General features: G+C 47.3%; 1 protein-coding gene across 9 annotated transcripts; it reads right to left on the bottom strand.

Moving 5' to 3' along the window:
• Nucleotides 1-298: 298 nt before the first annotated feature.
• Nucleotides 299-37,581, bottom strand: KLHDC4 (kelch domain containing 4). Of its 9 annotated transcripts, XM_074582742.1 has the most exons (15): nucleotides 37,347-37,581; nucleotides 35,867-35,958; nucleotides 34,772-34,850; nucleotides 33,712-33,810; nucleotides 30,510-30,646; nucleotides 21,660-21,752; nucleotides 20,565-20,724; nucleotides 13,528-13,609; nucleotides 11,303-11,511; nucleotides 9,545-9,944; nucleotides 8,721-8,837; nucleotides 8,291-8,412; nucleotides 6,244-6,431; nucleotides 4,351-4,423; nucleotides 583-652 (listed from the first exon to the last, which is right to left on the bottom strand). In XM_074582742.1, exons 1-13 carry the CDS (start codon nucleotides 37,443-37,445, stop codon nucleotides 6,417-6,419), a joined length of 1,704 nt encoding a protein of 567 aa, XP_074438843.1. In that variant the 5' UTR covers nucleotides 37,446-37,581; the 3' UTR covers nucleotides 583-652; nucleotides 4,351-4,423; nucleotides 6,244-6,416. The 9 variants fall into 9 exon arrangements, with proteins under 9 accessions (XP_074438841.1, XP_074438844.1, XP_074438845.1 ...); XM_074582740.1 differs by lacking the exons at nucleotides 4,351-4,423; nucleotides 6,244-6,431 and adding an exon at nucleotides 299-430 and having other exon boundaries at nucleotides 553-652; XM_074582743.1 differs by lacking the exons at nucleotides 4,351-4,423; nucleotides 6,244-6,431; nucleotides 30,510-30,646 and having other exon boundaries at nucleotides 578-652; nucleotides 37,347-37,520.
• Between the last annotated feature and the right edge of the window lie 14,285 nt (nucleotides 37,582-51,866).

The raw sequence follows: 51,866 nt of genomic DNA, 5'->3' as shown, positions 1-51,866 counted from the left end.
CAATTAGTGATTTGCTAAATTTCTTGGGGCGGGGAGGGGGGAATAGGGAACACAAGGTGCGAGCAGCAGCCCCCCCACCCTCCTGCCTTCACTCCTCCTCCCCGCGCTGCTCCCCCCGGGCCATGGCAGGGCTGGAAAACCACCCGCTGCTACTTCTAATTCACAGCCGATTTCTCCTGGGTAAAAATGCGTACCCAGATTTCCACCCACCCCCCCTCAAAAAAAAAAAAAAAACCAACAAAAAAACAAACCAAAACTTGCAGGCACCTTCAGCAACACAAATTGAGGAGCTGCTGGTCATCCTGCCGCGCTCACCAACACGCGAGGAGCAGCCTTCCTTGAGCATCCCATCCCGAACACGCACGCACAGAGATGCCGGGGAGCAGACTGGTGGGGAGGGAGCGGGGAGAGAGGGCTCAATTCTGATCCGCTTGGGATACAATAAAATGAAATGCAGCAAAATAAGATAAAACTCTTTTTCAAAGGCATCTGGGGAGGAGCACTGGAGCATGTCCCAGAGAGGAGGGAGAGGGTGGTGGGTTTGTCTCTTACATCTTGCTGTGGACTGTTTCAGACATCATGCTTGGGCTCTGAGCATGTAGTATTTTGCACTTTGTAATGCAGGATGTATATTCCAGCTTCCAACATGTCCCTGTAAAAAAAAAAAAAAAAAAAAAAAAAAAAAAAAAAAAAGAAAAAAAAAGGAAAAACAAAAAACCAAACATCATTGGCAATGGCAGCCTCTAAGGATGTATTCTTTTCTTTTTTTTTTTTTTTCTATGTCACTTAATTTGTTCGTTTATATCATCTTTGTAATATGCCTGCCTTGATTTTCTCCCCTCCCCTGTCCCCACTGATAATATGCATACTCATTAAAGATGCCGTATCCCTGTTCTGAGCTGTCATGGTCCCGATCGCAAGAGCGTGGTCTTAGCTCAATTGCTTGGAAATGGCCGATGGCCCCTCGCTTTTCCAAAACTGTACTGTTTCCTCCCCCCTCATGCCGTCTTTCCCCGCCGTGGGAGGTGGGCTTTGCTGGTGATCCTCCTCCACCACCACCAGGTAGGGTTCAAATGGCTTGTTTGGGATTTGGTACATCCTGGGACCAAATTCCGCCTTCCGTTCTACCCGCTGCAGCTGCGTTCCACGGGAGAAGAGGTGCGAGTGTGGCAGCAACCCGAGGGGGGGATGAAACCCATCTACAGAAATATTGGGGGGGGGGGGGGGGGGAAGGAGGGGAAAAAACCCCCTCCTCCTCGACATTTGACATACAGAGTTGTTGGGTACAGCCCTGACTTGTGGACTCAGCTTTGCTTTGCTTCTGTTTTAGCTGTTTCTCTGCTACCTTTTCAGCAGATTTCTTATTACACTGCACTGGATTGCTATATTTTTAACCAGAAATAAACTAAGGATTAGAGCATGTGCCAGTTAAATTCAGTTCTTTTCCTTACATGGTCTTATTCCCTCCTGTCGCAGTTTTTCTCCCTCTTTTTCTTCCTTTCCCTTTTCAGGCAGAGGGCTATGGGTGGACAGGGTAAATGACAACTGAAGGCAGCGAGATCCCAGTAACTTTTTCATTTCACTTTTCACAGTAACTGTCCATCATCTTCGTACCTCTTCCTCTTTATTTTTTTTTCCCCTTTTGGGTCATCTTTTTTTGTACCCTGGAATGGTTGCTGCGTCCTTGCAATGAACCAAATAACGACCTCTTGCGATCGCCGCCCTAGGAGCCCATCCCTGTGTTTTGTAATGCTGGTCGCAACTCTTTGTAAAGACTCTCCAGGACTTTTTTTTGTACATTCAAGTGCACGACACAAAGCTCCCGGCCAGGAGCGGGTTAAGCAGTTACAGGCAAACACAGTACGATATTTAGATGCATATAAAACAGCACAAAAACGCCTCTCATTATCGATCAAATAAAAGTGCCAGTGATTCCATGACTAGCTTTTCACACTGGTGACCGACTGGTTATCCCTGCCTTTGCCCACGAACCAGCAGGTACATACAGACACAAATGCAACTCGGATTTTTCCTCGCTTTTTTTTTTTCCCCGCGGGATAAAACCTCAGTCGAGCTGAGCTTTGTTCAGCGTGGAAGACAGCCGAAGACTAATATTAATTGGCTCCCAAACCACGTGTTTAAAAATAATGATTCCTTTATTAATCACGGGGAGCTGAGCAATTTGTCTTAGTTCTGGGCTTTTCACATTTGCCCAAGGCCAGAAATATTCTTGAGAAGTAGCCCAGAGAGAGAGGTAATTCAGTATATTTCCCTGTCTTACGAGCCCTGGATTCACGCGTATCTACCTAAGGCATATTAAAACGTCTATCAGCGTGGCACATAAATCTATGTAAATTGTCCATACCTGCTGTTTTATGTCCACACTGACAGATGCAAGTGAACAGCTGAAGGTTTAGATCATATTTTTTTTTTTAGGCTGCGATGGGATTTTTATGTTCCTGCAGCGGAACAAGCAGCACCTGAAACACAAGGAGGGGCTGGGGCTCAAGGAACCAGCCCACCTCAGTAAAGCCATTGGGAAAAGGGCCACCTCTCCCTCCCCGGGGACACCCCGGTCCTCCGGCCAGCCCCCACCTGTGTGAGCGACGGGCTGGTTTGACACCGCATTCTTTGGGGAAGGCAAGAGGGAAGGAATACAAAAATCCTCCGCCTGCTCGTGCCACGTCAGCTTCTCACCAGCCCATCTGGCGTCTGGTTTGCTTGTACCCGAGACCCAGATTCTCCGAGCGCGTTGGGACTCTCCAGGGCCTGATCTTTCAGAGATACTGAGCTGTTGCAGCATCTATTTACCTTGTGCGGAGTTATGAAGCCTCAGTACTGCTGGAAAAAAAAAAATAAAAAAAATCCAGACTGCAACAGAAGGGGAGGGGCGAGAGGAGAAATAATGTCATTTCGATGATGAAGGGCTTAATTGAAACCCAAGGACTAATTAGATGTCCTGACAGGCTTTGGCAAGTTAGGGAGGATGCAAAAGTAGGAATTTTTTAAAACTATCATAGGGTGAGGTTGGCTCCAGAGATTTGTGCTAAAGCAGAACAGAGCAGAGGCCGGACTGGATCTCCTGCCGGTGCTGCACAGCTTTGCTGCTCGTGGGGAAATTGCTCACACAGAAGATGGGTCTTGCAGACTCTTGACATGGGGACAAGTTTTCCTGGTGTAGGGGAACGGGTCAACTCCTGGCGCAGTCCCCAAATGAATTGCATGGGTCACGTTGCTGCCGATCACTGACCTTCGCGGCAAGGCTCCCTGACCAGCTCTGCGCTGTGCCCAAGGATCGAACCATTGCTGAAGACGACTCCGAGTGCAGCAAGCACTAGATACATGCCTTTGAATAACAGATCCACCAGAACCGTGCTTCTCTCGGAGGCATTTCAAGCTCAAGAGTTCCTTTTATTGGTCTGTTTAGACTAACATGACCCTCCAGGCACTTAGCTTCAGTGCTACCGCCAGCCTGTTTTTCCAGGGTATGCGTAATCACCTCATTACCATGCCAAGCCAGGGGCTTTCAACAGGAAACGAACCCCCATGGCTACTAATCAGTGCCCAAAGGTCTGAATGTGTAACTCAGACACACCGTGAGCTGTGCTCCCTTCAGCCGAGGCATCTCAGAGGTCATGCTCCGAAACATTAAAGGAAATGGCACTTTGTAGATGTTGAGAGCTGCCGAGCGTTGCCCAAAAGTTTTTGTTGGATGGCTGGCTTAGAAATGCTGTGGTGGGTTATACATTCCCCATCTGGAGGTGTCACTGGAAGACGAGACTCGTGTTCATGCTCAGGTGTCATTTGCTCCACTACACTGCTACCCAGCAGACTCACAATCCTTATCATCTGCCTAGTTCCTTTTATCCCCGATTTGGGTACACTGTTAACAGCACCGATGGTCTAGCATGGCTCAGGCTCACTTGTTTTAACATGGTAAGAACACCAACACCCAAGCCCTTACCTCCTCCGCAAGAGCAGCCGCCCCCACCCCAGCAGCAGCTGCATTTTGGTATCAGGTGTTTGGCCTTGTTGGAAGGGAGAGCTGGGAGAATGACTCCCACGAGCAGCAGGAGCACTGCTCCCCAAGCCCTTCAGCATGGAGCATGTTTCAAAGCCCTTGTCTTGTTCGTCTGTAATGTTCAGAAGCTGTGGGTTAGTGATGAAGGATGCTGCGGCTGTTGGGCCAACAGCTGTTTCCCACCAGAAGCTAAAGCATTTGATATGCTCCCATTCCCACTCCCCCATCCCTCAGAGACCTGTTTTTCTACGAACACGTGTGTCTTTAGCCTTTCTGTCTTGCTGACAGACACAACGTGCTTGGGGCTGTTTAGTACTGGTTGGACTCACCCATGGTGCTGCTGCAGCAAGAAAGCAGAAGCGTTGCTGACACAAAACAAGACGGTGAATGAACCCAGATTCTCTGTAAGATGAATGAAGAAGGATGAGATCAACCCGGACTGCGCAGAGCGCGACAAGCCTGACAAACAAGCAATTTGCCAGCAGAAGTTTTAAGACTGGTTTATCTCCACAAGGCACCACAGCAGGTAGGCAGCGCGGCAAGGAGACCAACAACTCAGCGTGATGGAGCCGTTAGCAAAATCCCACAAGCCGCGATGTCAGGAACCGTCTTCCCATCTACAAACAGCATTTATCTCTGGGTCAGCCCAATTACCCTGATTGCTCTCTGATAAAACTCCACAGCAAGGTTCATTCATTTCCACGCTCATCACGCTACACCGCACACACGGACGTGGGGAAGAAGCAATCCCGTGTGTTACAAGCTAAGCTTGAGTTACACGTGAAACCAGTAATCTTCTACTGGGGCCTCTTTTGTGCACCCCCTAAAGTCAAATGCACTTCAGCTGGCACTCTCCTTTATTCTCTTTTTCCCTTCCTACCTGTGCATGTAAATGTGATAGAAAAATTCAGTTTCACTGTGTTACAGTGCAATTACAGTATGTGTGTGGCCAAAACAAAAAAAAGGATTACTGAATACATTTTCCTCAAGGATTAAAAAAAGTTACTTTGAGCCTTGACTTTTAGCTGAAAAAAAAAAAACCCCACCAACCCAACAGCTTGATTGTTTCCAGATATAATAACACACCAAGGTCTCTTTCTCCAATGTAAATATTTACATGTTCATCCCTTTACAATGAGATGGGCAAAAGCAATGGTCTGATGGATGCCAAAGGAATAACTGAGTTTTATTTGTGCGTTCATGCATTTTAGAAAAAAATGTACAGACTGTTCTTTGTACATGTCAGACAAGAATAACTACTCTTATGACAGACACTGCTAGAGTTTCTCTGTTCCTAGTTTTCCACCAAGTTCTAGCCCTGGCCCTTCTCTTGGGTATCATTTTAGGCAGGACACTTCACTGGTGTGTGTCTGCCCACAAAACACTTACATTCCTCTTTAGGGTACTTTTGGACCCAATACAAGAAAAATAACCAGATATCTGATCCAGCAACCCTCAATAGGCTTCGGTGGACTTTCAGCCAATGCTCAGAGATGCAAGGTACCATTACAGTTTCCTATCAAAGTATCACAGTCTGCATTTCTTAAGACCACGGCAGAGCCCATCACGTTCAGACTTCCTCTGTAGGCACTTAATGTAGTAGTCATAATCAGTCATCCCTGCCTGGGTTTCCACCACAGAGAACTTTTACCTTTTCTCAGAGGTTTCATTTGCTCAACCAACATGTGACAGCTCCCAAGCCTTCCACGCTTACACCAGCAAGAGATGGGCCGGGGTGTCCAGCCAGATCTTCAGCTGCTGCTGGCTGCAGCTGGCTCAAGGGAGTGCTGCATTTGCCTTGTTTGTTCTGCTGAGCAGTTGCTGCAGACGCACCAGAACTAATTTGCAGCCATTGGACCTGAGGCAGAAACGCTCCGGTGAGAGCGGACACCTGTGTGGGTTTCAGTCCCCACACAGGCTGTTCCAGTGACAGTGTGACAGCCTTGTTTTGTCAGAGCTGACAACTAAGCCTCAATTTTCAGGCCAGGACAGTTTGCCACGGCAGCATCCTCTCATCATACAACCTAAGGATGGCCACCAGAGCCTCCTGAACCAAGCTGTATGACTGCCCACAGCCTGGTGGCTCATCCAAAACCCTAGCTCTGGGAGGAACAGAACCAAGCTGCGTGCCCAAGTCAGCCCAACCTCACGGCAGAGCAATGACAGCCCTGGGAAGCCAACATCCCCCCTGCAACCCACCCCCAAAGCCTCCTCTCCCTCACCTTTGCGAGGCAGGCGGTGTGCTCCCCACAGGAGGCTGCACGAACACGCTGTTGTGCCACTCGCAGGAGCGGGACGCTTGGCCCATCCTGACTCACAGGCTCCTTGGAAGCGTGTGTCTTCCAGTCTATGCCTTCTCCCGTCATACTTAGCTTGGCACAGAGCACAACTAGGACTACGTTCCAGAGCCCTTGAGGACAAGATGAAAGGAAAAACCTCAGATTATCGTTGCACACATTCCAGCTCATCTGATGCATCTGGTTCCCTCATCCAACAGTCCCTCCACTGGAGAAGGGGGAGGGAGAATCCTTTCCTGCGGCTGCCGCAGCCCTGTACAAAACTATCTTTCATCCTTGGCACTGCTGTAACTTGGCTTCAGCTCAAAAAAAAAAACCAAAAAAACCCTCTTTCAGGTTGCATATCTGTATTTGAAAAGATTAAAAGGCAAAAAATTATAAAGCAAGTCTACCAAAAAGTGTGTGTTCCTGCCTCCGGTTGGGCTTTTGGAATGGAGCCCTCTGCACAGATGCTATGATTTTAAAACCACTATTTTTCAAACATAAATAAAATAAATAAAATAGTAATTTTAAAAAAACCTGCAAATGTAACCGAGTGGCAGATTCCCCAAAACTTTGCACAGAAAGCCACAAATGTCATACACACACGACGGATCAAATGTCAATGAGATCAAGGTATTGCAAACTAACCCAAGTGACAGGAGAACAGGGCAACTGATGCCGTTAGCCAAGCCAGCACCACGGATTCTTTCCTAGGTTACCAATAAATGGTTTGTTTTCACCTCTTCCCCGTCATTTGGCACGGAAGGCACCTCCCTATCAACCACTGTTTTATCTTGACAATTAAATCACACTGGCAGCCTGCTCTATTTAATTTTTATTACATTCTAATTAGTGCTGCAGAACCTAACACTGCTCTCCTGAGAACTGGTTCCCTGGTGATGCCGCCGTCAAAACAATACCCATGGCACCCTGGATTTCTCTGCGCAAGGACAGCCAGTACCTTCTGGTATCAACCCAAGTCATCACTTGTTTGCTGCAACAGACACACTTGTATCCCATCTGTTGTCCCTACGGCCCACAGCACTGCTCTGCTGGAAAGAAAGCAAGGCCTTGAGGAAAGGGGATGAGTCAGGAACCAGCAGTAAAAACACGTCCTTTGAGAGCGTCAGCCCTCTCCCTCCTGTCCTCAGCATGCCATCAGGTCTCAAGATAGGACATTTCGCTGGTCATAAAGAGTTCACTTGAAGGACAACTGCTTTCTCGGCCAACACGTGAGAAACTGAATTGGGAGATTCCACAAGCAAAGGCAAAACCTGCTACAGCTAACATTAAAAAGGAAGATACTTTCACTGTTACACGCATCAGGGGTTACAGTGGCTCTCATACAGATAAGGTATGAAAGGATTCCCAGGTTTCTCCAGGCTGCGCAGCCACATCTCAGGACGGCTGGTGCATCTTAAGACCACTACCTGCATATTTCACAGCGGGAACAGCAATCCCTCTTCCACAGCAGGAGAAAATGAAGTAGAAAAGCTAGGATGAACTGAGAAAACCAAGATGATGTAACCAAATAAGTTTATTGTAGAAACCCTTGGAGATACATTCTGGCCCCATCAGGGTAGAGAATTTGGGACCAGTGAACCACTGTGATGTGCAGTTTGTCTTGACTCAAAACAACTTTTGAACAAAACATACAGTATTGCATACACCATCCCCAGCAGAACAAAGTGCTTGGACAGCAATCCTGTTCCTCAAGATTCTCCCACAACCTCCAGGGAAATAACAGCACATCCAGAGCATTAACCAAGTAGGCACACTGAGACTGGTCGTCCCTGAGGCACTCGGAATAGGCAAAAGATGGAGCGCCAGGACGCCTTCTAGACACGCTGACTGCCTGGCACATCAGGCTGAGTTCAACAGGGTTAACCACTGCTCCCAGCACATTTCTTCACTCATAGAACAGCCTCAACAATATCTAGACCGAATCTCCATAGAAAGTCTTTGCCATGGCATGTGCCACTTTTACCACCTTCTTCTCCTTGGCATCCGGGCCCATGTTGCTGCGGGCTAGTTTAATCCAATACTGCTCCGTCCTGGACAGATAGTCTTCATGCTTCTCATCAGGCTGAACAGATGGGTGTTGCTCCTCTCCTAGTACACAATGGGAGGAAGACAGAAAGAGAGGTCACAAACAGCTAAGGAAGGCAATCTGCTCTTCCATGTGTCAACCTGTCCAAGGCTACTCTTGTGTTTACATGTAATAGCCTAAAAACCTATCAGTACCCAATGAAATTTCTCCTCTGCCCCGGGGGCAGTGTACTATGCAAACTCTGCTTTTGCTGGAAAACTCACCTGGATGCCTGTGAGGCCTCCCAGGCTGGCAGCAGGACGAGCAAGTATTGTACCAAAACTCACTTTATATTAGGATGTACGAGGACAACATTTATTTTAATCATTACCTCCCTCATCTTCACTCTCCTCTTCAGAACTCTCCTCTTCCTCTTCCCCTCCCTCTGCACCTTCCGTATCATCTTCCTCTTCATCCGACTCTGACTCCTCCAGCCATTCTTGTGCTTCTTTGATGAGAAAGAAAGTAAAAGAAATAAATAACAAGCTGTTCCTGCTTCAAATCCATCTTCGCTGAGGTATCTCAGGTAATGCTTTCTGCAACACCACTGACCACGCTCATGTAAGGACCATGCAGCCAGGAATTCAGGGAACTGACTTCCATTCTTGCCACACATCCCCTGAAATAGCCTTCCCAGCTTGGGAACAGCACAGCAGCCAGAGTACGCAGCAAACACGCTACATGTTTAACGTACAGAGAGAGAACCCTAGCTAATACCCACATGCTTTGCAGTACCCGAGACCCTCACTGCCCTGAGAAGGTGAGGACAGGCAAGAGCGTACATCTCTGTCTTCTCCTGAGTGGATAAGTATGGCACAGCAGGACTTCCCAGGCCAGAACTTGCCACCAGTGAACAAAGACGCTCTGTTTACGTCTTGGTTTTCAGAGTAGACAGACCAGAGCTCGCTAGCTACCATGATCGCAAAGCTCTGGACCAGACAGGTTTCTGCAGAGACTGACCATAAGACGCTCACATACTCCCAAGCTTTTTCCTGTACAGGAAAAAACACTACTCAAAGGCTCATCACCACCCCTTGAGGGAGCTCCATAGTTGTTTGGTCTTTTTTTCCGTAAAATACAGCACTGCTGGAAACCACATCCTGGGGGTTGCTACACTGAAGGCAGAGAGACAGAGATCCCACCATCGAAGCTTACTTGGATCCATCTCCACTAGCACCTTCCATTCTTCCATCTTGTGTAGGTCTACGCTGTAGAGGTCACTGAGGGTGAACTGGCGATCGCCCACCTCAAACATTCCTCCATACACATAGAGAATCCCATGCTTCACTGCCAACATGGCATTCGAACGTGGGCATGGCTCCACTTGCTGGCTCAAGGCTCCGTCTTCCTCCTCCTCTGATTCAGACCTCTCCTCCTCTTCTGCAGGTCCAGAGATCACCTGTTTGATTGTCATGACAGTCCCATCTTCTGCCACCACCTCTTTGACTATCTCCACTGGGCCTTGTGGATGTTGCTTCTCCATGTCCTCATCTTCAGCACCCTCTGCCTCAGCTTGTCTGCCACGTCTTCGCTTCCTCTTCTCTGATTTTGGTCCCTGTTAACAGGAACAGGGGACAGAAGGAGACTGCATGTGAACTGTGTGCACCTAATAACTGTACAACAGTTAATACAAATACTATGGATGCAGCTGGGAGGGAGGAGAATTAAATTATTTTTCACTAGAATTGTAAATCTCAAGTGATAGGTACAACGTCCCACTCAGCATGGACTTCTGTAAGACATAAAACAAGGAGCAATGAAACTCCTGGAGAACCCACAGCGTGGAGTTTCTTCCTCTATTAACGGCAGCATGTGCTGAAGAGACAGAAAACAGCTCTTTTGCTCTCTATCTTGCAGGTGTACGCAAACACACACACTGTCCACCAGTCTGTGACAAGGGCAAGAGAAAATAACCCACCACTTTGTGAAATCAAAACAATTGCTGGGTGCTAAATTACAGTGCGTTACCAGGAAGCACTCCAGGTCTTCAAAGTACTGTATGAAAGGGCTGGAAAACAGTCAGTTGGGCAGGCAGAAGCAAACACCCGAGTGCATGTTTGCCTGTTATTATGTGATTGACGACTTCTTTTTGAGAACAAAGCCAGAAATAGTGGGGGTGGAAAGAAGGAAGTTCAACTAGGTCATCTGCACCTCACTTCCCCCTTGAGAGCGGTTCAAACAAAATCAAAGATCTGAGCTGAGGACCACATTCCTGAAGCTCTTATGAGCCAAGGTTAATATTTCATCTCTTCTAGTAGCTCATCAACAATGGGGAAGAGAGGCAGGTTTTTTGATCCCAACGCAATGCACGATCTTTTCACAGTAGCTTTTACTGAACTATCTCATGTCAGACTTACACATCTTACCTGGAGCTGGCCTCCAGTAAAACACCGTAACTATGTTTTCATGCTGCTTTGTTTCATTTTGCATTACACGACAACAGGGCAGAACAGCCTGACTCCTGGAAGAGGGAGACTGCCTCCTGAGTCACTCTCACTTTGTGCCCAACCATCAGGGCTCACAGGTTTCCTCTCTCCCCAGAGGGGTGGCAGTCTGCACTACACTGCGGAAGCAGGGCATGGAGAGCACAAGGAGCTATGTGGCAGGGAAGGAGAGAGGCAGCATAAAATTAGAGAATTCAGTTGGTCTGGTAGCAAAAACCTGCTAGAATTGCACATCCCCAGCTTAACTTCTACAGCCTCTCGCCCTCTTCACAATCAGTGGGTCACAGATCAAAGCAGCAGACACACCTGGTGGCTCAGCTTCTAGAGCACTGAGTTATTAGAAAGAGGCTTGCTTCACACTGCAAGAAAGATGTATGAGGCCAAAAAAGGCCCAAAGGACATGCATCAAATGATCACAGAGAACGAACTGAATATATTTGTGTTATTTTTAAAAAAAACAAAACCCAACCTTTAGCTGTCCAGGAAACCAGCGGTTTTTCCCCATGTCATAGAAATAAATATCGTTGAAGAAGTCCCCTTCAATGCTCTCTTCCTCTTCTTCATCATGCACGCCTCCAAACAGAAGGGAGCGGTTATTGGGACCAATCGCCACAGAGAAGCCAGACCTGGGAGTGGGTTTCACCCCGGACGGGTTGAGCCGACTCCATGCCCATTTGTCTGGTAACGGATAAAAGCAAATATGAGCATCAGCAAAGGAGAACCCCGATCGTTTTCATATCTTCCAAGGCCCTTCAGTACTCCAGCAAGTAACTGAATGACCCATTTTGGACATTCTCAGAACTGCCTTCAACAACAATGTTAATCGGAACCACTTGCTTTTCCACTTCTATCACACAGCTAACCTGCACATCCCTGCTACCCTTAGAAAGCCGTTGTGTCTTTAATAAAAGCAAATGTGGAGAGCTAGCTTCAGGGTGTGCTTTCTGGGGCAAGGAGCCTCTTGAAAGGTGTATGCGCCTTTACAGGAGGGTGGAGTTCAAACAGGGACTGATTATATACAACCTTTGAGTACCAAGGAAGTGCACCTCGGTTATCCCATGGAGCCCACCATACATCAGTTCTCTTCACAGGACGCTTTTACTGTAGTACCTTAATTGCCAACTCGCACCAAGCCAAGAATAAGTACAGTTCATTGTAAGGAGACCCAGCCACACTTTAAAAAAGGGCTCAGCAGTGGGACAAGGCTTGTGCTCTAAACTCTCCGCTATTGCTCCAATCCTTTCTACCCTGGATTCAGAGCAAATCCCCTAAATGCAGGCTGGGAGAAGCACATGGACCGGCTAGCCACTGTGTTCCTGAAGGAACCACAATTTCAACAAGATAAACTCTGAATAGGACATAATGCAAGCAGGGTCTGGAATCTAGACAATATATGTGACCAACCCTCCTCCCCAAATCCCACTTTAAGATGCTCAGGTTTATAGAAATCTATCACAATTTTAACATTTTAGAAATTCAGCTCAAAAAAAGATTGTGCCATTCCCTGAGCCAAGGACAAAATACACTCTCTCCCAAGGAAAGTGATGGAATTCCTATTTCTGGGGACATTCACAGATAAAACAACCAACCAACCAAAACCCACGCCTGATCATATCCCTGCACTAGGTAATCTAATGAGATCACACCCCACTCTTCTCTCTCAAGATTCTGCAAGAGAGACATCACTACCCAAGAGAGTTTGTCAAAACATGAATTTCCAGTGTGGAGAATTCTGAAATCCCAAAGATTTTCTGTTGTGAAACAGAAAAGCAGGGATCAAAATGTCCCAGAGAACAGGAATTTCAAAATGTTTTAATTCCCGCCCACATACAAACCAAAAAAATCCTTAAAATATCTTTTCGTCTAGTTTTTTCTGAAGCTGCCTGTGCAGGCCAGAACGTTTCACGTAGTTAAGCAAGGAGCCTGGAGACCTTCCACTCCATCTCAGACTATTCCAGGGCAAACTGGGAGGTGTCAGTATAGATGATGCTGTGAGCCAGAAGTGATTCTCTGACAAAAAGTACACCCCAACCTTCCTCCTCCGCCAGTTTTTCAACCAGCTCCAATCCCCCAGTGTTTCACTGTGTCAGAGCCACCATTTACACTAGCTCTGAAATCAAGTCACCTGGAGCTGAGAACCATGACTCCTTACAGCCTTCGGCTAACCACAAAGCTTTTGCTCAGCTCAGAAAGCAGACACAGCCTCATCTTTTCAGGCTGTAAAACGGAGCGCAAGAAGGGGACAGAACCGCTGCGCAGCGTACAGTCTGCTGCAGCAACAAGCGCCTGCTTCCCGTTTCCCTTTGCAGGGCGCAGCAGTGAGGAATTCTGCCTGTGTGTGTAATGGCCTATCTTCCTTCTCCAGCACACACAAACAGAAAAGGAGGACATAATGCCTCCAATATCCACCTGCAACTGCTGTTTCCTTCACCCTAGCCCCTTTCTTTTTAAGCTAGGGCCACAGTATACAAATGCACTTAGCTACTCCTGGGAAGAAGAAATATTTAAATCAACTCATCTGCTGTGTTTAGCCCCAAAGCAAACACTGGGGCACAGCGCTTTTCATTAAAAGGGAAATTTTGTTCTAGGCTTGGGGTTTTTTGGTCTGTTGTTCAAAGGAAGAGAGAGGATTTGTATTCACAGTCCCGCAGCATCACTTCCAGCACAGCCCTCCTAGCTGCAGCAGTAGCGTACCTTCCTCCTTGCGTGCACCTTCGGTCTTCAGCAGGAACATATCTGTATGCAGGGTGCCTTTGTCAACATCTTTCTTAATTCGCTGCAGAGAAGGGAAAGACAGGGATGCTCAGTGAAACAGTTTCAGTGGCTCAAAACATAGGAGGTCGAACTCTTCAGAAAGTCACCCAAACCAGAATGGCGGTATGTGCCATTCCGAACTCACCACCCCACAAATAAGCCTAATTGCAGCCTGAATCTGTACATTCCTACGCTAAACACACAAACACTGTGACTTGGGGGCAAGGAGAAGCCATTTAAACCGAGAATACTTCCTGTGATGAGCCACACAAATTCCTGCCTGTGACAACCAGGCTGCAGCACAGATCCTGGGATTCGTGGCCGTATGAAGACTACATGATGCAGTCTAAGGCCAGGAATTTTGGCACCCAGAGAAGAGAAATAAATTGTAACAAGGGATTAAACCCAATTGTTTTGTGAAAGAAAGGAAGGATAGGCAGCACCAAGGAAACAGGAGATGCAAGGTCCTGCCTCTTACTCTACCACAGACAGTTTCAGGTGCTCTCAAGGGACTAATTTAACATCTGTGCCTCTGCTCCTCTAGCTGTAAGAGAGAGCAGATACCCACTCTACCAAAGTGGCACACGATAACTTTCCACAGGCCTTGCAAGGCCCTCTGGGATTCCGCCCTTGGATGTTGAGCAGAAGCTCAGAGTGTCTGTGCTCTATCAATTGCAAGGCCCAAGTTTAAGTACAGATCTGTGACTAGCACACAGACTTCCAGTCCCTGCCACCCCCATCTCCATCCCACTACAAGAGAAGCAGAGGTGACAGCTCTCTCTCTACATCACAGCCCGACTACAGCTGTCACTTTTAGCATTCAGGGCCCCACAGAGCCTCGAGCAACAGTTTTTTTCTACTAAACAGAAACAGAACAGAAGCCCCACTTCCACCCCTACTAAAGGCACTAGCAAGAGCAGGACCAAGCCTCAGCTGAGGCAATTAAATGCATCATTTTAAACACGATTTTCCCTTGCTCCTTTCACTGTAAGCCCCTGTACTCCAGTGCTCATAGCAACATGCAGCATTTGAAAGCAGCACTATGCAACACCACTGTAGGAGGTCTTTTAATAATGTCATTATCCACCCATCCCTTCATGCAGAGCTCCTGCTTCCTTGTAATTCCCTTCCTCCTGGGGGCAATGGCATTGCCATGTTGTGTCACTGCTGCCAGGATGCAGGCAGTGGATCCCAGCAGAAGCTGGGCAGGTTGGGTTAAGTCTTCAGGAAGATGAGCAGGGCTTGGGTGCACTCGACAGCACAACAACACAGTGCCGTCCTGTTCTTGCTGCACATCTGTGCCCAACCCTGCGCACCGCACTTGGCAGGTTCTGTTGTTGCAGGGTATGCTGTTATTGCATGGCCGGGCATCCAATCCGTAGGATCCGTATTCAATTCGTAGAAAGGCAGAAGAGAGGAAAGGGAAACAAAGTGTGTCTGAGGCACTGCACAGCAATGCTGTAACCTGGATGATGTTGAAAAGCCCTGGGGAAGGCCAATAAGGAAGTGCCGGTGGAAACAGAACTCTGCTCACAGTGCAGCAAAAATGAAGCTTCAGATAACTTAAGGACCAGGGTCTGCCCATAGGGCTGTCTTGGGAAATTTGTCAGCTTGGGGCTGTGGCTCCCATGTCTTCTTGCCCCCCACATGCACCTAAGCATGCCTGTTAGCACCATGGAAGACACACACTCTTCAAGACAAGATGTCTACAGTGGAGAGATCCTCTTCTGTGCAACAACTTCTATGAAGTCAACAACTGCGCTATTCCACCTACCATCCTTGAGCAATAGAAAAATCAGACACACAAGGGACAGGAAGCCTTTAAGAACAAGCATCAGTGACAGCCCTATTTTCTGAATAAGGGGTTATACAGTGATGACTCCTTCAGCCACTGCAAGTTCTCCAGCACATGGAAAACAAGCAAGACAAGATTTTGCATTGATGAGTGGTTCTGAGGCACAGTTATAGGAGCTCTGGTGGAGACGTGGCTGGAGGGGCTGGGAGCTGCCCACTTTGAGCAGACCCTTGAGACAGAGCCGCCAGAGCAGGACGGGAAAGAAACGCCTTCTAGGAAAGGTGCGGTAAGTACACCAATTCATAGCCTGGCGGTCCATGTATTGTGGCATCTACTACAGCAGTAGCTCTCAAGTTCAAAGGGCTGTGAGTCACTGTGCCGAGCAAGTGCCGTGCTCTGGCAATGTCACACTTCACTGTCTCTGTCACAGAGGTCTAGAGCAGAAGTCACCAACGAGCTGCAGGCTGTGGACAGCTGAGATACAGCAGCCTTTTTAGTCTGTCCCTCACCTTAATCAAACACCCGTCCAAGCCTCACCTGAGCAAACAGCTGTCAGCGATGGACAGGCAGAGGAGAGGGAGGGAGGGAGGGAGAGGGAGACAGGCAGGAGCCTTCACATCTTATAGCACTGAAGTGCACCCCAGTGACTGCAAAATGCCTGTCTGCTAACGATAACGGAAATGGTGGTTATTTCCTCCCCGGTCCCAGGCAGGCTGCAGTCTGTCCTTAAGCACTACACAGAGCACACATTCATATGTGCAGGGGACACACAGGTTGAAGTGTGCAGGAGCACCGCAAGATGTGCACTGCCTGCACAAAAGGAGGAGAAACAGCAAATACTGAAAGAGCAGTTGGCTTCACTATCATACAAGCTGCAGAGAATAACTGCATTATTTTTCTCCTGAAAACCACACGGTTCCCCGTAGTAAACACACTGCGTATGCAACATGACAAAGCTTCTTGGGCTGAGAAAACCCCAGTGAGGTGGAGTGGGAGTTAGTTATTTGTTGTCAAAGAGATGCCTGTTTTCCCCAACTCACACTGGCTCAAAAGCAGACACTTCCCCAGCAAGCAGTACACCGCTGCTGGAGAGATCGATCCCCTTGCACCCAGGACATCCGCCTGCCCTGAGCAAATCACTCCATCAGTCACAAGCACCTCCTGTTCCCCCCGCTGTCCTTCTTGCCTTGAAGTTCCAGGTGTTTACTTTCAAGCACAAAACTGGCTTGGATATCCACAGCCTATTGTTTGCACACAGAGGTACATTAGCAAGTTACAAGAGCTTTACAGGCATTAGCTAAAAAAAACCCCAAACCAACAAACCTTAGCTCCGCTGACAGACAGCAAGACACCTCTTTCTCCCCCTTCAAAGAGCAAAGAAACTGAGGCACTGAGAGCTGTTCTTGAGATGAAGGGGAATCAGGATTCCCCATGTATAATGGGCTAAATGTGTCTGATAAAGAGATCAACAGAGGCAAAATACATCCAATTAACAGAAGTCCTTAGCAGGCAGAACTACAGAGGGAACCAGTCCCACCAGAGCTTGCAATTCAGGCAAACACTTCAGCCCTGCCACAAGAAATCTCCAGCAGAATCCAATTCAGCTTTACAAAGCTTGCCACTAAAAAAACCACCCCCAAAACCAATAAACCCCCACACGCTAGTCGTCTTTGGCATCCAAAAGCCTTGCACACATGTCACACCAGCCCTCCCATGGCTTGTAGGCTGTTTGCACCTGCAAGGTAGAGCAGCGTTAGCCTCCAACACCTCCTGGCTGCATTTGCCGTGCCAGTCAGGCACAGTGCGCTCACGTTGCCTAGCAATAGAGAGGTCTCATTGCTTTATACAGCCAAAAATGCAGCTTGCTGCAGCAAGCCCCATCCCCAGCATGAGAAATGGGCGAGGACATCTTTAAGATCAGCAGGAGAGCAAGTCTGAGCTCCTTGCGGGATTTTGAAGTACATTTTAGGCAGAGCTGACAATGCCCACAACATCCCCTTCTCTAAGGGATCCTAGGAGTTGCCTTTGTCATTTCCAGGCTGAAGACGAAACAGACGAACACAGGGACATCACTGTGCTAAGAAACATGCGTTTTAAAATATCAGGCACACTCTTTGTGCACCAGCATCTCAAGGGTTGCACTCACCATTTGCATCCTGGTTGTTCACCACTTGGTCAGCAAAATAGAGTGGCTGGCACGGGCAAAGGCATGTCTGGGTACCAAGGTTCTTGTCCTGGCTCTGTATACAAGTACTGGAGTGCCTTAGACAAGTCATTTGATCTTTTCCGTCTCTTTTTTTCCCCACGAAATAGACTTTCCTATTCAGGTTACATGAAGGGAACTCAGCAACATGCCCTGGACTGACAGACATTACTGAAAACTGACCCTCCACTCTCAGTTCTGCATGCAAGTCCAGAAAAATCAAAGCAGGGACCAAATCGCTCTGCTTCTGCCTTCCCAGCTCATGACGTCTGTTGACCAGACTGAGGACGGGCAGATTGATCAAGGGAACAACCCTGGCTGCAAGCTGATAGTGTTACTGAGGCTTTCTAGAGCCCCAAGAGCCAGCTGGGTACAGAGATGCCTACAATTCCACCCATAACCATGAATCTCCTGGGCTTACGTGTCTTTTTGCCCTAGGCAATGTGCATTATACCACACCGCACAGCTATTTTTGGTACAGTACTTCAAAGCAGATTTACAAGGGCTAAGGGGACCACAGGATATAATGCATCAGCACTGCCCATCGCAGGAAGGCAGCCTTGCCACATCACAACTCTCCTCCGGCAATGTGACAGCCATATCATGCCAATACTACTAAAACAGAGGAGCTATTATGATTTCCACTCCTCTTCCCTCCAAACCAATTCACACCATATACATGCTTTGTAGCAGCTCTGGCCTCAGGAGGCCTCCACACAAATCTGCACCTTTTTTACAGCAACTTAGTCCTGCCCCTTATTTGAAGAAAAGTTTCTACATGACTTGGTGAATGGCACTCTGCTTAGAGACCTGCCTGGTTTCATATGCAAAATGTCTTCATGTGCCCAAAAACCTCTTCATAGCACTCCTGAATGTAACATTTGCCTGTCTAATTGGAGACAAGGAACAGGTCTTCTCCTGTGCCTTCCCAGCTCCAATCAAGTATTGTTTCCTCCACCTTCTACCTCTTATTTCTCCCAAGAGTATCCCAGCCAATGTCTCAGGGAGGAGTACACAAGCCAAACACACTTTCTTCACTTCAAAGTAAACCCAGAGAGACCCAGCTCCACGATCAGCTATAAGAAAATTACAATAAAAATTAAATAGCCACATATTAATGAAGTTGTGTTTCGCCTAGAGGAGCTAAACCTTGTTGAATTAAATTTTCAGGACCATGCTAAAGGTTTGTTGCCTTTGCATCTCAAGAAAGCTGCAGAGAAATTTCTGTCCAGCGCTTTGATCAGTTTGTAGCTTGGCTGCACCACTCCTGCCTTAAAGTTCACTTCTGCTACAGAATACACAAGCACAGTCTCTGTTAGGAATGGCGCATCAGAGAGAAGCAGACTTAGCTCTTTATATTACAAAGGAAGTAGATTCGCAACAGGAGTGGCTGTTCAGGAGTGGAACTGCACTCAGCTCTTATCCTTGCTCAGTGCCCTGCATAAAGGCTGAGGGCAGCTTTGCATTCCCCCATCCCTTCTGCTTCATTTTTATTAGCTCAAAACAACCCAGAGCAGTGTGACAGAGCCCACCCTTGTAAAGTGGAATAGAACCAACTACAAACACGTCTCAACTTTTATATTTCCGTGGGGCTCAGTGTGCACTTGAAATACAGCCGCTTTCAGTAGCCGTGATAGACCCACATCTAGCATAGCATGCAGGCTCATGCTTCCTTCCCACCCTCAAGAGTGAGGAAACAGGACAGAGAAAGGAAGAGGACAAAGCCCTTTTGGGTAGAAAATGCCTCTGTATTATTACTGCTATTTAATCAAATGCACATCTGATGAGATGGAGCCCTAAGCACGGGCCGTGAGGAGGCACAAATGCTTCTAAATATACAGACAGACTATCTTCTCTCCCCTTTCCCTGCTTTTTTTCTTTGTTCATTTATTCACATCAGAAGAACAACGCGTCCTCCTCCCCCAGCGACGCACTGCTGGAAGCGATGCCTTTCCACTGAGACAGTAGCAGCAGGATCCGGGTCTTCTGTCTGCATTCGCAACATTAAAAGCTTTTGCAGGAGCCTTTTGCTCAATGAAATATTTACTTCCTCCCGCTCAGCATGGAGACAGGGATACTTGGTCAATGAGGACATACGGTCTAAAGGGCTATCCAGTATAAATTACCATGATTAACAAGCAGAGGAAGCTTGGTGCTCATCAAAAGTCTTCTTTGGCTTATTGAGTTTGCTAACTAGTGCTGTTCTTTTAACCCTTTCACTGATGCCAGAAAATACAAGTCTTCTGGCAGCTGCTGCTTTTAACCTGGAAGTGCTAGAATACGGATGCGTACTACCTGAGAATGCTTTGAATTGGCAGCAACCACCACTGTTGCCAAAGCTGCCATTTCTCCCAGTTATTTATTCCTACCTCTGTGACATCACCTCCTTATATTGAATTACATTAGCAGGGAAAATACAAAATTCATTTTAAGCAAGATAAGCTCCTCAATCAGCACACCACTGCGTGAAGACATGCAGACTTAGAAGACAAGTTCCCTCTTTTGGTTTGATTCACAGCAGCCTGAACCATCCTATGTATGAACAATCCAAGGGCACAACTGCACACTCCCTCCAAGCTGGCATAACCACAGGCTAACATGCATTCTCATTACCAGTGTTTTTTGGACATCTGGCAGCTGCCTGACACGCAGAAACATCGTCAGTCAAAGCAGCAGGCAGTTATGTGATGAGATCACCAAATCTTGCACTGGAGACAAGGCTTGTGAAACTGAGCAGAGGGAAGTAGCAGTACAGAGATCTCAATTTTGCTCTGCCAAGCTTTAAGCCAACTGCCTTCTCCAAGCAGTAAAACACAGGACTTCACAGCCAACACAGGCCAAGACCATCACATTGGCCCCTCCTAGGCAACTTGAGTTCGTCACATTTTAGTCTTCACTTTCCCCCCTTAGTTTTTCCATCAACTATTCTGTTTGGCATCCAGGAAATAGTGCACTGGCTTACAACAAAGGCTCTCCTACCTGTTTGGAATAGCCTCCATAGATGATTATGCTGCCCTCAGGAGTGGTAGCCATCTGACACCCGGATCTTGGAGCAGGCCCAATCCCTGATGGAACCAGCTTGCTCCAGGTGAAGCAGTCCAGGTTGAAGGCATACACATCGTTGTAATAGATATAATCTCTAGGGAGAGCAAATTGGCACACCACAGGTCACCATTTAGGAAAGGATAAAATATCACTTCAGGAACAGCACCAGGAACCTCTGAAGAGGTGCAACACCTTATTTAACTCCTTGCCTTTATGGCTTTTCTCCTTCCGTAGCCATAGCAATGTACAGAAGATTTGTTCAGGTGGAAGTTACTACTGCAGTGCAACAACACGCATTTGACAACTCCTTTGAGCAAGACTTCTCTGGGCTCTTTTTTACCTGTATCATTCCTTACTACAAAAGAGGTTTCATCAACTCTATCCAGTTAACACAATCCAAGGTAACTTAAACCAGAACACAAAAGATCAAAACAGATTAGACCTATGTCTGCCTAGAGGTGTGGGGAAAAAAAGAAAAAACCCAACCAAAAACCACAGACATCCCTGTTCTTTCTCCTAGCCAATCCACATACGGCTAGTGGAAAATGCTCTGCACAGGTTAAACTCCCAAGGACACAGCCAAATCTAGGGTGGGCTCTGCAACTTGCACTGTGCTCGCAGGGACTGCAGTTATGCTGCTTACTGTCTCCAAGACAACCTGTAGCTCAGCTGTCTTCACAGTCCCCATGATACTGGAGCTGTGAACTCACGTAGTATGTGAGACCCTACTGGAGATGTTTCTAGGAAGACAAGGCTCTGACAAGATTCAGAGGCTAAAAGTGATGTATTGAGCTTTAGCTACAAGGACGAGTAGCTACTTCAGTGATTAGATAAGTGGTACAATAGTTTCTCAAACACTTGAAGGCTTCAAATCAAGATCACTTGTCTTCCTAACATAAAAGTCTAGTTCAGTAACAGTACTGCTGAGGATAATCCTTCAATTAAAGCCCAGCTTTCCTGCTACTGGTGAAGTTCTGTTGTCTTTTTTACATAGGATTCAGTACCACCAACCATCCTGCAGTAACCCACCTTGCACTCTCATGGAAACCTCCAAAGACGATCAGCTGTCTTTTGCAAGCAACCATTCGATGTCCACTTCGTCCAGAGGGACCTCCTGATGCCCTGAAATGCAAAGAAATTCACTTATCAGCAAAATTCCCTTTCCTGTTAGTGTGTCAGTTCGTTTTTATTGAAGTTGTTGGCAGCTGGGCTGCTTCAGTTCTCCTGGAGAAGGAAACCATGGGGAATTTCATTCCCTTAATACATACGTATGCTTTTCTCCAGAACAGTATGTGTGCGCTTCCCGTAACTCTTGGTATTTGCAACACAGGTATTTTGCAGTTACAACTTTATTCCTAGTGATAAGCCATCCAGGCTCTAACAGCACCCAAATTCTTGAAGCCTTTTCTGCTATGACTCAGGAGCTAATTTTTCAGGAGAGTTTAATGAATAGCTGTTAACTCCCATAATTGGAAGAAAGGCATTCCAGAGAGAGACGTTTTCTCCAAGTACCAACTAAGAGCCAGAGACTGGCTCTGACATCCACTCTCTTTCAGTGTCTTAGGAAATCACATACCCGTACTATCCTCCCTCATCTACCTGCAGTTAGGATGTAACGTCAAACTAGCGAGAAGACTTTGTAAATTACTCAGATTGCCTCAAGAACAAAGGCATTGCAGCAAAACAAGTCACGGTTATTATCTTACACGTTAAAAGGCAGCTACGCTCACTGTTCTGCTCTTCCAAGCCTTCCCGACCTTTCAGTTAAATGTGCCACTTCCATTTCCAGGAACAAGCAGCAACACCCCATCTGTCACAGCCAAAAGTTTCACACGAAGCCAGGCAGCTGGCAACGACATTCCTGAGAGGCGATGAAGATGCACCTTCCTTCATGTTCACCCACAGACTGAGCACCATATAAGAGAGAACAAAAACAACTTCAAGAACTCTCAAAACAAAGGTAACTTTAGGCCAAACCGCAGAGAAAACAGGGTTTTGTTTTGTGCGTTCTCGGCCCCCATGGATTAATCTATCCCATTTTCACTCTTGCTGAGGAGTCTCCCAAAGTGCACTCAGTTAGCACCACTGAACTCAGCAAGACTTCTCAAACAGGCAGTGTTAACATGTGCTAAGTGGTTGCAGAATCAGGGCCTAAATAAACAAGAAACCTGCTCACCGTTGAAAACAACAACAAAACCTAAACCCACAACCCTACTGCTACGCTTTAGCTGGCAGCAGGTAGCTTTAAAGAGCGGTGATAGACTTCTGTGGAGAGAGAAAATGAGGGCCCTTATTCACCATCAAAAATGACAATCTCACACCAGTCATAATGAAAAACTCTAAGCAGAACAGCAGCGTTTGGATAAGACTGAATTAATATTGATTGCTTGGACTTTTTATTCTAACAGAGAGTAGAGTTTTCTAGGCATTTACTGGATTTTTAAGTATCACCCTTCAGAATAGCACCTCTAGTATTAATTTCATCAAGTTCTGAAATCATTATTTTCTCTTCTGTAACAAAGCTCCCACGTTATTATTCCAGACGATAGCACCTTTTAATTTCTATTTTTTTTAAAAGGAAAGAAGGAATTAAAAATCAACATTAGCAATAAAATCCTGCTCTCAGAGAGTATCTCCTGCCTTGCTCCTCAAGTAGGTTTCCTCCAAGTCAAAAATCAATTTTGAGCAATAAAAAATTTACTCAACAACGTGCACATTTTAATAAACAAGTTCTCACAAGTGCAGACACCCAGCCTGTGGCCTGATCCGAATTCAGAGAAGTCTCACTGGCACTAGCACCGCTTGCTCTCAATCCCAAAGCTGTTCTCTTCTTTAGACTAGCAATACTAGCGTGTACACTCAAGCTACAAGAACAGATGCTGAAACACGGTTCTAGGAGGCCTCATCCTGGACAGTATTGTATCATCTCAGCTTCCTCGGCCTTACCGTTACACATTCCTAGAATCACAGAATACCAGGTCGGAAGGGACCTCGAGGATCATCTGGCCCAACCTTTCTTGGCAAAAGCATGGTTTAGAGAAGATGGCCCAGCACCCTGTGGAGCTGAATCTTAAAAGTGTCCAAGGATGGGGAATCCACCACTTCTCTGGGGAGCTTATTCTATTCCAAAGGCTGATTGTTCTCATTGTGAAAAGTTTTCCTCTTATGTCCAATTGGAACCTCCCCAGGAATAATTTGTAGCCATTATCCCTCATCTTTTCCACGTGAGTCCTTGTAAAAAGGGAGTCTCCATCTTCTTTATAGCCACCCTTTAAACACCGGAATATGGTCACAAGCCACCTCTTCTCAAGGCTGATAAACTCAATTCTCTCAGCCTTTCCTCACATGGCAGGCTTCCCAGTCCTTTCATCATCTTCGTGGCCCTCCTCTGGATCCTCTCCAGCCTGTCCACATCTTTTTTGTGTAGCGGGGACCAAAACTGAACACAGTGTTCCAGGTGTGGCCTGATAAACACTTAGTAGAGTGCGGTAATGACTTCTTTATCTCTATGGTGATGCCCTTGTTGATGCAACCCAGCATCAACTTTCTTTGGCTTGCTCTGTAGCTGCAGCACACTTCACTCATATTGAGCTTGCTGTCCACAAGGAGCTCCAGGTCCCTTTCCAGAGCTGCTCCCCAGCAAGGTAGAACCCAGTCTGTGCTGTACTCCGGGATTATGTTTTCCCAGGTGCAAGACCTTGCGCTCGTCTTCGTTGAACTTCAGAAGTAACTGACCGTAATGCATCAGCTTCTCTAGGAGGAGGCTGTGGGGAACCTTATCAAAAGCCTTGGAGAAATCCAGGTAGGCAATGTTCACCACTCACCCCTCATCAAGTGAGCAGGTTACTTTGTCGTAGAAGGTGATCAGGTTTGTCACGCGTGATTTGCCCTTGGTGAGTCCGTGCTGGCTTTTCCCAATCACGTGCTTCGTTTGACTTGTGATAGCCCCCAGGAGCATTCGTTCCATAACTTTCCCAGGGACAGAAGTAAGACTGATGGGCCTGTAATTTCCTGGATCTTCCTTTAAGCCCTTCTTGTAGATGAGGGTGAAATTAGCCTTCTTCCAGTCTTCAGGGATGTCCCCTGATCTCCACAACTTCTCAAAGATTATGGAGAGCGGCCTCGCAATGTCAGCCAGTTCTTTTAACACCTTTGGGTGGATACTGTCAGGGCCTATCGATTTGTAGGGGTTGAGTTCCTGAAATAGTTCACAAACCAATTCTTTCTTCACTGACAGCAAGTCTGTCTTTGCATCAGCCTGGATTTTTGTTCCCAAGGCCTGGGGCCCGGGTACCATTGCAGGAATCAGCTATAAAGGAAAGTTTATCGCTTTTGATGTAAGGACATGCACTCCTAAACTTAGAAAAACTGCTCTTAGAAAGTCTTTTTACATAAAGCTATTCATACAGCCAAGGTCCTTCGTCCCCTAGTCTCCAAACAGAACTCTGGAAAACGGCACAGTCAAGCAGGACTGGCAGTAATGTATAACCATGCTGCCATTCTGGAAGACACTTGCTACAAGCTCAAAGACTCATCTCCCAAATGCAAACTGTCTCCTTTTACCTGTATCATTGCTCATGGTCCAAAACAAGCATTTTGGAAACGGTTTCACAGACTTTATGATTAATACTCTACTTCATGGGGTTGACACCAAAAAGCAGACATGTGGGAGGGAGCTGTAAATTCTCCAGACTTTTTTTAAAAATAGATTAAAAGATAAGTCTGGATAACGACTGGCTCTACACATGTACAGCATAAGTCTGATCAGAACTGCTCCATAAGGAATTTGCTTTTGCTTGTGGAGTTACTCTGGAACTTATAGTAACATAACAGACCTGAATTCAGCCCCCAGATTCAAGAACTAAGGACTTACATGTCACAGTGGCTATAGACTGCACAAGCGAGTTACCTTTTCATTCATTCCTTCATCCAGAGGATGCTCGCACAGATCTCAGAACCTTTCCATAATCATAAAAGTGACGATGCATAGAACATCCCATCAAAGGGGCATTTCAGGACAAAGCACTTTTATCCTCCAGTACTCGAGGCAGCTGAAGCCCAGGACTCCAGTGTTCGGGTTTACATCTCAGACTTGTGAGTGCAAACAAGTGTTCTGTTCAATGGCGCACACAGACAGCGTACCCATGTGTTTGTACACTCAGTTAGGAAGTACATAACTGAATATGCAATTGCCACAAGGCACAAAGTCTTCAAATCAAATCCCTTACAAAGTCAATCAATAGTCATACATTTGGATCCTGATCTACCAAAGAACAAGCTCACAAGGCTCAATTCTGGGCTGACAGAGGAAATCTACTCAATGGTACACCAAAATATTCTTCTTTTCTTTAAGCACCAAGGCACCTTTCTACCTCGTGTTGCAGGACTTGATCTTTCCGGTGACAGATAGCACGTGAGCAAGAAGAGTCATCAATCAGAAACAAACCTATGCAAAAGGCATCCTGCACTGCAGTGACTGCTCCAGTTCTCTCTGTAAACAGCGTTAAACATACGCTTGTGAAACGCTACCCTGAAATATTTATAGTGCCACATTTTGCAAAACTGTTATGGGAAGTATCATTAACATTCCAGTATTAAAGGGAAGGGAGCTATACAGGCTCAAAAGCAAGACAAAGAACTACACAGAGGAGCAATCTGCCAGTTCCCAAGCACAATCCCAAAGCGTGATACTCCCTGTCTCTCTTTGAGGGAGCACACTGGGCCACACAGAGCTGAATAAGAATGTTCTCTCCAGGAAGGAATGAGGCAATTAGGTTAAAATACTGCTTAGCTCTAAGGTAGAGTAACAAAAAGTTCATGCACTGAGGCAACCTTGTGCATCAGCCACGTGATAAGGTGGTTCCAATAAGTCAAAGTCAGTTGCTGGCAAGTCTTCTAAGGGGCTGGGATTTGTAGTGTTTGGACCATCTTTGTGCTTGCAAAATGCAAGTAAATACAGCTAAGTATAGCAATTTTTAACTCTGTCAAGCAAACTGGCACCACTGTGCTCTGTGCTAGGAGACAATGGAGATCCACTTCCCCAGCAGCCTTTGCAGACACAGCACAGGGGTGTTATTCACAGGGATGACTGATTCAAGGTTTACTCTTCAGAAGTGTTTTACATTCAAGCCTCTTACTGCACCAAGATGGTCTGTGGCATGAACAATAGTCCAAGAAGGACAATGTAATTGTCTGAAATCTAAGCTGTGGGGCTGGAATAACTAGATTTCCTAGAACTGCAAGCTCAGATCCCAGCAGGGTCATCTTAGCTATTCAATCCACACAAACCAATACATTCAAACCCACCTGAAACAGAGCACACGTGATTCTTCCCATGTGGAACAGAAACAGAAACTGTCTCTCTTGTCCAGACATTTCATAATGAATGATTATGTTACTCTATTATTTGCACTAAAATGATGTCTTCCAAAACCAACTGAGTTTACTCAATACCAGTCGGCACCCCAAACATCTATCACCAGGCATTTATTCAAGTAACACTGCTACCACATTGGACACACGGAATTATTGCTTGGCCTGCTATGGGAAGACTTGTTGTACCAGGACTGGTGCCCCACCATGACCCAACAAACCTACACAATCTGTCCCCTCCATTTAGTCTTTCCAAACATGTTCACTCTCCCAATACCACAAGCACCCAAGCTGCCCCCCACTGTCACCAGTCATCCCAGATGGTTAATGGCAATCCAAAATAAGCAAGTTCTTGACTTCAGACAGACATGAGAAACCTATGGAAAAATGACAGCAGCAATGGGCTTCCCCGGCAAGAAAAGCAAAATGCTGAAGTAAGTGAAATGCAGCATGTTGTGATCATAGTTTTAAAAAAAGTAGGAAAAAAATCCCTCGTACAACTCAACAATCATCTCTGCCCTTTCCTCTTCCCCTTTCCAAGCAGACTGTAATCAAGATGCCATATGGAAAAGCAAAGAGGCAGCAGAAACTTGATTTTCATACTCAGTCAGGTTAGCATTAAAACAAAGACATCCCCTCCCAGCCTCCTCCGCCAGATGCCTCATTAATGCAGCTCTTGGAGCTCTGCCCAAGGATGGTGAGGAGATACACTTTGTTTTATTCAAACACTGGGACCAGAGCACCAGGTTTTCAAAACCACAGCAAGGCTGAAAGACAGACGTCCACCCAAACAAACCAGGAAGCTCAAATGGAGTAGGTCCTACATGGGGCAGGGAGAGAGAAAAGATCATCTCTCCAGGGAACTTTCACCCATATAATTTATGATGCTTGCTTAGAAAACATCTATACTTTTATCTACTAAGAAACAATGGAGTATCGATGTCTCCAAATGCATCCTCTCACTGTGGCATGGCAGCCAAGGTGACACGTGACAACCAACACCTGGGGATGGAGAGTAGCTCTGGGCAGCTTGAAGAGCTAGGTACCTAGAACTTGCTCCCTAGGTGGAACTAGGAACGCACCTCGCCAGTCTGGCTCCCTCCTCACTAACTGCAACAACCTGTCACAACAAAATCTCTTGCCATGGTTTTAGGGGCTGGGACTGCTGGGGGCATCCTGCAACTGGCAGCACATACAAACCTCACGCCCAGCTCCAGGGAGGGAACAGGTGCTTTTGCAGCGTAAGTTACACTCAGCATCCCTGGGGCTGCTCTCCCCCGTAGGATAAGATGCAGGACGAGTAGAGCCTCATAACGCCCTCACTTCCTCTTCCCAGGCAGGTCAGGTACTGCAGCATTTGTTTGGGGAGCGGAAAACCCTAAATCAGCTCTACAGCAACGCATCTGCAAACCCACGAGAGAACAATTTGCGCCATCAGTGGTGGAGCTAACGAAGCCTCATCTGGATTCTCCGATGGCTCACAAAAAATAATCTCCCGCCCTCGCTCTCCCTGCAGCTGGGTATTAACACTGCTCTCTGGTGAGGAATTTTTTCAACCAAGAGTTGGTTGAAATGTCAACCCCTTCTCTCAGCAGGGACTCTATGGCGAGCATCACTTCCTCCCCACCGCCTGCTTACACGAAACCGGCAGGGACCTAATGCATTTGAGTTCATCCCCTTTACATTTGAGCTGAGATTGAGCAAGGGAATCAGAAGTTATTTTGGGGGAGCTGGGAGGGGTGCAGTCACAGTCATTACGTCAGCTTCTGCCTAACAACAATAGGCAGATCAGCCTGCACAGTGACAGGTCTTTTTAATCCTTACACCTCTTAAAGAGCCCTCCATCATTTCAGAAGGTTTCTCTCACCCCCCACTTCTCAAACACAAGCAGGGCTCACTAGAGTAAAACCTGGCTTCTGTAACATGACAAATTACAGCCGTTATTAGATTAACACTGCCAGGTCTGGAGCCAAGAACCACACTGACGGACAGGAACCAGCCGCTTATGAATCGAATGGTTTTCTCTCAGCCTCCCAGAGCAACTCAAGAGGATGAACCCTGGATTCTCATGGAGCAGTCAGCTGCCAGGATCCTGTGCTGTGAAGCATCCTTCTAACCCAGCCTGTTTTGGAGTCCTTGGGATTTTTGCTCTCTTTCAGATTTTTGCACTTTGGCTCTCTATGTCCCCCTACACCTTCCACACCAGAGTCCCTTCAGTGCTACATTAACATTAGTAAAACTAAACCCCCAGATTTCCCCCTTGCCTGGCGATACCAATGCCCCCATTTTGCAGGGAGGGGGAAAAAAGGCAGAGAGGCGCGATGACTCACTGTGTGGCCTCAGGCATGTGCTAAGGCAGAGCCAGGGTATCCATCTCCGCACAGCTCAGTCCTAAACCACCCTCTCAATTACTGTCCAAGAACAGACAGACACAGACAACAGGCACTCGCACTCTGTAAGCGGGGTGAAAAGTGATCAACCCGCGCAGATTTAGGGCTTCCCACCTGAAGGAAGGACATGGAGCTCATAACCAGGAGCTCAACACGTCAAACAGCAGATGTGTTAGTGTTCAAAAGCTGCTGCTTTCCCAGGTGCCACCTCAAGGGTCAGCTGCCTGGGAGTTTCATCCCACCCAAAGCTGTGCTCTGACTACTCCCACAGTCACGACAATCTCACAGTCCAAGAGAAAGTCCATGTATAAGTCAGAACCACAGCCACATGTCCTTCCTCTCAGTCCGCTGGGTGACCCACCAGACCTCTTCTGCTCTCACGCAAATATAAACATGAGCAGCAAAACTAAGAAGCCAAAGGTTAAGGAAACATTAGCAGAGGGCTTGAGGTCAGATCCACAGAAGATATTTAGACACCTTAATTCGCGTCAAAAACTACCCAGGCTTTTGGCACCTATTTCAGACAGGTCTGAATTGTTGGCTTGTTTATCACAAGGAATCTTAAGGCAGCAAATGCCAGTCAGCTCTTCTAGGTACAAGCTGTCTTCTCAAACAATGGTAAAACTGGGAGATCCTTGTACTGGTCTTGTAACAGTCCAGCCAGGAGCAGCCCAGGTAGATGGGCCAACAAGTACTGTTTTGAAGGTGGACTTCTACACCTGTCATGGTTGGGATGACAGAGTGCTGTTCATGATACTCTTTCCTAAAGTAACACCCAAGGACACCTACGCTCCAAAAATCACGTATTAAATAGAATAGCTTTGGCCTCAGTAGACTTAGAACACATCTCTCATTTACCCTTCTTCCTGGAGGCTGTCCTCTCCACCGTTCCTAGAATGGGCACCTCTGTACTCAAGGGAGAAATGAGCAGACCAATGGGAAATCACAGCACTATACCAGGAATCAAACTCAGATCATGCTGGCACAGGTCCTCACAAGGTCAATATCACTGACGTCAGAACATCAGAGAATACCAGGTCGGAAGGGACCTCAAGGATCATCTGGTCCAACCTTTCTTGGCAAAAGCATGGTCTAGACAAGATGGCCCAACACTTACTTGATCTGCTCCCAGGTCTTGGTAGCCAAATGCAGGACCCAGAGATCCTTGTAATGATAGAACTGCTCCCCGTTGGGAGATGCAAACTCTCCGCCAAATACCCACAGCTGCCCGCCGGCTGTGGGCACCACTGCTGCCTGCCAGGAGAAGGAAGAGCTGGATCAGACAAAGGCTCAGAAACCAGAGACAGGAGAAATTTATCAGTCAAGCGTGCAGCTGTCTCCGAATACCAGAGAACAGACAAGTGGCAGTGGCCGCTGCTGCCTTGCTTGACAACAGCAACTCTCTGGGGAATGAAGGAATGGGAATTTTAAATGCAAGTTACTCATTGTTTAGCACACCTTCCCTATAGCAAACGAAGGTTGGCCAAGGAGCTGGGCTCTTCCCACCTCCTAGCACCTTGAGTTCCAGTTCTACAAATTCAAAGTTGCCTGGGAAGCATCTTAGGATTTAGTTTAACAACAATTGCTCAAATCTTTGTTCACCAGAACGACACCTCTCCACAGCTAAGGCTCAGCAATGTCTCACCCATCCTTTAGTCACGTAAATAGCATCCTGCAGAAGAGATAATGGGGCTGATGAACTCTGACCTATGGAAAGAACAGGAGCACTTCCCGCCTCCGAGACACAGCTAACATCCCAGCACCGGGCAGGCAGAGTAATGCAGGGAAAAGGCTTTTGGAAAAGGCCATTAACAGGGTACAACTGCCCTTTGCAGGTTTCATAGATTATAAAACAACAAACAGTACAGAAGCCAAGCTGCAGCACAAGTCCAAACCTGATGCTTCCCAAGACCTGAAAAGCATTACTGCTCCCTCTGAAGGAAAAAAAAATTAAAGGAAAAAAACAACAAAAAAAAAAACAACAAAAAAAAAGCCCAAACACAGAAGGAAACACACAGTATTTGGACAAGAGCAGAGAGCAGACTGTTACTGCTTTGATTAGGGCAAGTAGCAGACAGCAGAGTATGAATTGAATGGGTTTTGCTTTGGTTTTTTTTTGTTTTTTTTTTTTTTTTTTTTTTGTTTTTTTTTTTTTTGTTGCACAGAGTAGCACCAAAACACTGTTGCGATGCAAGCTAACAGTTAAAAGCTGGGAGGCAGGGAGAGAAGAGCTAAGACTCTATTTCATTAAAATTATCCGTTTAAGGACTAAGGAAGAAGAAAGGAATCCCAAAAAGGAAACTATGTGACTGTACAAATTCTTCCTTGACCAGGACCTCATGGGTTGTTTGCACTATAAACAAATTCTTCCACAGAGTTTTTTCCAGGGTACCTATCACAGATAATAGCGGTGTAATAGTCTTCAGAAGGGCTTCATCACCTGCCTATCTTTCCCAGCAAACAGCAAAGATTTTTAGCATCAGACACATCACCATGCTCTGACACAAACCAGCCTATACATGCAATGATTAAACACATGAGAAAGTATGGGGTGTGTTTGCAAGCAGGATGTGTGGAAACATGAAGTTACCTAAACAAAGGGGATACACGCCTGATTTTCATGGGGATCTAGTGCCTAAAAGCTTAAGGGGAAGGTACATACAATAGCCTCCTCATATTTGTGTGTGACCTTTTGAAGAGCTGGTTCGAAATTCATTACATCGCCAAGCTTTAACTGACAACACCCATCCATAGCTATTCTCACCTCAGCTCTGTTGAGCTGATGTAGTGAAACCAGCGTAACTCAAACAGAGGATCCTGTGTCAGAGACCAGAGATGACAAATAAGACTGAAAACATGCACACACAAACCCACGGATGTGCTTCTGTTTACCTTTGAGCTAATGCAGAACACACATTAAAAACAAAGTCACAAGGAAGACAACAAACCAGTCAACTAATGAGGCTGAACTGTCTCCTGTGTGGCTATAATTATCAGACAAAAAAAACCTTATTGTTGAAGCAAGACTCCTCAGATAGGTTTCTCATTTTATTTCTGCTGTAACCCAGCTGCAGCTCCCTGATGCACAGCCTGCCTGCTCGGTTCAGATTCAGCTGCTAGACAGCCACCTGCCGGCTACCAACACCCTAACAAGCACCCCTCAGCTCCACACCCACAAAGCAACCTCCTCTTCATCTAGGGAAACGAGAGTTTGAAATCAAGTTCTATTTTTAAGCACCACAAGGCAGCCTAAAAATCAAGTCAGAACCTTTCAATTCAAGAAAGGACACATGACTCGGCGCAAGACCGGCATTTAGGCATAGCATAACAAAGGTATATGAACCTCACCAGGATACTGGATCTTACCAGGAAGGTCTAATGAGCTTTGGCCGTGGGAAGGAAAATAACATTCACATCCTGTATGGCAGCTTTTGAAATGTACCAGTCACCCAGCCACTTGCTGCAACAGGTAAAATAATCTACCAAACAGCTTGAAGGCCAAAGACCTGCAAAAAATACAAGTCTTTGATCCAGTTTCTAATTTGCAGGTGTTCACATAAAGTAAACAAACTCAAATCCTTCATCATCACAACCAGACAGTGACCTTAATGGCACAAGCACCAGAAAGGTGAATTCTAGGGGATTATAATGATATCCCAGTGAAAACGTATACAACTTTGTCTACTGTCTTTGCAGACAAAAGAAAAACAGCCCATTTGCCAAGGAAAAAAAATAAAATCACAACCCAAGTGCAGGACACACAGAGTCGGTGCTAGCAGTCCATCGTGTTGTACAGTTGGAACACTTGACAAAGCCCAACTGCTACATCCTATCAGGGATAACGGGTCTTTCACATTGCTGGAGTTGCAGTATCTGTAATGCCCATAGATATAAGCCTGTGGGCATTAAGAAAATAATCATGCACAGCAACTCTACCATTCATAGCTCTTTAGTCACATTCAAAGTTATACCCTGACCAGCATTTTGAAAATTCAGTGCCATGCAGCAAAGAGAGTTCATCTTCAAGAGAAGAGTCTCATGAGTCCTGCTTGAGTCCTGCCAACCCAACAGATAGAACCCCAAATCTTCACTCCACACTTAGGGTTTCCAGAGCCCACCCAGTGATCAGGGAGCACAAGCACCTTGGACAGGCTTGTACAGGCCCCCTCAGCAGAAGAGGTGAAGTGACACCATTGGCAGCCTATTACAAAGGGAATGCAGAGAAGCCAGAAACCCTCAGGGGGGAAAGAAAACCCACATCCATCTTGAGTGCAGCGTTAGAAGAATTCCAACTGCTGCTCTGGCACCCAGTACTTCACCTGGTGAGCACATCGCCTTGGTGGTGGGTTGGGGATCTCTACTTTAGACCAGCTGTTCTTCCTGATGTTGTAAACATACAGTTCGTTATACAGGTACGTCTGTTAGAGAGGAAGAGAAAATACACATCACCACAGCTCTTCATCGGACAGGGTCAGTCTGTCCAAGCACAGGCGTTACCGAGGGTTATCTCTGAGTCTGGGGGGAAGGAGCATAGCACCAGCTTTGCAAAGCAACAGTTCACCTGCCTCATTGGGCAGGGAAGGACAACAACCTCCCCCACTAGACTAGGAGCCAGCAACTTTTTCGGAGCGGACCACTGGACTGGACTGTTCTTTCCCAAACCCTTGGTTAAGCCTGTGATAGCTCAAGATATGAGGACTTCAGTTGAAGATGTGCAGATTAAAGTTGCCCAAACTGCTGCTCAACTACAGAGACAGGAATAGCTTCAAGTTGTGGAGCAAGCAGAATTAGTTCAGCACATCACACTGCGTGATCCTAAGGCGGCCAAACATCATTGGCAGGCTTGAGACTTCAAGCTCCGCGCAGTATGTGCAACTTCTTAGGGTCTATAAAGACCAGTTTGCCTTCAGGAGCACAACAAACACTTGCAACTTGCAGAAATTCAGTAACAAGAGTGCCCACTTGCAAATATTTGTTACTGTACGCTTTTCCAAGGCAGGCAATGCCTTGCCAGTAGCCAAGCTGCAGAAGTATCTTGTTTTGAAAGGTAGAAGATAAGAGATTCTTTAATAGTTATCAAAAATGAGGGGCAGATATGGCTACAATTAAGTCTGGAGAGATTATGAAGCTCTGAAATATTGATGCTGAGACAATCACTCTGACTCCTTAATGGGTTCTAGCATGTCTCCTTCCTGTCAACTGTTCAGGCATGAGACAGTATCGCGGCAGAATTAAAAGGCTATTTTGCTCTCATTCAGGGACAAATACATATTTTATGACTGCTGCCTTGAATTTCACTTCAAATGAGACTCATGCAAATTACAGTAAAAGGCAGGGAGAGGGTAGAATAAAGAAGAAAAAAATGGAAGTATACATTACTTTTTGGCCATTGAAATATTCACCTCCAAAAAGGATCAATTCGTCTTTCTCAGGGTGAGCAGAAAGGGAGCCGTTCAGCCTGCAAAAGAAAGAGGGATGGCCAAAACAGTAGATGTGTAAGAGCCTTGTAAAACTCAGGAGCTTGCAGCCTTTAACTCAGCTAGCACTAGCACCTCTGCCCTCTAGCCACAAAGGTCTCTCCATCATCTGCCAAATTACTAGCCTGTGATATTCTCCCCAGGGCTAAAAACTTCTCAAAGAAATTAACTTCTTAAAAACTTCCAGCAAGATTAATTTGACACTGTCTGAAATCTTCTCCTATTTTAGGAGCACACGTTACACCGTCATTTAACATGCCTTTTGACGTGAGCTCTTGAATTTTAATGCTGGTGTGTCAAGAACAAAAATTAGTTTTATGAGGGCACATAACTATGGGTAGAACTGGACTGTCTCATTTCAACTTATCTGCATCATTATTCTGCAGTCACCACTGGTCATTGCTCATCTGCATACCGCCACAGAGTTTTGCACCATGCGGAGACAGATCCCTACCACTCCCGAGGAGGAACTAACTGACCACTGAAACACCCCGTGAGATTAACAGTAGTGTGCTGACCTGTCCCACTACACAGAGAGGAAAACAGGCTTCATAGAGAAAGGCATTTATTCAACAAGCCACAGGAAACAGAAATATAGAACCAAGAAGTATGTGGACCCCAAGCTACACTTGATAAAGAGTCTTGTATCTCATGACACATCCTTTTGCCTCTTAAGTCCTTTCAGCTTTCTAGTCCAAATCCAAAACTTCCTCTTAACTTCTATTTTTCCTCGAAGTCCTGTAATCTAACCACACTTTGCTTCCTTTGTGCTGATGGGATGATTAAAAAGCAGGTTTTATGGCCAAAAAAAAAAGCAAGCTTCTGGTCGCTTTTTTAACCAAGATTCAGTATACCAGATATTTTATAACTCCAGATATCAGCTATGCCAGATATTATGCCTTCCACTCTCAGGAAATAACTTTACATAAATAAATTTAATTAAAAGCACCATCAACCGCTATATAAGTGATAGCCAAAGCCTCAGACAATCTCTTACCTGGGCGAGGGGGGTGGGCAGGATGACTCAATTACTTGGGTCTTTTTAGCATCTAAACTCTGGAATTCTGCTATCAGGGCTTCAAGATCCTCCTGAAAATAGAAAGCCAGACATGAGTTCCTTGACATGCACGGAGCCACATGCACACCACATGAAACCAGCACTCACCCTCACGATTTCCCTTTTTTAAAAAAAAAAATTGTCTGCTAAGGTTCCCTTCATTCAACTACAAGAAATGGATGCTTAGTACTTCCACCTATGCTTTAAGGACTGGTCTCCCCTAAACCACAATTTGCTTAGAAGATTCCTAAAAGGATGGTATGCAAAGTGCATTTAGTGCACACCTGCTATTCCTGCAGCAGAAATACTGCACAAATTAGCAAGTAAATGCAAATCATTCAAGCCCTAACAAAGTGATGAACAATTATATGCTACAATCCAGCTAGTCCTCTTCTTTGCAATGGAAAAATGCCTAAATGGAACTGGAAACTCTTTTCTATTCCCAGCTCATACTGTAGCTAGAGAGAAACCTGCAAGTATTTTTATTCCTTTTAAACTTCTGTCAATTAAAAGTAAAATCTGTCTTCAAACTGCAGATAAGCCAAGTTTTAAAGGCAGAAGCAGGACTGCAGCTAAAAGGAGTTTCTGATCCAGATCCACAGTCTCTCCTACAACGCCCATTGCTCACCGCCTCCCTTCAGTTAACCTTTCTGAAGGTGTGGTCAAAGCAGAGATTTCCAAAATCGGGATTTTGTCTCTGCAGCATGGCATCAGCTCTCTCTGCAGACAGAACACATGTATGCTGGCACCTTCCACATTCTTACCAGCATTATGCTGGTAAAACCACATTTTGACCAGGGAAAGGTAGCTGTTTTGAGGCCTAAATACAAGCACCCACTGTAGGGGTGAGAGAAACAAACGTTTTCATGTGCTTTGAAGATGAGAAGAAAAGGATGAGGGAGATGGAAGGCAAGAAGGACCCTTAAACTTAATTTTCTTGTTCTCTAGTCACAGACTGCTCCGGCTTGTCAGTGATATGGCGAAAATCTTCCTGGTAACCTGGTAGGTTTGTCCCCTCTTCCCCTCCAGTGCCCTGGCACGCAGGCGCTGATGGCTCCGCTGCCCTTCACCACACGCTGACCCGCAGGCGTGAGCACCAGCACCGCTTTTTCACCGGGCCTGCCCTAACACCAACCCGGAAAGTTTCACGAGATGTGCCCTGACCTCAAAACCCCTCCGCCTGCACACCAGCCGCTTGCGTTTGGACACGCTCCTTTACTTCCAACCTGAAATACCCCTGTCCCCAACCCACCCCTCCGACCCCCCGTGCCTCCACCTCCACCGCCGGCTTCCCCTTCAGGCCCCGTTTCACAGAACGCCCCGAGACCCACACACAGCCCAAGGGAGCGCCGCAAGGCCCCAGGGGAGGCCCAAGCCCCGCAGGCCGGGGTTACCGGAGCCCCCCGCTCCCACCCCTCACCTCCTCCTTCTTGGCTCTGCGGGACACCTTCTTCTCCATCTTCGCCGCTGTCTTCTCAGCCCCCTTCCCCTTCTTCTCCCGCTTCCCTTTCTTCCCCATGGCTGAAAGGCCGGGCTAGGCCGCGCGGGGAGCACCGCGCTCGCCGCACAGCTCTGGCCGCCCCGGGCACACCGCGGGGCGGGCAGCAGAGCCCGCTCCGGACCGGCGCTTCCAGGCCTCGGCCCGCCTCCTGCCCGAGCGGCGCGGCCGCGGGGGCCCTCCACAGGCCCGGCGGACTCGGTGCGGCCGGCATCAGCCCGCCGACCGCCCTCCCGCGGCTATCAGCTCCGGGCCGGGGGAGAGCTGCGAGCAGGGCCTGCCCCGGCCCGGCCCTGCGAGCCCTTCCAGGCCGGGGAGAAGCCTTAACGCGGCTCCACGTAACCCCTGCCACCCGCTCTCAGTGTCCGGACCCCCTTTGGCTAACGTTCCCATTTATTCCTGCCCTGAGGAGACCGTTGAACCCACAAAATGGCCCCCTCCCCTCACACAAAATGGCCCCTCCCAGGCAAGCGAAGGGCCTAAGGGGTGCCCGAAGGCATTAGCCAGGCCGGGGGGGAGGTGGCTCTGCGTGGAAATAAGGATGAGTGGCTGGTTGAAAACTTTGGGAATTGGGGGGTTGCACAAGTGTTTTCAAACACAAAGTTTTGGAAATGGGGTTTATCCAGGCCAGTCTCAGAGACCTGAGGCGTCGGGGAGCTGAAGGAGATGGCAGGCAGTGCAAGGCAGCTGCTCTTTTCCCTCAATGGTGGGGAAGGAATAACAACGATTTGGCTTTTTATGTGGTGTTTCACACAGATGCTGAGCTCAGGTAGAATTTCTGGGAAAATGCCAATTTTGAACACATAACCAGCACGTACACTGTAAATATCAGTTCAAATACATCTCTGGGCTGTGAGTTCCCTTTTCATCCCCCTGCGCTTCAAAATCGCCGCTGTGATTGTTTCTCACTCCCAGGGAAGGAGTACAATCATCATATTTTTCACTGAATTCCCACAAAAACCTGCGTTGCCTAGAAGCAGGGTGGTTTTCATCACTGTCCAAACCACCGCCTAATCCCAAACCAGCGAGGATATCCAACAAAGGTACAGCTCAATGCCCACCCAATTAACCCAAACATCCAGTACGAGCTGTGGAAATTGCAGGACGGATCCTATCCTTTGAACATCTGCCTACACTTGAACCTCAGGTCTTAGAAACACAGCCCCAAAGCACAAAGGGAAGAGCTGGGAAAATATTTTGAGGTTGCAGACAATGTACATCCTGACCAGTGTTTTGTTCGTCTGCTCGTTCCAAAAACATTGCGGTTACAACTAAAGCTGCAGCGTGTCAATGTTTATGCACAGGAAGCGAACAGAAAGCTACGGAGAGACCAGGTCAAGTGAGTGGGGCAATTTCTCAGCCAGCATAAGATGCAGGAGCTCTGCCGAGTTCCCTGGCGCTACACACAAGCTAGGAAGTCTCCCTGCTGCTTCTTGGTCATTAACCTCAAAAAGACACCAGCGTGTGAAAACACATCCCCTTCTGATGTCCACAGGAGTTTGGTCACCAATTCCTCTGGGTGCAGATCGTCTTCTAACTCTTTTTAGGGGGACTTTGAAATGAAGAAGGCTGCATCTTTGTGAAACTCTTGAAGTCTTCACCAGGCATCGGTTTACTGTGGGAGCAAGGAGTCTTTCACCTCCTGCACGCCCTGTTCCACCTGCCCCCATTTGTATTGGCCTTTTCGGTGATGCGTCTTTCGTGGTTATTTCCATATCCGGGTGAGCAGAGATCCTCAGCTCTGTGAGCTCAAATTGCAGTCTCAAAACTTTATTTTCCATATTTCTGAGTGTAGTTTCAGATGTTCGGGGTCATTTGGAGCTAGCCACCACATGGGGAACTGCGTGGGGTAGAACATTCTTGGTGTGAGTTCTTTGATCTCTTGAACTATATAGTCTGGTTTCTCATGGTCTATGTGAAAAAAGAGGATGAAAGGACAAAGAAAACTTTGCACTGCACTTTGAGAATACAAAGCACAATATAAGCATGAAACAGGGCATGAAATTCTCAGGGATAAATATACCCCTGCTCCACCACGGTGTAGAAATCCTGCTGTAGCAATGATGGTAACTGTTAAGAGATGCATCTTCCTTGAAGGGATCTGATGGACACCTTGACTGTATAGAGGAGACTAAAGATTGTGCCACGAGAGCACCAATGCCCCAAAACATGAATTTAAGACTCCAAAACTGTCTAAGGTGAGCTCTGTTCACAGGCTTCCTATCACCCTGAAGGGTAAAGGCCACTCCACATTCCCACACGGCGTGCACGGATGTACTCCTACACGTTCACACAAACATCTTCACCCAGCTGGCAGACAGATGTGCGCTCCCAAAGAGGGCCGAGTTCAGGCGCGCACACACACGCTCCCACGCACAGATGTCCTCACACTCTCATTTCTGTTAAGTCTCAGGTTTTGTTTCCGCTTTGTTTTGAGAAACACAGCACAAGCTCGACTTTGCCTGTGTTTGCACATTTCGTTCTACTGCGCTGAAGTCGTCCTATACTGTTATATCTGGCAGCCTGTCTCCAGTTCTGACCTATACAAAGAGCACGTGGTTTTGCTCTGTTATTTTTTTATAGTCTGGAATATGCTCGTTCAACAGGATGGTAAATCCAGCTGTATCAGCAAAGTAAAGAATAACAGGCATGAAAGCTTCAGAAAAGACTCAAAAGCTTTTTCCCACAAGTCTTCTTTGTGCTCTAACACTTGATTTATTTTTCCCTTGTTAGTGCTTTCTGAAGCCAGTAGCAAGGAAGGAATTAATGACACAGATTAAGCGGCAGGACATGCTGACAGCACAGTAACTAAATCAACGAAAAATGGATTGCAATTGTAGGATGAGCTGGTGTGTTAGAGTATACTGCCACTGGCTTTATAGAAAGATGAGAATGAAGATAAACCCTGTAAACAGAGTTATCTGTGGGGCTGCTGAGTGGGGACCACTTCAACCACGCTGGGATGCACCGCACTGGGATTTTGGCGTAGGCCTGCAGAGCGAAAGGAGAGTGCTGCGAGGGAACACAAAATAACACCAGCTTAACACCCGGGAACACCAGTGTGTTGGAGAAGATTTTGGAAGTTTGTTGGGAGGAGGGACAGTGGGATTCAGCAGGCTGAGGGCTCCGAGTACCACACGTGCCCTGGGACACGTCAGGATGCCCAGGAAAAATTACTTCCTTTGTATGCTCTGTGGTGTATAACTCATGTAGGAGAGCTTCATCACGTAACAAGTCAAAAAACAGATCCCTCGGTGTCCTTCAGGTTCAGACTGCAATTTTCCTCCTCTGCACATGTAAAATCAGGAGGAGAAAATCACAAAAACCACCAAAAAATGCCGCCTTGAGCTCTGGTGACAGTGTTTCAAAGTCACTTACCTCCAAAGGCAAATACAGCTGAGGGTCAAGGAAGGGCATATGCATAGCCAAAGCTCATTTTGGAAAAAGTCCCTCGTATCAGAAAGTCTGGGGCTTTGTCCTGGCTGTGCTCACAGTCCAGCAGAGGCCCCTCGGCCCCTGCGGATGCTTGTAGCACCTGAAATGGGATTCAGACCAGGCAGGCGGCTGCTGCAAGTCAGCAGCAGTACTGTCCTCCATTCAGGCTCATTTATAACTGAAGCTGATAATATCTCATGGACATTCAATTGGCTTCCTGAATTTTCTGTTTTGAAATTGGTGCTTTAATATCTTGAAAACAGAGGAAGCAGAGGAAGGCAGAGGCTTCCCTGGAGGGAAGTACAAAGTGTGGCTTTATTCAGATACAGATCCCAAGGGACATCAATCTAAATCTATCAGCAAATTGCCACACTTGAAGCCACAAATCCTCGGTGTATCTGTGAAAGCCCTTACTTTTGCCATTCCAGTGGGACTTTGTTGGGTTTTCTGTGTTTTTGAAAAGAAAACTGCAGAGAAAGAATTAAAAAAGCAAGACAGAGCAGGAGAGTGGCTTAGAAAGTCCCGCTTCTGATCATTAATAATGGTGCAGCAATCTTACATATTCTAGATAAGGATGTTACAGCACTCTGGTGTTATAGCACTAATCAGTAGTAGTAATAATGAAGATGGCAGCTCCAGTTAACATATAGAAAACACCTGCAGGTGAAAAAAACCACAGACATGGTAAAATAAATCCTCACCTGAATCCACCACTGACCTACAGCAAATAAGTAAGAATGTCTCCACCACTGACCCAGAGCAAATGAGCATGCCTCTCCCCTCTCTGAGCTCAGGCTTTAAAGGCATCTAAGCACTAAAGTGAGCAGCTAATGCCTAAAATAGTTAGTTTGGTTTTGACATCAAAGTGAGCATATTTCTGCACGTGTGAGGCTTGCCCAGCCTGGCTGTTGCTTGCTTTGTTTTTAATGAATTTACTCACAGTCAAAGTGCCCGGACAAGAACCGTAGCAGATACACAGTAGGAAGCATTAATATATATTTCCTGCTGTAATGTCTCATTCTTCAGCATCACGCCAGGCTCACTCGTGGGAGATCACTCTAGGTCTGAAAACAAGGTCATTTTGCACAAGCACCGCTTCTAGCCTTGAAGGTGGAACAGAGGAGCCTTCTCAGGGTAGTAAAATGTCCGGCTCAGTGATAAGGCTGATCAGCATTGTAAGGGTGGCTGTGTATTGGGAAAATGATATACTTTCTGATTTGTGTAAAACAGCTGAAACTGCCGACAAGGGTGAGGAGTGACTCCTGATTGCCTTGTACTGCCAAGGGATCCTGTTGACGGGGCACGCACCTTCTCTTCCAGCGAGCAGGGCAAGACTGAGAAATTATTTCAGCTGTTCACTCTGAACAGCTGCCATGTGAGAAAGGTCTGCTCCCACCGCTTACTGAACATGTCTTTCTAATTTACCACCAAGCTGATAAGCACCAGAACCCAGAAATTCTTTTCAAAGACAGGTTCTGCTAACTTATTACAATGACATGTGCACGCACAATATATGAGTAAGCACAGGAGGACAGGACTCTTGGAGGATTTAATGTTTTCATGCTATTCAAGTCAGCCTCTGCAAACTTCCTCGTAAAGCAGCCGAATTCTTCTGAAATTCTTCTGAACTGCCTTCTTTTGCTTGTCCTTTTTCAGACATCACAGATTGCTGCAGGGACTCATCTTTGCCTCCGTTATTTCATCAGAGCGGCTTTGATGGTGGTATTTCAAGCGTGTACGGTGTCCACGGTGTCACTGAGCCATGGCAGTATTTACCAGCCCAGCCTTGAAGCTGCTCCTGATTAAAATGCTGCAGCAGCTGCACAGAAAATCTCTGTCCAGCTATTGTCACGTCCTTCTCTCACATTGGCCCCCATCAATCTGTTCGAGTCAGTGTGCCAGTTCCCCGAACAGCGATGAGAAAGCAGAAATCTTAGACTGCCTTTATGTCTGTCCTGGATCTTCATTAATTAGGCTAGTGAACCATTAATTAGGCTACCTAATCTTCTTTAGAGATGCTTAATCTTCACAGCGTTCACAGTATCAGGGATGGAGTCTGGCTCATACCAGCTGACACTTTTTCCTTATCCGTCATCAGGCTTCTTTTGCTCTATTCCTATTTTATTTATGAGCGTGTTTAGATATTTTTCCACTCATTCATGTACCAAGGTGATGCAGAAGTCAATCTTTGCCAGTCATTGGCATCTTAAATGCCAGTGTCATTGCCCAGGTCCCTGGCTCACCTTGTCCTAGGGTCAGGGGTTTGTAGAGAGGTTGGGTCCAAGTGCACAATTAGGGACTCAGCCACATTCACAGCGCCCCAGGTATCTTTGAATCCACTTTGTTGTTTCTAAAGAGAAGTATAAATAATTGGGTGAATCAGATAGATAGAAAAGAAGTGAGTAAAAGGAAACACCAGAAAGCCTGGGATGAGAAGTGAGGTCTGACTAGGAAAGGTCACATTGCTCATAAGAGCAAAGCAGCCAAAAGCACCTTAAAATCCCCTGCCCTTCTGTACACCACCATTTTTCCCCCCCCAGTATTCAAATTCTAAGTCTGATGCAACCCAGACTGGAATGTAGTAAGACTTGTAATGGCTTTCCTGTCCCACCAGATGTCAGCTCCTCTGCAGAGAAGGGCCCTGAGCCGGCTCCCACCGCACCATGCTGCAAGAATTGCTGAGACGTTGCATCATCTGCGGAGGTGCAGAGCTCCTGCTGGTGGGAAGCAGACAACCAAGCCCAGGGCCAGGCTTCGGGATGCCAGGGGAAAAGCTGCACAATGTACTCAGGTGAACAGAGGTTGTTTAGGTGAAGAAATCCCCTGTATTTCAGTTTCGCCAGCTTTCACTGATTCAGGTGGTGCCTCCTGTTCTTAAATCCTCAGGAATTAGGTGACAGAGAAAGTGGTTCCAGCGGGAGCTCAGTATTAATCCGATGTTTTTGCTTGCCTAAGAACAAGTCCAAGCACATTTGTTTCACCCAGGGAGACTTATTCTGCCATGAGGTGCCTGAACAGCCCACGCTTGGTTATTGAGATGCACCATCTCCGGAGCTGGAGCGTGCAGCGGGGCTTCCAGGTGCTGCTTTCTCTTGGACGCAAAGGACTGGCCACTGCATACGGTTATCAGTCCTGTTCCCTCGGTGGGCAGATACAAGTTTACTTAAAAATAATCAGTGCTCTATTAACACCCAGCCAACACTCAGTTCCCATTACAAACACCTTCATCACAGGATCTCAGAATATTTTAGAGGAGAGGAGTGTATCACTTCAGTGGAGAAGGAGACACCAGCATCACGAGGCAAGTGATATCCCCGGTACTATGAAGGCAGGCTGTGGCAGAGCAGGGTTTAGTATCTCGCCTGGCTTTTGTTGCAATCACCAGGCTACATACAATGCTCGTATTCAAGTGCTCTCAAGCACCAGTTTTCCTCCGTCTTTTGTAAGGGAGCACATCAACCTGGTGGCTCGCTCTCAAGGAGGGAGACCGTGTAGTGATCTCGTGGCAGGCAGGGTGAGGAGGCCGGCTTATATGTTAGCAGAGAAAGATTTCATTTAGACATTAGAGAAAACTTACCGACTGCCAGGGGAGTGAGACATGAGAACAGACTGTCTGGGCTGGCTGTGAAATTTCCGAAGACGTGTTTAAGACCCTGTGAGGCCAATGTTGGCCAAAGATAGTTGGAGCGAGTCGACCTGCCTTGCAGCAAGAGTGGACAGGATTGTTTCTCACTGTTCTCCCATGCCAAACAATTTTTTACAGCTGAGGAGGTAAAGGACAGGGACCGACCCTTAGTGTTTGTTTTTTACCTACCTCAGCCCTGATAACAGTGACATTGATGAAGTTAATTCTGTTTTGTCTTCACAAAAAGCCACTGACCACATCCTGATGGGTGAGTAGGTTTTTCCACAACTGATTGGCGTTTGCTTTTCCTGGTAGTGCTGTGACAGCTATTGGGATCAGATTATCTACTTACTGCTGTACCTGCTGCTGTCACCTTGATTTGACAAGGCTTTACCAGCCTGAGCAATGCACTGTGGAGGGATTTGGTATGTTCTGCTCCAGTTCCGTCTGGTTTGGTTAGCCCCTCAGTAAAGATAACTCCATACATCCCTTATCGTGCTAAACATTTACCCTCAGGAAACGATGACCCTGGCAAGATTCCTTGTGGTTTTGCAAAAGAAAAGAAAATATTTGCTCAATCTCAATGGCTTAAAAAGGTACGCTTGGGTACATTAACAACTTTTGTGAGCAGAAATGTTCTCCTAAAGCATTAGCCTTCAGGAGAAGGAGCTGCTGTCTTTGTGTGGTTGCGCTTGTTGTGGTGGGTATGGGAAGCCGTGCGTGGAGCAGGAGACATGGCAGACGCATGCGCCATGGTTGCAATTGTATTGAGTTGCCTCTTTCTCACCCTTCCCTGTGAACCCACTGAAACTCCGCAAATGCTCTAGAGTTGGTTATCAATTTAGGGGCCATGAAAAAGTAGATAAAAGTTTCTTTTTTCCTTCCAGCAGAACACCATGTGTCATCTACAAAGCCCACCACCGTATCACTGTACTGTTCTCCTGCACTGACTGTTTGGATAGAGTCATACTCCAGCAATTAGTATCATTTAGTTTCTAAGAGACGATATCACATCCACTTCTGAACATGTTTCAGGGTGTTTTTATAGACATGATGTAATAGGTGATTGTCCCATATCTGTCTATCTATCACTGACTCGCTTTTTAAAGAAAAGGTTTAATTTTAACCTCAAGCTGCAGTCCTAGTGAAAATAATATGTGTTAACAGTTTTTCTGTCTCTGTAACGTGTACTTTTTCCTCTCAGAAATAACCATCTTAGTTTCCTGGCCTGTGATGTCATTTCTCTTTCTAGAAAAGAAAGAGTCACACAGCAAGGCAAAAACCAGATCTTGGCGATATGTCACAGCGGGCTTTTTTCTGTGCTGTTTGAACGGAAAGCATAGCTTTATTATTAAGATAACCACGTGAAAAACAATCTGACATGCCACACATGACCCATTCTGCTGATGAAGCAGATGGGAATTAGGTCCCATTTGAAAACCAATATTTGCTCTGATATCTGCTGCTTGCTTTGCAGCGCTGTCTGGCAAGGATCAGGAGTGTAAACTGGGTTTCTATGGTGGCTGTTGACACTCGGGCCAGCTTCACGCTTTCCCACAAGATAAACTGTCACATTACGGGACCAGAGAAGCAACCCAGCCGCACAAGGGAGGGAGCGGGATCGTGGCTGGGTCCCTGGGACTGGTGGGCTGCAGGATTGCCCCTTCTGGTGCTGTTGCTCTTGCCCAGGCTGTCCGCACACCAGGCAGTGGGAGTGGTGGGTTATACTCCATGCAAAGGGCCAGCTTGGAGCAGAGGGCTGGAGCACCTCTGCTGTGCGGACAGGCTGAGAGAGTTGGGGCTGTTCAGCCCGGAGAAGAGAACGCTCCGGGGGAGACCTTATAGCGGCCTTCTAGTACCTAAAGGGGGCTACAGGAAAGATGGGGAGGGACTCTTTATCATAGAATCATAGAATCGCGCAATCATAGATTATCTTCATGGTTGGAAAGGACCTTTGAGATCATCAAGTCCAACCATACACACACACACAAAAAACCCCCTACAATTTCTGTCACTGGAGCATGCCCTGAAGTGCCAAATCTATACGCTTCTTAAACACCTCTAGGGATGGTGACGCAACCACCTCCCTGGACAGGCCGTTCCAGTGCCTGACCACTCTTTCAGTAAAGTAATTCTTCCTAATATCTAATCTAAACCTCCCCTGCCGCAGCTTCAGACCATTTCCTCTGGTCCTGTCATTACTCACCCGGGAGAAGAGGCCAACCCCCACCTCTCTACACCCTCCGTTCAGGTAGTCGTAGAGAGCAATGAGGTCTCCCCTCAGCCTCCTCTTGTCCAAGCTAAACATGCCCAGCTCCCTCAGCCTCTCCTCATATGACTTGGTCTCCAGACCCCTCACCAGCCTGGTAGCTCTGCTCTGGACACGCTCCAGCACCTCAATGTCCCTCTTGTACAGAGGGGCCCAGAACTGAACACAGCACTCGAGGTGAGGCCTCACCAGTGCCCAGTACAGAGGCACCATCACTTCCCTGCTCCTGCTGGCCACGCTATTCCTGATACAAGCCAGAATGCTGTTGGCCTTCTTGGCCACCTGGGCACAAGGAGGGAGGGTAATCAGGGAGGGTAATGACAGGACAAGGAGTAATGGTTTTAAACTGAAAGATTTAGATTAAATATTAGGAAGAAATTCTTTACTGTGAGAGTGGTGAGGCACTGGCCCAGGTTGCCCAGAGAAGTTGTAGATGCCCCATCCCTGGAGGTGTTCAAGGCCAGGCTGGATGGGGCTTTGAGCAGCCTGGTCTGGTGGGAGGTGTCCCTGCCCAGGGCAGGGGGATGGAACCAGATGATCTTTAAGGTCCCTTCCGACCCAAACCATTCTGCGATTCTATGATTCTGTAATACAATCGCCCTTTCCTGCTCTCCAGGTACAAAGTGACAGACCAGGACAGGCACCAGGAGGGAGAGCGGGACACTGGGGATGTATTTGTGCAATGCCAGCTGCAGAAGCTGCCCATTCCCTTCTGCTGCCTTCACGGACAGGCTCCTCCTGCTCACTTGTGGCACTGGGGGGTGCTGGTCCAGTAAAAGGGTACAGGTATTTCAAGACACCATGAAATAAAGATGCTGCGCAGCCCACACAGGGCAGTGAGTCCTTCTGTACCACACCGCTGGCGTGGGACATCCAGCAGAGAGGTCTGCCAGGAAGGTCATTTCTTCTGCACAGAGCTGTTAGCTCACGTGAGCCGTATTACAGCTTTTTATCAGTGGGAATCAGTACATATCGGACAAATAGGTAACAAAGCAAACGGGCGATGCTCTGAACTGCAGAGCAGCTACCAGGAGAGGCTGGCGGCTCTCCCCAGGCACAGACTTGCCTGGCGAAGGGCTCAATTGGAGGCAGGCATGGGCTGGTGCTGGTGTTCCTCATTCCTACCAAATCCCTCACCTTTATCCACTGCACCTGGAGGGCAGCGGGGTTTGAACAAGCCGGTGGTTATTTGTTGGGGAGAGGCAGCAAGCCAAGCACTGCCTGCGCCCGAGGCCACGAGGGGAACCTCACCAAACCCAGTCGGGGAAAATCCTTTAGCTCCGGGTGGTAACTCCATCGGTCTAAACGCATGAGGAATTTCACCCCCACAGTGCAGGGAGCTGGGATTGGTTGGCCTTTGAACAGCAGTATTCAGAGCCCTTCACTTCCCAAGGTGCTGCAACCCAAACCGAAAGGTTGTGGCCCAATTCCTCCTGCCATCCCTCCGGGGTTATTGGTACAGGGGAGGATTGCCAGCTCCTCCGCCTGCCCCGCCACCAAACCATGCAGCTGGCAGGGAAGCTCTTCCCGACGTGCCTTTTGCTCTTTGATCTAATGCAGGATCAAAATCCCTTTTTCATTCCAGGTCAATTTTCCTCTTTGTCTCCAATTCCCCATCTCTTCCCAAGCCCTGGTTCCATCACACCTGGCTGGAGTTAACCAGCCTTGAGATTAATCTTGTCCTTTTATCTCCATGCTATTTTCTCGGAGGTGGATGAGGAGTTTCCCCCATGTCTGTGGTTTCTTTCCAACACAAGCCCCAAGAGGGTTTGAACATGTGGCCGCTGCGGGTTGCTGGTTGCAGCTCCCCATCCCGGCAGGGTTTTGTGGGTGAGGATGCAGCAGGTCAACCCTCGCAGCACTCACATCAATGCTTGGAGCAAACCACCCTGAAACACCAACGCAGCACTCGCCCCACCGGGATTTGCAGCAGGACCAGGACTGGTGCTCTGGGAGAGCGTGGCACACAAAGCAAGGTGTGCAGCTCCACAGAAACGCTGGAATTCCTTTAATAAGGGCAAGGAAGATCAAACGAAAGCATCCTTCCCTGCCTAACCCCCTGCATGAACCAACAGAGCTGGCTTCAGCATCCAAAAGCGCTCAGGCTGAAGCCTTTTTCCTAGCGCTCAGGCGGAGAACAGGCCACAACAAGCAGGTGGTTAAATCACCGACAGTTGCTGTAAATTGTGTTTCTGCCGGGGATCTTGTTCTGCAGCAAAACGGCCCATTTCTGAGACGCTGTTACAGCTCTACGCTGAGCCCCCTCATGGCTGCTGGGTTGAGCGTAAGGCTCCTTTCCTGCAAAAAAGAGCCTCCTGCGAGGAAGGAAGCAGAGCCCCCAGTTTCAAATCACAGAAGCATAGAATGGGTTGGGTTGGAAGGGACTTTAAAGATCATCTCGTTCCAAGCCCCCTGCCACAGGCAGGGACGCCTTCCCCCAGACCAGGTTGCTCAGTTTCGGGGGAAGACTGAGCAGAGCTCTGTCTCTGTGGGCTCCTTCCCACCCTGAAATGGCTCGAAATGACTGCGAAATGGCTCGAAATGGCTGTGAAATGGCTCCTGCCGTTTTCTTCTGATGTAACAACCCTTGGTAGGGTCTTGCATCAGACACGGAAGGGGCTGCGAGCCCATGGCCAGAACTAGGCGGGTGTAAAAGTTGTTTTGCAGGCTTACTTTTCTGTGCTGAGGGCAGGGAAGAAATCCAGGTGGTATTTGACCCACACAGCAAGAAGAAAATCCCGTAGAGAATATTTTGCAACATTTTTGGCTTTATCTCGTTTGACTTGGGTGCAGGAGGTTCTCTCAAATTTGGCTTAATGAATAAAACGGACAAATGTGTTTGACCTTTGCTCAGCAGTGATAGCACCTGCTCAGAAACTCCACGGGGTTCTAGAAAAAAAGACAGACTATTTTTGCTTAAGTTTTCTATGTTTTAATTTAAAGTATTAATTTTAATTAAACATGGAAAATAATAATAATAATTAAAAAAAAGCTGGAGAGCTTTGAGGCTTTCTATCTAGGTAATGCCAGACTTCTGTTTTTTTCTAGAAAATATTAGTGGTATATGAAGAAAACAAATATGAACAAGTGACAAAAGGATTTTTCCATCCCCAAATGTTCCTTCTAAAGAAAAAAGGCGACCAGCAATAGTCATTCTTGGTTACTCAGAGGGTCTGATCGAGACTGGGATTATTATGGCTTTAAATGGCTTTCTTCTAGGACCTGCTATTTTTATTTTGAAGCAATTATTTTCTCTACCTGAGGAAGGCCGGTCCAATTAGCAGCTCCTCAGCCCAGACCTTTCCTTGGGGCTGCTTTCTCAGGTTCCTGCTCTCTCCCAGTGCCCAGGCTGGCTGCAGCCAGCGCCGATTTCTGCAGTAATTGCACAACCCAACGCGTCACGTGAGAGCTTAAACTCTTTACATTGTGGAAAGCCGGGGCCTCTTTGAAAAGACTGTTTCAAGCAGCTTTGTCAATCTGGGTATTTTATACTTTTTTTTTCCCCTAATGCAAACGCAACGTTGGCAAATGGCTAAATAACCATTTAGCAGGAGCAGCGCTGCGGACGGGCGGGCAGGCGGCAACGGCATCGTCAGGAGACTGCAGTTCCCAGCAGGGAGCTCAGCCTGGCACGAGCGTTCCCAGCCCTGCAAGTTCATCGGCACATCTGGAAAATCCTCTCAAGATCCCAACAACGAGCTGACTTCACGCGCGCAAGAAATAGTGAAACAGTGAAAAGGTTGCAATGCTCAGCGTGTCGGGCAGCTTGCGGTCACCGAAGTGTGTTCCCTTTGGGTCCCTGAGGCATACGGTGGCTCTTCCCTTGATCCAGCCAGCTCTCCCCAGCAGTGCCCACGTCCCAGCGACTTGCAGGCAGCTTCCACGGCTGCCAGTGCCTGGCAGCGGCGCAGGACAGGGGGGACTGCCAAGTCTGGGCATCCTTTTCAGTCCTTGGAGTAATGTCTGCAAACTGAGCTCCTCCTGGCACGTCTTTGGCTGACCAGATCTCCCCCGCGGCCCTACAACTGCCACCCCCCCCCCCCCCCCCAGCTGCTGTTGATACAACCCCAAAACATTCAGCTTGATTTTCTCAAGATGTGGAAAGATTATATGTACTCTTGTTTTTATTATCTACGTGCGATTGGTCCGCTGACTTTTGTTTAATGTAAGCCAGGGCCAGCAGCAACCTCATTTCAAGTCCTTGCAGGCCCAAATGTGTTTTGCATATCCTTTATCCTTGCAGGGCTTCAGTCCCTATCGACTGAGCAGGAGCTTCGCCGCCCGCACTTCTGGCAGAGGTAACGCGTTCCCTCCAGACAGTGGTTTGGGTTTTTTTTTTTCCTTTAACTAATCTGTAATCCTTGCAGCAACGCTGCTCTCAGGTAAAACATGCACCGGCACCTCCATGCGGCTCGTTACACCACAAAACCTCCCGAATACCTGAGATGCCCAGACCTGATTTATGAGCTCTGCAAAGCCAAAGGCTCGGAGGGATGAGCTCTCCCGCCCTTGCAGCACGCAGCGCTTACACAAGGCGAGGAGCTGCATGGGGAGAGGGGGGAGCCCGTGATTTTCCAGGGCAAGTTAGAGCAGAAATCGCCTCACGGACATCCAGAGCCAGGCTCCTGCAGACACCGACCAAAGCAGAAAACTGGTCCAAAGTGGAGAACACGCTCATGTTCCCACCGTGCAGTTATGCTTTTCGGGTTTGTACAGGCGTATTGCCACATCCTTAGAATTTGCTTATGGCACTTAGCGTGCACAGAGCTCTGTGCCTTTTATTTTTATTACTCATTTTTGTGATAATACTGTTGACTGCTCCGAAGGCTACGAGATTCATAACTTGATGCCGTTACAGACAGTACCTCATTTTCAGAAGTCTGGAGAGGTCTTTAATGATACCCTGCTCAAAGCTTGCTTTGGACTGTGCAAAGAGCCTGGCACAACGTGTAGACAGAAAACATGGTGTGGAGCACACATAAAGACCTTCTGCTGGTCTGCTCTGCCGTGGACAAATGCGTCCCTACCCACCGAAGCTGCTTTGCAACCTGTGCGTGTCCCTGCCGCTGCCGGCGATGTGGTCTAGCTCTGAAGGACACGGTGACAAGTGATG

The sequence above is a fragment of the Larus michahellis genome, chromosome 4 (assembly GCF_964199755.1).
Source record: "Larus michahellis chromosome 4, bLarMic1.1, whole genome shotgun sequence".
Taxonomy (NCBI): Eukaryota; Metazoa; Chordata; class Aves; order Charadriiformes; family Laridae; genus Larus; species Larus michahellis.
This window is presented reverse-complemented; position numbering and strand designations above follow the sequence as displayed.

Coding starts and splice junctions, on each gene's coding strand:
- KLHDC4 (XM_074582740.1), bottom strand. CDS start 37,445: ATGGGGAAGAAAGGGAAGCGGGAGAAGAAGGGGAAGGGGGCTGAGAAG. Junction 34,851..35,866: donor TGCCCACCCCCCTCGCCCAG/GTAAGAGATTGT, acceptor TTTCTTTTGCAG/GCTGAACGGCTCCCTTTCTG. Junction 11,512..13,527: donor AGGTGCACGCAAGGAGGAAG/GTACGCTACTGC, acceptor ATCCGTTACCAG/ACAAATGGGCATGGAGTCGG.